Source organism: Hibiscus syriacus, unplaced genomic scaffold, assembly GCF_006381635.1.
Source record: "Hibiscus syriacus cultivar Baekdansim isolate YM2019G1 unplaced genomic scaffold, ASM638163v2 tig00110621_pilon, whole genome shotgun sequence".
Taxonomy (NCBI): domain Eukaryota; kingdom Viridiplantae; phylum Streptophyta; class Magnoliopsida; order Malvales; family Malvaceae; genus Hibiscus; species Hibiscus syriacus.
The window spans coordinates 1,079,654-1,131,460 of NW_024062802.1; the positions used below are offsets into that span (position 1 = coordinate 1,079,654).

The window sequence follows — 51,807 nt, forward strand, 5'->3', positions numbered from 1 at the left end:
AAAAATTAAAAGTTCAATTAAATAATTTGAACAAATAATAAATATAAACAAACATCATTAACACTAATATAAAAATACATATAAAAATAATAACTAATTGATATATTGTTATTACCACGATACAATCGTAATCTATATTCGATGAACATGATAATTTATTATTAATTTATCACAAGTTTAAGATTGTACCTTATTTTTTTAATATTTTTATTATGAAGACTTTTTATCTAAATATATATCACTATAAATAGGAAATTATAAATTTAATTATAATAAAGATTTTATTTCTAATGTTTTTATTTTGAAATTATATTAATGATGAATTTATTATTGCAGTTTAATTTTTTTTAAAAGTAAAATATTTTATACCAAACTTGTGAAGTTCGATTTTTTTCGATAAAATAATAACTGGATTCACATTTAGAAGATAAAATGAGTGGACTAAATTTTTTTTTTGCGTCATGTGATGAGTGACGTTCGATGACGTTGAATTTTGGTCAAATTCAAGAGTTAAATTGATATTTTATTAAAAGATTAACTATTAAATTAATATTTTATATAAATTTTGAAGTTAAACTAAAAATTAATATATTTTATTAGTGTGACAAATCATCAAACTAACTATATTAATATATCAGTAGCTAAAACGTTATATTGATAGGACTAAAATGTTAAATCGATGACATAAATAACTAAAACGTTATTTTTAAAAAGAATTTAATGACCAAAAGTGAATAATTATGAGACAAAAGTGCTAATTTCCGTATTTAATATTTTAAAAAATGAAACGAAACGGAAACGGAAACTAAGGGTCTGTTTGTTTCTCGTAATTGGAATTACGGAATTGGTTTTCCCCGAATTCCCGTGTTTGTTTCACGTAATTCGTTTTCCGGAAAATGTTTTCCCGTGTTTGTTTCACGTAATTCGTTTTCCGGAAAACGTTTTCCCGTGTTTATTTCACGTAATTCGTTTTCCGGAATGTAATTCATTTTCCTAGTAACAGAATTTCCTTTGTGTTTTCTGTAAAATGACTTACGGATTCATTTTCCGTAAGTCATTTTCCGAACTTTTCACTTTAAAGCAAAAATACTCAAAATAATTTTATTTTATGAATTTAATATTAATAAAATATTTTAATATCATTTTCATCAAAATATTAATTATTAAAATATTTAAAATATATTTATTAATATTTATAATAATATAATATTATATTTTTAATATTATATAAAATAATCAATTATATTATAATAATATAAGATATTATATTTTTATTTTAATAATATATAATAATAAATTTTTTTATATATTTAATAATGAATAATATTATTTATATATTTCAATAATGTTTTAGTAAAATATTAAAATATACTAATTAATATTTTTAAAATATAATATAGTACTATTACTTTAATAAATAATTAATATAATTTATAAAATTTTATTTCACTAAAATATACCGAAAAAATGTTTAAATAACATCTTCCAAACATCATAAAACGTTTTCCAGATGTTTTCCAGAAATGTAATTCATTTTCCAGAAATGTAATTCATTTTACAGAAATGTAATTCATTTTCCAGAATTCAAATTCCAGTAATTCATTTTTCAGTAATTCAAATTTCAGTAATTCATTTTCTGAAAAACCAATTACAGCTAAACAAACAGACTCTAAATCCAGAATACCTAGTTTATTAGTTCTCTCCTACGACCAACAAAAATCAATAATATAACAAGCACCGAGTGGCTTTACTCTTCAGAGCAGGCATTGTTAACCGTCTTTTAGCTCTAGCAGCTTTGTAAACTCGATTTTCAGAGCAAAAAATGGGCGTAAACGCGATGGGGTTTTCACTCAGAATCAGCCCCTCTATTTGCTTTACTCAGAACCCACCAAAATCCTCCTCTAAACTTAGGTTTCTAACCATTAGATGTTCCCTTCCTCTCCCATCTGACGGTGCCGCCACTGGTAACTTTTTCTCCTTTCTTTTTCCTTTAATTTTGAAAACAGATGTAGAAATATCTTTGGGTTTTTGGGTGTTTTCAGGGTTGGCTGAGAGGCCATGGAAGGTTGCGGATGCTAGGCTGGTTCTTGAAGATGGTTCTATTTGGAGGGCTAAATCGTTTGGTGCGTCTGGAACCCAAGTTGGTGAAGTGGTTTTCAACACTTCTTTAACTGGGTATGATGATATAGTTTTTTTTTTAAATAGTTTCGTTTTATAAATTAAGCTAAATTAAATAAATTTTCACTTGTTGTAATGTTGGATGTTGAACAATGGTGTGCGGAAATAAGGTCAGATTGGATAGATTTTAAAGTTTTAGTAAAATATTTGAATTTCAAACAAGGCGCAATAAGATTATCAATTATTTGCATTCTAATGGTTGAGATTGCATCTTTTTTTTTTTAACTTCGTTGTTTGTTTTTGAAGTTATTTATAGCTTTCATTTATTTTGCGGTGTAATTGTCGATTTTTTTTATCTGTAATGTCTTTCTTATGTGGACTTGTGAAATGAAGTTTATTATTTGTATGCATTGTCTAATGTGTGACAAATATAATTGTTGCTCAGGTATCAGGAGATTCTAACTGACCCTAGTTATGCTGGTCAGTTTGTGTTGATGACCAATCCACACATCGGCAATACCGGAGTAAATTTTGGTGAGTGAATTTTACCTTCCAAAGCAATGTTATTCTGAATTGTTGAAAACTATATTTACATATAATCTGATATTGATGTGTACCGCCATCAGATGATGAAGAATCGAGACAGTGTTTCCTTGCTGGTTTGGTGATCAGAAGTCTAAGTATTACGTAAATTCTATCCTTACAATTTCTTACATTTGACACAAACAGTTGGTTTATTTGCGTTATCAAATTTTAATTAAATGTTTTGCAGTACTTCCAACTGGAGATGTGTGGAAACCCTCGGTGATTATTTAGCAAAGAGAAATATTATGGGAATTTGTAAGTTGTAATATATGTGACACTGTTTCTATTTAGTGTATGCTTAAGCTTTAGATGAGATACTAATATAATAAATTTGTTCATTCTTTGGCCATAACTTTGGACCTCTTTTCATCTTTTGGTGCTTTTAAAAATTGCAGATGATGTTGACACTCGTGCAATCACCCGGAGATTGAGGCAAGATGGAAGTCTTATTGGGGTTTTGAGCACGGAACGATCCAGCTGTGATGAAGAACTTTTGGAAATGTCACGGTCGTGGGACATTGTAGGTAAGATCAAGAATACGTATATTCTATAAGCAGTTCTATAAGGACAACATTATTTTTATCATGTTATTTTTTATTTTATAGGTATTGATTTAATTAGTGGCGTTACCTGTAATGCCCCTTATGAGTGGGTTGATGAAACAAAATCAGAATGGCACTTCAACTTTGATGGAAAAGATCGAGAGACTTATAGAGTTAGTAATATTTTTTAAACGCAACGTTGGAGATTTTAGATCCTTGCTTTGTGTCTGCTCTTACACGTATCAATTTCTTTTCAAACTGAAGGTTATTGCCTATGATTTTGGGATCAAGCATAATATACTTCGACGCTTAGCATCTTATGGCTGTAAAATCACCGTCGTCCCATCCACCTGGCCTGCAGAGGAAACCCTGAAGATGAAGCCAGATGGAGTTCTCTTCAGCAATGGTCCGGGAGATCCATCTGCAGTTCCTTATGCTGTTGAAACAGTTAAGCAAATTTTGGGAAAAGTACCTGTTTTCGGAATTTGCATGGGCCATCAGTTACTCGGGCAAGCTTTGGGTGGTAAAACCTTTAAGATGAAGTTTGGTCACCACGGAGGAAATCATCCAGTTCGCAATCTTCGGAATGATCGTGTGGAGATTAGTGCTCAGGTATGTATAAGCACAGCCAAAGTGTGAATAATTAGTTCATATAGACATTCCTCGTCTGCAGTTGCAAGGGTTTATATTTTTACCTCCTGATAAACCAACCCCAAGAAAAACCCCAGGCACCCAAAAGACTTTGAGTAGAAGTTTTTACATATTTGCTGAGCATTGCAGATCGTATTCATATATTGTTTGACAATGTTTTAAATTGTAGTTTTATATGTTTGGATGTATTTCTGCTAGGTTTTCCGGTTCAGTTGTATAAAGTGGTAATATATATTTCTAGTTGTATTTTGACCTTTGGAGTTCATGATTTTGTAGAATCACAACTATGCGGTTGACCCAGCATCACTCCCTGATGGTGTAGAAGTGACTCATGTTAATCTTAATGACGGAAGCTGTGCCGGTCTAGCTTACCCCGCTTTAAATATAATGTCTCTTCAATACCATCCCGAAGCATCTCCGGGACCTCATGATTCAGACCGCGGTAAGAGTATCTTTCCTACACCTAGTCTTGATGAACTAGTTTTAGCCTTTTGACTTGTTAACAAAGATTGCAAGTTTTCTAGTAAAGGATATATTTGCTAACTCGAGTTGTTTGTCGGTACAGCTTTTAAAGAATTCATAGAGCTGATGAAGTCAACAAAACGAGCTGCTTGAAGGAAATCGGAATGGCTTGGCTATGGTTTGGTCGGTATTTGCTTTATCTGGGTATGGAACAATTATTTATGAAATATTTTATTAGATAATCTGAATGTTTTCCATGTCTGAACTTGTACTTCATGGATCTTCTTTGTAGTTTTTTAGCATATAATATTATCATGTCCTAAAAGTGAGAGGCAGCATGTTCATTTGCCTGGCGTTAACAAAGCCTAGAGGTTCTATGATTGTCAATAAAAGATGTCTCAATTTGAGATGTTACCATTCCAATTTGTTTATTCTTTTTATATCGAGTATTTGATTTTGTTTAGTATCTTCACTAATATAAGTACTAGTTCTAATATGAATTAAATAAGTATTAGTATTCAAATCTGAATTAAATAAATAACATTACTTATGGAACATGTATTTAATTTGGTGATCTTTTTAAAAATCATTAAATTTATTAAATTTTACTAATATTTTGCAATAATCTGGTAATTTTAGTGACTATTTTTGTTAATTTTAATGATTATTTTCTTTCTGTATATTTTACCAGTAAACAAAAAACAATTGCAAATAGTAATTTACTATCCATCCTTGTTCTTCCGACAGAACATAAAAGTGTGAATTTGCAAGAGGACTTGCATAATTCGAATGGTCTGGCATTATATTATAAAACACAACAGAGTAGGCATTTTGAGGCATGAACTGGGGGGGTAAAGAACCATGTTTACCACGATCAACCAGGTTAACACAATATGAGATCTGATAAAAATTGATCCACGAGATGACTTGAGAATCGGATATTAAATGTAATTTCCATAAAACATTTGACAGCGAACTGACTAATTTCTTTATAAAAAAAATTCTCGTACAATAGCGCTATAAACATTAATGTTCTCAAAACCTTGAATATTAAATAAGAGCAAAGATTAAAAAAAAAAGAAGCACAACCCATATTCCAGCTACAAACATCCTTTTAAGCAACATCGTTGAAAGATTCACTGAAAGAAAGGAATTAAACACTGATTGTCCACCCACCGCCATCTCCATAGAGCCATCATTTCAATGGCGGTGACACCAGTGGACGTTTCAAGTCACAACAATGAAAAGGCTAAAATCAAGAACACAATCCTACAAAGATCTTCCCTCACATAAACGAACTTTGAGTTCACTTGACTCCGGGAACACAAAAAAAAAGGCAAACTAACTGGAAAATGTAACTCACCATCAAAGCACTTGAAAACTTAGAAGCACTTCCTGTGGACAATGGATGGACCGGACTCGTCATACTCACCCTTGGAAATCCACATCTGATACAACAGGTGAAGCAAGAATGTTAGTCTTAGACAACCAACGTGTGCAAAAGAAGTCAAACATGAACCGAAATATGCAAAAATATTCACCTGCTGGAAGGTGCTGAGTGATGCCAAGATAGATCCTCCAATCCAGACACTGTACTTTCTCTCAGGTGGTGCAACGACCTTAATCTTCATGCTGCTTGGAGCAAGGGCAGTGATCTCCTTGCTCATACGGTCTGCAATACCAGGGAACATAGTTGAACCACCACTGAGCACAATGTTACCGTAGAGATCCTTCCTGATATCTACATCACACTTCATGATAGAGTTGTAGGTTGTTTCATGGATTCCAGCTGCTTCCATCCCGATGAAAGATGGCTGGAAGAGGACTTCAGGACAACGGAATCTCTCGGCTCCGATAGTAATGACTTGTCCGTCAGGCAACTCGTAGTTCTTCTCAACAGAAGAGCTGCTCTTGGAGGTCTCCAGCTCCTGCTCATAGTCCAGGGCAACATAAGCAAGCTTCTCCTTCATGTCACGGACAATTTCCCTTTCGGCAGTGGTGGTGAACATGTAACCTCTCTCGGTAAGGATCTTCATCAAAGCATCAGTGAGATCACGACCAGCAAGGTCAAGACGGAGGATGGCATGTGGAAGGGCATATCCTTCATAGATTGGCACAGTGTGAGAAACACCATCCCCAGAATCCAGCACAATACCTGTTCCAATAGGGAGATAATTCAATGTCAGTATGATTACGTACCATCAACGAAAATGTGAAAAGCTCAAAGAGATTTCTATTTCAACGAACCTGTTGTACGACCACTAGCATACAAAGAGAGCACGGCTTGAATGGCAACATACATGGCAGGTACGTTGAAGGTCTCAAACATGATCTGGGTCATCTTTTCTCTGTTGGCCTTGGGGTTGAGAGGTGCCTCCGTGAGAAGCACAGGGTGCTCCTCAGGAGCAACACGGAGCTCATTGTAGAAAGTATGATGCCAGATCTTTTCCATATCATCCCAGTTGCTAACAATACCATGCTCAATAGGATATTTCAATGTCAGGATACCTCTTTTAGACTGTGCCTCATCTCCTACATAGGCATCCTTTTGACCCATCCCAACCATAACACCAGTGTGTCGGGGACGACCAACAATACTGGGAAAAACAGCCCTGGGAGCATCATCACCAGCGAAACCAGCCTGCAAGACAAACAAAATCAGCGCAATTATGACATAGTTCTCATAATAAAAATGGAGAATATAACCCAGGTGTAGATGCGTCCATATAATGGGATAGGTTTAGGTATGGAATGTGTCATCATCATTTCTATGTACCCAAGCTTGTCCTGGTCTGAAATATAAGCCTCAAATTATACTCATCCGTCCATATTTGCAAAGGCTAACCCAAACTCATTTAGGCCAACCCAAGTTTATTTAATGTTTAGTAATTTTATATAATTCTCTTAACTTTTTAAAGATAGACAATTGAACATATTTTTTAAATATTTAATATTTCCAGATGATATAAATGATATAATAAAATAAATATTTATAAAATTAGAAAATCAGTGTGGCCAGGCTCGGGCCTAGAATGTAGGAGGCTTAGCTCATTTTCTAAACGGGGCTAATTTCTTTGTTCAAAACAATTGTTCAAACTTAATATATATGTCCAACCCAATCAAATTTCAAGTGGGCCTTTGAAGGTAGGTAGGTAGATAAAATCCTGGACAAGTTTACTCAAGTCTACAAATTAACTAACCTTCACCATTCCGGTTCCATTGTCACAGACGAGGGGTTGAATATCCTCACCGTCCATCTTTTACGATACTACAAACAAGAATCGAGGCAGTAAGTAGAGCAAAATCAATTGTCAACGGGGTTTCTACGCCCTTCAACTAATCTAAACAGGTTTATATTAAAAACTTCGACAAATCAAGTTTCAGTGCCTCTAAATAGAAAAAAGGGGAACAGAAACACAGAGTCGACATTAATTTCTTGAAACACGGGAAATTGAACAGTCAAATATCTTAGCTTAGTTATCTATGAAACTGCGCAAACAACTATAGTTCAAAAATAAAACATTAGGCAACATTCCTCTGAGAGAATCTAATCAAGCTGTTGTATAATTCAATGGATAACAAATTAAATCAATTAGAAGTAAGAATCGAGATTCGAATTTTTCTTAAAGCTCGGAAAAAAAACTTTGGAACGCATTAAATCTGCAATGAAAGCACGTGATGAAAGCATTAATCAGAACAGGTTGGTCGAAGATCAAGTTCAAAATTAAGGAAACCAATCAATTCTCGATCTATAAAGAAATAGCAAATGTATGAAGTGGATCAAGCTAAGTAAAGATCCAGCTACAAGGAAAGCAGATCAAGTTGAATCTAACACTCTAGAAACTTCTAGAGCTGTAGATCTCAGTTGCGTCGTTGTTAAAAACATCAAACTCAAGCATCAAAAGCCGCAGATGACAGATCGTTGGATCTGCAAGGAAATAGAAGCAAAGATAAAAGGTTTACCTGAAGTAAACGAAAGAACGAAGGAGAAGCTCGGCAGAGAGAGGGGGAAGAAGAAGAAGCAAAACGACGACGCTTTTATTTCCCCTTTTCTCTCTTCTCTGAAGTGCTGCTGCTAGAGAAGGAAATGTAGTGTAAAGAAATAAAACGGGTATTTATGTCATATCTCGAATATCTTTTGGGGAAAGACATTTCTCACGGATGAATTTGTTAGGGTCTAACTATTACTTTTATTTTTAGTTATTTAACTATTTTTATTTTAAAATCATATTTATAGTTACGTTTTAGTTTTATTTTGATCACTCACTGTTAAAAGAATAATAGTGATACTAATATGTCACCGTAAGATAATATCAAATCATCATTGATTTTTAAAAAAAAAATTGTCTCATTAATAATTCTGTTAAGTTTTTAACAGTGAGTCCCTAAGATAAAACCAAAATGTAAGTTAAGTATGATTTTCAAAAAAATAATAGTTATATGATCAAAATAGAATAAAAGTCATAGTTGATGTGCTAAATGTCTAATTTACCCATTTTTAATACATTTTCCCTAGTGTCTTTTACGTTATTTATTTAAATATTAATTAGTAATATATGTAGATGAATTAATAATTTTAAAAATTAAAATTATATAGCAACGCATCCTATAATTATATCAAATGTGTTTTAAAAAATATTATAATCATGAAAATTAATAATAAATCAGTTGATAGAATTGTTTTTTTCAAATATATAAGTTTATTAGTTTGCAGTTCAATCATCAATATATAATGAATTGATTAGATTATTTTTTAGGGTAAAATACACAAATAATCTCTCGATAATATGGTGATGTTTTGTTGAGTCTCTATACTATTAAAAGTTATAAAATGGTTCTTCTACTATTGGGTGTTGCTTTGTTAAGTCCTAACTATTAAAAGTTATAAAATGGTCACCGACTATTTAATATGTTCTAAACTCGTCATTTTTCGTTAACAAATTGACAACAATCTGAGCTGGATGTTAACATGATGACTAAGATATAATAAAATCTAATCCCACAATATAAAAAAATTATCACATCTCAATCAATAGGTTAACATTAAGCTCAGACCGTTGTCAACTTTTTAACGGAAAATGACGAGTTTAGAACATACTAAATACTTGGGTGACCATTTTGTAACTTTTAATAGTCAGATGACTTAACAAAGTAACACTCTATAGTTGAATGACTATTTTATAACTTTTAATAGTTGAAGGAGCCAATAAAACATCACCTAATAATCAGAGACCATTTATGTACTTTATCCTAATTTTTAATATAAACTTTTTCTATAAAATAATTAAAAATTCATATTTTTAACAAAATAATTCTTTTATGAGTAATTTATTCAATTCATTTGAATATTTATAATACTTAAGTTTATTACCAATAATAAAAAAACAAAATCTCAAAACATATATACAAATTGAATTAATTTTATAAAATTAATGGGTTGATTTGAGTCCTAAGCAATTTGAGTTATCATATATGTAGAAAATCTTCGTTAGAAAAGTTACATATTTGGCTAACATATATGTGAATTAAATTAATTTTATAAAATTAATAAGATTGATTCAAGCGGTAAACCATTTAATTTTAAATAAATATTTGTTTGTATGTAAAAAATCTTAATTGAAAGACTCTGATTACATCATGTATGTGATTCAATCTATCGGATTAATAAATCTTAAAAATCGGAAGGGCAATAAAAGAAAAAGATTAATTTTATAAAAAAAAAATGCTCTGATCGAAATTTGGAACTGCTAGAACTTGCATGGACTCTAACAAGATAAGTCTAGCAGCTACTATAGGCAGCAACATGAAGGAAAGCTAATGAAAACTCTCAGCCATGGCTGCCATGCCCTATCTGTCGGAACCCTTCACGATCGGAGACTACATGCTAAAATCAAAGCTAGGAGGAAATCCGTTTCCTTCGTTTGGAAAGCTGAGAGCAAATCAATCGGCGAAGTTGTGGTAGTGAAGCAAGTATTTCTTTCCAAGCTCAACAAACACCTCGCTAATTGCTTGGATTGCGAGCTTAGTTTTCTCTCGTCTGTTAATCACCCCGACATCATTCGCCTTTTCCATGTTTTACAGGTATGTTTACCTGTGTTTTTTTTTTCATTTTTTGATTCCAGCAGCTGGTTGTTTATGATTTTCTGGTGCCCATTTGAATTATCTCTCGAATCCGACGGTTTGATGGATTAACAGTTCAATTTCTCTTTGTTAAGTTAAAAGTTTTGGTTGTTTTGTACCAATTACTGGGAATTGGTTCAATCAATCATTTTGATTTTTAAATCTTTATAATGAGTATTGTTTTTTATTGTATTTCCATGGTAGTCCTAGTTAAATGATGTTATAATTTACATTGAGATGACACAGCAAAAACTTGCTGCTAGTTTCTCCTGTTCTCTAGAGCTTGATAAGTAATATGTTGGAGTATCAAGTGCTGATGATTTAGAATTCATTTTCATATCTGTTTTGCTAATCTAATTCCTACCAAAGAAATGGCTGTTTTTCTTTGATTTTCAGTCTGAAAGATGTTTGTTCCTGGTGCTTGAGTTCTGTGATGGAGGAAATCTAGCCTCTTACATTCGTCGTCATGGGAGAGTTCAGGAGCAATTAGCAAGGAGATTCATGCAGCAATTAGGTAATTACTTCTCTTTTTCACAAAAAAATAAAAGTAAAAAAATCTATGTGACGGAAAAGTTTCTAAGTCTAAACAATATTTTTCGAGGTGTTTCCTTTGCAGGAGCTGGTTTGGAAGTATTGCAGTCCCACCATATCATTCACAGAGATCTGAAACCAGAGGTATGCAACATATTTAGCATCATTGCTATATTCATTTTGCATTTATGACCTTTCCGGGATGCACCAGGTTTGCTCCCTGTTTGCCCAGTTAACCACATGCAGCTTGCCTTTCCTGTCTTCCTGATTTTTTTTCTCTACAAGAGCATGCCATCTTCCTTCTTTCCCTAATGCTGCACCATGTGGCTGGTTACTGGAAAAGTAAAGAACAATTATGCCAACATATCAGTGATTCCCGTTATGTCATGATGTAAACCTATGGTGTTAGCCGGGGTAATCTCATATATTCGGTGATCCTAATTTGGTGCCTGACTCGACTTTCAGCTTAAAAGAGAATAGATACCTCATACCTTGGTGTAGTCACAACTCCAAAGAATACCAGAAGTTCATTACTCAGGATTACCTTTTTTTTCTAAAATTCATCAATAACTGCAAGTCATTGTTTGCAAATTGCAACCACGTTATGCATGTATATGATTTCAGAGTAAAATTTTCTATATAATAATTCCTTTAATCCAGTTAACCATGGTGCTTTCATTGGAGTAGAACATTCTACTTTCAGGCCCCAAGGATGATTTGATGCTGAAGATAGCTGATTTTGGTCTTTCCAGGTAAGTTTCATTCTAAGGGAGTTAATGGATCAATGTAAGACCATATAGTATTTTAGTTTCAGTATTTGTCCTGCAAAACTGAGAACAATGTCTATGGAAATCCATTAATTTTGCCCCTAACAATATTGTTACATGGAATGGTTTTTTCCCCTCCTCTTTAATTGTTTCCCCACTTTTATGTTGATGGTAGAAGTGTAGATCCAGGCAAGTATTCCCAAACAGTATGTGGGCTCCATTGTATATGGCTCCGGAAGTTCTACAATTTCAAAGTTATGATGAGAAGGTAATGGCATGTTCTGTTCTTCTTCAATGAACACTGTTTCCTCTCTATTTCTCTCATTCTCTGTTTTTCAAAATTTGTGAAATTGGAACATACTGAAATTTAGGGCTTAGCCATAGGTTGACATGTGGAGTCTTGGAGCAATTCTTTTTGAGCTTCTTAATGGTCATCCTCCTTTCCGCGGTAGAACTAATGTTCAGGTAGGAGATTTAGCCTAAAAAATTTATTGGCTTGCTTTAATGGTTTCCTAAAATTGCTGTCCATCTCAGCTGCTGCAGAATATTATGTCACCTGCCTACCCTTTTCTAAGCTCATTCTTCCACAATTACATCCTGACTGTGTCGACATATGTTCAAGACTTCTTTCTTTAAATCCAGGTCTAGCATTACTACTAATTTCGTGCATATTGAATTCTTCCCAACCCCAGAGGTTGTCTTCCCTCTTAAAATCCGTTACTTGGATTTATGCACGGTTCCAGTTGATCGCCTGTCGTTTCAAGAATTCTATCAACATAGGTTTTTGAGGGAAAAAGGAAAGGGAGAATAAAATCAACCATGTACTTGAGAGTGTGAATGCTGTTGTACAATTCATCCTGATATATAGAAAGTGGTGAGTGTAGCATATTCAGAAGCTTTAAGTTCTCACTCGACAATTCGGTGTTTAGGGTAAATGGCATCATTAAGAGTTAGTGTTATGGAACCGGAAAAGAAAATATTCGAAAACAGTCCCGTATTGTGTAACCACGTTTGTGATATGACATTACATTCTGTATAGACAGCATACATTAACTTGTTTATAAGCATTATGTAGTAACTTATTTTTGTTGTTGATTATGCTTTATGATATAGAACTACTATATGTATTAGGGTGATACTCAATTTTGAATTACCCATTAGATTTCTAAAACGGATTACTAATCCTCAACATTTTGAGGAATCCTTCATAAGTTGTTGTGCATGATTTTTCTCAATCTTTTCGACCTTGGTTCCGTAAGAGCAAGTCAGAAAGATTGAGAAGTAGATTGAGTCCTTCCTGTGTAGCAACTTCGACGACAAACCATGCAACCGATTCTTCAGGCGAATCCGAGTGGATAGCTGATATCAAACCAATAATATAGTGAAGAGAAAATTTCATTCTGGAAAGGGATTAAAAGGACCAGAATAGGAAAGAGTGAATAATTTGCACGTTGATAATCGGAGCTATGCATTTCAACTTCTTCGTTTTCAATTTCTCCCTTTTTTTCCTACCTTTCTCCAAATTCCTTCTGTTCGTCCTCTTTCCTTAATCTTTTTAAGTATCACTTTACGTTTTTCATGGAAAAGAAGGAATTTAAAAGAGGAATTTCATGAACTTCAATATTGCCAGGGTGGTTGGAATGTTATTGGTTTTTGTGGTCCTTCCTATCGATGAAAACAGTACATTTGGGAGGAGATTAGCCAGGTACCATTACCACTGCTCTGCTCTCTTCCCGAGTTATGCGTTCTTTTTGTTTTGTACGTATTAGTTTTGACGTTAACCATAACAAATAATGATGAACTGAATGGACTGGTATATATGTGGGCATATGGCCGCTTATTTTACCACCACTCTCCACGTTGAGGACATCAATGACTTCCATCCCGGTCGCGTTTATGGTCTCTTTTCTTCTTTCTTTTAATCGTCACTTTAAAGTTCTCGACAAAATGCTTGTGAGTGTCGAGCAAATAATAGATGTTAGCTTGTAAATGCCTGCAGTTTTTGGTTACGAGCCACATTCGATGTTGCCGATCGGAGTTGTCACGTTGGTTGTACGCACAAGTTTCATGCCTCTTCCCAAACTGAAATGCCTTGCCTCCAGCCCTGTAAGCCCAATTTATCTCCCCAAATTCTCATATCCTTCTCATTCAACACCATATCACTGGATTTTCTTTTATCCATGACTTGGTGTACATGAATGAATGTGTCATGGTTGGAAAAGGAGATGAGGAAGGAGGAGAAGACGATCGGGGAGGTGAAGAGAGAATTGGGGAAAATGATAAACGAGGGTTAGGGATTGCTGAAGGAATTGGGATTGTTACCTGATGAAGTGAAGGTCACGTGAGGAGCACGGGTTCATTAAACCCAATTAATGTTTGAAGACCCAGCAGCCTTGAGCCCAACAGAGAAGTCCACCAGAGAAGCCTAAGATAATATGCAGTAACAGAATTAGTTAGAATGTAAGCCAGTTGGCTTGTTAGATTTTGTAGTACACGGTATAAAAATAATTGTACCTGGAAAAGGAAGGATTATGCATCATTTCATTGAAATGAATTCTGAATTTCTTAAACCTTTTCTGTTTCTCCTCTGAAATCTCTTTCTTTTCTCTTCTTCATTATCTCGTTCATCACAAATTGGTATCGAGAGCCTCGGTTCTAGCAAGCAAAGGGCATGACAAAGAAGAATCAAAACATGAATGAAGCTGATCTATCAGGCCTGCAGAAACAGATGGAGGATTTAACAGCATTAGTGAAGCAAGGAAGGGACGAGACTAATCCACCTAAGTGGTGGGAAGTGCAGGAAAACAGAATCACAGCAATGGAATCAAGAATGGCTACTAATCAAAGCTATGTTGAAGAGCTGTTGAAGATTCTAACAGGCAGGACGGGTGAGCAGGAAAATGTTGCTGGTGAACAGGTACAAACTTCTAATGCTTCTAAAAATGGAGAACAAAGTCCTGTTTTGGTGACTGTGGTAAAAGATAAATCAAGATTCACTTATAAACCGGATGAGCCTGGGATATTAAAAGCAAACCTGATGATTGTGTGTCTTAAAAAATGGGAATCAGTTAGGTGAAATAGTGAATCTAGACCTAAATTGTTGGGGTCTGAAACTGAAAGAAGAGGTCCAGGAAGTTCTTTTATAAGTTCAGGGTCTATGTGGCATAGGCTTAAAATTGAGTTGCCATTTTTTGAAGGGGTTAATCCTAGGGGGTGGCTTCAAAAAATGTCTTAAATATTTCTCTCTGTGTAATGTTCCTAATGAGCAGAGGATAGAAATAGCCACTATGTACCTAACTGGGAAAGCAGAGGTTTGGTTTGATGGGTATATTATGCAGAAACATCATGTGACATGGCATGAATTTGAGGCAGATCTTTTCCATAGATTTTGTGATAGGTACTTTGCTGACATAGTTGAGGAATTATCAAAGTTAGTGCAGAAGGGATCAGTAGAGGAATACCAGGACAGGTTTGAAGAATTGCAGCCTCATATGCTGTTACAGAATCCTACTCTGGGTGAAGAGTTTTTGTCTCTCTTTTTATTAGTGGATTAAGAGAGATATCAAGCATAGAGTTAAGGTTTTGGAGCCAAAGACACTCTCTGAAGCTTGCAGACAAGCTAAACTATATGAGCTTTCTGTGGAATATGAGAATAAAAGAGGGAGAGCATTTTTTAGAAACCCACCCTACCCAAACCCATTACCTAGTACTAAACCTAATTTCTCAAATCCACAACAGAAAAGTTCAGCTAATCTGCCTCCAAAACAGAATTTGTTGGAGTACAGGAGACAAAACAACCTATGTTATAAGTGGTGAAAAGTTCTCTCCAGGGCATCAATGTAAGATAAAGCATTGAATATGATGATTGAGGACGAACCTGTTTTATCTTCAGAAACTTTACCAAATGAGTTAGAACAACAAGTGTTACAAGATGAGGAGAGCCTAGAAATTTCTATGAATGCTATCACTGGGTGTATTGGTCTTAATACACTAAGGATTCAAGGCACTATTCTAAAGTGATATGGTCCTAGGTGTGGATTGGATGAAGTTAGTCAGTCCTATCTTAATGGACTTTAATAAACTGACACTCAGTTTTGTACATCAGGATGAACAAATTGTTATCAATGGCCAACAGCCCTCGAATTTTTTGCAACAGATTTCAGGAGCTACACTATTAAAGATGACAATTTCAAATTCTGCTTTATTGGGGTATGCTGTTTTGATGAATATGACAGAAGGTTCAAGACCTACTCCTACAACTATTCAACCATTATTGGAAAAATAAAATTCTATTTTTGCTGAGCCTACAGGTCTTCCACCTACAAGAACTCATGATCATACTATCACTTTAAAGCCTGATTCTATGCCTGTTAATTTAAGGCCATACAGATTTCCTCATAATCAAAAAGCTGAAGTGGAAAAACAAATTGCTGCTATGTTATCTTCTTCTATTATTCAACCTAGCAAAAGTCATTTTGCTTCTCCATGCCTTCTCATTAAAAAGAAGGATGGTACTTGGAGGTTTTGTGTTGATTATAGGCAGTTGAACAACATGACAATTAAGGATAAATTTCCTATTCCTGTTGTTGAGGATTTATTGGATGAGCTATATGGGGCTGTCTACTTTTCAAAAATTGATCTAAGGTCAGGTTACTGGCAGATCAGAATTAAAGAGGAGGACATTTATAAAACAACATTCCGAACTCATCAGGGTCATTATGAATTTAAGGTAATGCCCTTTGGGTTAATTAATGCTCCTGCAACATTTCAGGCTTTGATGAATGAATTATTTAGTTCATTCCTTAGGAAGTTTGTTTTGGTGTTTTTTGATGATATATTGGTTTACAGCAGTTCTATGACAGACCATATTCTGCATTTACAATTAGTTTTGGATGTTTTGCAAAGTAATCAACTATTTGCAAAACTATCTAAGTGTTTCTTTGGTCAGACCCAAGTAGAGTACTTGGGCCATATTATTTCAGCTGCTGGTGTTGCTACTGATCCTAGCAAGATAGAAGCAATGAGAATTGGCCTTTACCTAAATCCTTAAATCATTGAGGGATTTTTTGGGGTTGACAGGATATTATAGAAGATTTATAAAAGATTATGGGGCAATTAGTAAACCTTTGACTCAGATGCTGAAAAAGGACTGTTTTAAGTGGAACAGTGCAGCTTTGACTGCTTTTGAAGAACTGAAGAGAACTATGTATCTGGCACATGTGTTAGCTCTACCAGACTTTACTAAGATTTTTTATTTAGAGACTGATGCTAGTTCTGGAGGCATAGGGGCTGTTTTATCACAGGAGGGCAGACCTATAGCATTTTTAAGTAAAGCTCTCAGTCAATGCCATGCTGCTATGTCTATTTATGAGGGAATACCTTGCTATTTTATTAGCAGTCTCCAAGTGGAGACACTATTTAGAGAGCAAACCTTTTATCATCAAAAATGATCATGAGCCTTTAAAACTTATTGGAGCAGAAACTCACTACTGCTATTCAAAAAAGGGGGCTGACAAATTATTGGGATTGGATACACTATCCAATACAGGAAAGGTATATCCAATATTGTGGCAGATGCTTTATCCAGGCAATGGGAACCAAGCTCAGTGTCTTGTCATGGGAACTACTCTAGTTATTCCTACTTGGGTACAAGAAGTGGAGGAGAGTTACAAGGATGATTTATTGGCTACTGAGTGGATTTCTATTCTGACTGTGTCTCCTAATGCTGATTCTAAGTGGAAATATTCCAAAGGAATTCTCAGATTTCAAGACAGGGTCTATATTGGTACTAAAGGCTCTCTTAGGCTACAGATTCTTCAAACTTTACATGACTCACCTCATGGAGGTCATTCAGGAACTCAGGCCACTTATCAAAGAATTAGAAGTTACTTTTTTGGCCTAAACTTAAGGCAATGGTGGCTACTTATGTGAGGGTTTGTCCAGTATGTCAGCAAACTAAAGTGGAGCATGTTGCTAAACCTGGTTTTACTTCAGCCACTGCCTATTCCTCAACAGGCCTGGGAAATTATCACTATGGATTTATAGAAGGTTACCTACTTCTTTGAAGAAGAACTGTATCTTAGTGGTGGTGGATAAGTTCACAAAATACAGTCATTTTGTGGCAATATCACATCCTTATACTGCTGCTGAAGTAGCTAAACTCTACTTAGACAACATTTATAAGTTGCATGGCCAGCCTAAGTGGCCATTTCAGACAGAGATAAAACCTTCACTAGTCTTTTTTGGAAAGAACTAATGAAAGTTAGGCACTAAGACTCTATTTAGTACTGCCTACCACCCAGAGACGGATGGACAAAGTGAAAGGGTGAATCAGTGTCTTGAACAGTATCTAAGAGGGTTGTGTTTCTCCCAACCAAAGCAGTGGGCTAAATGGTTATCTCATGCAGAGTGGTGGTAATACCACCTATCATACAGCCCTAAAGTTGACACCATTTCAAGCTCTATATGGATATGCACCTCCTACAATGGTATGGCAATCAGACTCACCAGTGCATTCTGTCAGTGAATTAATGAAGACTAGAGATGACATTCGCAGACTAGTCAAATTTCATTTAGAACATGCAACCAATCGCATGAAACAAAAAGCTGATAAAAAACGATCGGAAAGAAATTTTGCAGTGGGAGAGGAAGTGTACCTGAAATTACAGCCTTATCGCCAAACATCATTGGCTCTGCGTAAAAACTTAAAGCTAGCAGCCCGATACTATGGCCCTTACAAAATTACAGAAAGATTGGTGCGGTTGCTTACCGTTTGGCTTACCTGAGACATCACGGTTACATCCCGTTTTCCATGTGAGTCTTTTGAAGAAACACATGGGACAGTTAGCCTCTTCTTCTACGGATCCTCCTGACATGACAGAGGAAGGTGAAATTAAATTGAGCCTTGCAAGTCATGGGAAGAAATTGTTAACAGGAAACACAAACCTGTTACTCAGTTGTTGGTGCGATGGAAAAATCTAGATGATTCGTGCGATACTTGGGAGGACTATACTGTTCTTAAGGGACAGTTTCCTAACTTTGATCCTTGGGGACAAGGATCTGCTCCAGCAGCGGGTATTGTCATGGTTGGAGAAGGAGATGAGGAAGGAGGAGAAGACGATCGGGGAGGTGAAGAGAGAATGGGGAAAAGATAAACGAGGGTTAGGGATTGCTGAAGGAATGGGATTGTTACCTGATGAAGTGAGGTCACGTGAGGAGCACGGGTTTCATTAACCCAATTAATGTTTGAAGACCCAGCAGCCTTGAGCCCAACAGAGAAGTCCACCAGAGAAGCCTAATAATATGCAGTAACAGAATTAGTTAGAATTAAGCGCAGCTGGCTTGTTAGATTTTGTAGTACGGTATAAAATAATTGTACCTGGAAAAGGAAGGATTATGCATCATTTCATTGAAATGAATTCTGAATTTCTTAAACCTTTTCTGCTTCTCCTCTGAAATCTCTTTCTTTTCTCTTCTTCATTATCTCGTTCATCACAGAATGTAGATATTCTACGTTCCATTTCTGAGGCATATTTGGACATGGTTGGGTGCTTCACCAGCCACAAGGAAGAACTTTTGTTCCCTGTTGGAAAATGGTTATAGTTGTATTATAGTGCCTGGTGGAGTCCAAGAGACATTGAACATGGAACATCGCTCCGAGGTTTTATTTTTGGATCTTGGTGGCGGTCTTCTTTTTCTGTTTATGTTGGGAACTTAATAATTCTTGGTTTATTTCTGGACATACAGATTGCATTCCTTAAGGCACGAAGAGGATTTGTTCGGATTGCTATGGAAACGGGGTGTCCCCTGGTCCCAGTTTTCGCCTTTGGTCAGGTAAGTAATGTGTTTTGCAGCTTCAAAAATCAAACATTCCTTAAGGCACGAAGAGGATTTGTTCGGATTGCTATGGAAACGGGGTGTCCCCTGGTCCCAGTTTTCGCCTTTGGTCAGGTAAGTAATGTGTTTTGCAGCTTCAAAAATCAAAATTCATTATTTTCAACGTTTTCTACCACACAATTCACCATTTATTCGTGCATTTTACCTGAAGCAAGCAAGTACGGCATGTGCTTAGCGGCAATTGGGTGGCCGGTAGCCCTTGTAATTTCTTGAATGAATTATATAAGAATATCTTTTCGGTCAGTTATCTTTTACATATTACAAAATGAGCTTTAAATTTTTTAAACAGTTACAAAATGGTCCCTGTAACATTAAAATAACAATAAATTTCAATAGGTTTAGAGACTATTTTTAATAATTTGATAAATTCAAAAACCATTTTAGAATAATTCGATAAATTTTATTGATCATTTCCTAACTATTTAGGAAGTCTAAGGATCGTTTTATAACATTTGAAAAGTCATGGACTAAAAGGATCATTTTTATATAATTAAGTGATATCTAATGAACTTTATCATAGATCAAACAACTTCCACAATTTTCGCACCAAATGAGTCTAATTTCCGTCCTTATTTCTTACTTGTGCGTCAGTCACATGCGTACAGGTGGTGGAAACCAGGTGGCAAGCTCATCCTCCAACTTTCAAGAGCTATCAAATTCGTCCCCATACTATTTTGGGGAGCTTTTGGATAATGCACTAAATCACTATCTTTTATGGTAAACAGGAATGAAACCCATTCTTATTGGTTCGTTTATATTTGTAGAACTCCGATACCCTATCAACATCCGATGCATGTGGTTATCGGGAAACCTATTTACCTGACTAAAAACCCCCAACCCACTAACCAAGAGGCATTTTCTTACAATGCTTCCATCGGTACTAACTATTGTACGGTCTTTCATTGCCTATCAACAATTGGATAGCTATTTTCTAGGTTAATCCGCCTATCCATTAATACACATCTGAATCACAGGTGCTTCAAGTACATGACCAATTTGTTAAAGCTCTTCAGGATCTGTTTGAGAGAGACAGAGCTCGGCTGGGATATGCTGATCTTTCACTACAAATTCTTTGATTCCAACTTTGGTTAAAGTTGGCTTCTTACATTTATCACGTTTGTTTTTATGCCAATCTCTTGTACTGTCTTATTCAATATCAAAGGTATTTGGGTTATGTTTTGTTACACACGTCTTATTCATAAACGTGTAGATGTGTCCCTTCCATTACCCATCGTAACAGTCCAAGCATCACCTCGTAAAACTGCATCAAACACCATGGAGTTGCCACCTTTACTTATCCCTGAGTCCACGTTGAACCTGATAAAGCAACGTGGCTTTGCGAGAGGCTTGCAGAAACAATATAGATGGTTAAATTATATATTTAGTCACCCACTTGTTTCTACGCTTCTTTTTTAGTTATTCTTAACTATTTATTTTTTAAAATCATAATTAATGTTATATTTTAATTATCCGTATTAAAAAAATTAACAGTAGTACTTATATGTCATCATAAAGTAATGATATATCATCATTAAAAAAATAAAAAAATATTACGTTTACAATTTTGTTTATTTTTTTAATATCGAAATGACATATAATGTTAGATATATTTCAAAAAATAAGTTATATAACCAAAACAAAATTATGAAAATAACTAATTACATAGTTATCCAATATACATTTTAGAATCTATTTCTTTTCCTTATTATCATTCTATCCAACCAAAGAGTATGTTATTATCATTATTTTTCTATACCACTCGACTAATCAAATTATTAAATAATTTTTCCATCTAAATTGAATAATTATCGAATTCTTACTCTATTTCATTTCAGCTAATTAATCGTGTTGTCAGTGGCGAACATATTGTTATCTCACTTTATCACTGTAACATGTTCATGGTGGCTTATCATGTAATCTATTTATCAAAATGCCCATGCAAAATCTTAAAAATTCAGCGACTGTAAGGGTTGTTTACTCATTTTTTTTATAATTCAGAGAAGTTATCTTTTTTAATCACCATAATTAAGTTGATAAATTTTAGTATATTTTTAATCACGTTCCACGTAGGCCGAAGCATATGATCATAATTAAGCAGAGGAAAAGGTGTTTTATTTAAAGGATCGTTTATGGTACGAACATCGGTTTCCTGTTAAATTATTGTCTCTGATTTTTTTTTTCAGTTCAGATTTGACAGAGCATATGATAGTCGATTCCTTTACGAGTTGAATGCATTCGTCTCGAATGTGATTTGTTAAACCAAAGCCAAAGCGGTGTGGCGGTTCCGGAAGCGGCGGCGGACAATGGTGGAAGTGAAGGAGGGGAGAAATGCGTATTCGAATGTATCTGGATATCGGGAAGTCAGTGCAAGAAACCAATTCCCGTCCAACATCTTGCAAGGGGCGTTAGCTAATTCTATTTGGATTGGAGCGATTCATTTCAACATCTTCCTCTTCCTTTTCTCCATCCTCTTCCTTCCTTTCGCCAAATTCCTCGTGTTCGTCCTTTCTCCTTTTGCTCTTCTTTTAATTCTGTTTGGAAAAAAAAAAAAATTAAATCGCACAGTTTCGTTAATTTCCCAGGGTGATTGGATTGCTTTTGGTTTTCGTGGTACTTCCTATTGATCAGAACAGTAAATATGGGCGGAGATTGGCCAGGTACAGTTCTGTTCTTTTTCTATGGTTAATATTATATGAATGAATACGGCAGATTTGAAATTTTAGTTAATCAATAATTATGATTTGAATGAGCAGGTATATATGTAGGCATATGGCCGCTTATTTTCCCACAACTCTCCACGTTGAGGACATTAACGACTTCCATCCTGATCGTGCTTACGGTCACTTTTCTTCTTTCTTTTAATATTTACTTTAAAGTGCTAGAGCAAAATCTCAACTGATAATTTGAGAAAACAAAAATGAAAATAAAGAAGACATAAATTTTACGTGGAAAACCCCTAAATAATATAGGGTAAAAACCACAGGCAACGGTAGATGAATTTCACTATGAGAAAATAGGAATTACAACTTCTCTCGATCGACCAAGGAGAAAACAATGATAATTCTCTCTTGATAAAAAAGAGAAAATAACTCTCAAGAAACTCTCTAAATTCTCTCTAGTATTGGAAGAAAGCTAGAATGCTTTGGGATGGTTTTGAAGCTAAATGAGCTAGGATATTTATAGTTGAAGCTTAAGGACTAATCTTATAAATACCCTAAAGTTTAGGGATTAAATGTTATAGTTATCCCATTTAATTTCAACAATTTGGTTACCTAATTTTGACTATATTAGCCGCCCAAAACCAATTTTCCACAGCCGCCCCATTATTATTTTTTTTTACTTTCAACAATCTCCCACTTGAAGATTTAATTGGAACAATCATATCTTCACACCATTCTTTCTACCTTTTACCACCTTTTCACGAATGAAATGGTATTGAACTCGTATGTGCTTTGTCCTTGCACTTTGACTGTCAAAAAACAGAGAGACATACTCTTGATTGTGTCCAAGCTCCTCCAATAGCATCTTTAACCAAATTGCTTCTTTACTGGCTTGTGTAGCTGCTACATATTCTGCCTCTGTTATGGATGTAGCCACAACTGACTATAATTTTGAAACCCAGCTTACAGCTCCACCAGTAACTTTAAACACATATCCTGTTGTAGATTTTCTTTTATCCAAATCCCCTGCATAGTCAGAATCTACATACTCATTTATTAGTAAGTTTGATCCTCCGTAACATAATGCAATATTTGAGGTCCCTTTGATGTATCTCAGGATCCTCTTTACGGTATTCCAATGCTCTTTGCCTGGATTCGCCATGTACCGACTAACCACTCCCACTGCTTGTGCAATGTCTGGTCTTGTGCATATCATAGCGAATATTAAACTTCCCACTACCGATGCATACGGTACTCGAGACATCTTCATCCTCCCTTCTTCACTGCTAGGACTCATACTGGAGGATAATTTGAAGTTAATAAGAAGAGGGGTAGAAATTGGCTTACAATCTTGCATGCTGAATCTTGACAAGATCTTCTTCAAGTAATTCTTTTGTGAAAGCCAAATCTTCATATTACTTCTGTCTCGGTGAATTTGCATCCCTAGAATCTTGTTTGCTGATCCCAAGTCCTTCATTTCAAATTCCCTAGCCAGTTGTGCCTTCAATTCTTCAATATGATCTTTGTTGGGTCATACAACCAACATATCATCCACATACAACAACAATATAACAAAATCATTATCACCAGACCTCTTGAAATAAGCACAAGGGTCTGCATTAAGTCTGTTGTATCCAAGGCACATAATGAAGGAATCAAATCTTTTATACCAACACCTCGGCGCTTGCTTTAGACCGTACAAAGATTTGTTCAACCTGCAAACCAAGTTCTTTTATTTTTCTTCAAAACCTTCAGGCTGGAGCATATAAATCTCTTCTTCAAGATTTCCATGAAGAAAAGTTGTTTTAACATCCAGCTGCTCTAGATGTAAGTTCAATGTAGCACACATTGCTAAAACTACTCGAACTGTTGTTAGTTGAACCACAAGAAAAAATATTTCATTGAAATCAATACCTTCTCTTTGAGCATATCCCTTGACCACCAATCTTGCACGATACCTCTCAACTTGATCGTCACCATTTCACTTGATTTTGAAGACCCATTTGTTACCAATTGACTTCCTTCATTGTGGTAGTGGCACAAGATCCCATGTATTATTTTTATGAAGGGTTTCGATTTCTTCTTGCATCGCCATTATCCACAATGAAGCATCTGAGCTGTTTATTGCCTTTTGGTATGTTGATGGCTCACCGTCCTCTGTTAAAAGGCAGTATGCAACATTTCCTTCTATAATATAATCTAAGTGCCAATTGGGACGTCTTCTCACATGATCTGATTGACGATTTGTTGGAGATTCAAAACTCTCTGGTTCTTGTTCATCATGTGCTGGTTCTGCTTCAGAAGAATCTCTTTGTTCAAGCTCATTTTCCACATGTATCTATGTAGTCTCTGACTTTTCAGTGCTATCATCGTCTTCTTTTCTTTGTAGTTTATCTTCTACAACGATAACATCCCTGCTAATGATCACTTTGCGGGCAGTGGGATCCCACAAGCAATACCCCAAGAATTTGCATTTCCTGGATTTTGGATCCAGCTTTGAAATTTCTTGGGAGTTATACATCACGTACTCTATACGTCCAAATACATAGAGGTTTGAATAATCAGCTGGTTTTCCAGTCCACATCTCCATTGGTATCTTCAGCTCTATTGCAGTTGATGGAGCTCGATTTACCAAATAATAGGCGGTATTGACTACTTCTGCCCAGAATGATTTTTCTAGGCCTGCATCCCTCAACATTGCTCTTGTTCTTTCTAACAAGGTTCTGTTCATCCGCTCTGCCACTCCATTTTGTTGAGGAGTGTTCGCCAGTGTGAACTGTCTTTTGGTGCATTCTTTCCTGCAAAAGTCATCAAATTCTTCGCTTGTGTATTCTCCTCCATTATCTGTTCTGAAACACTTGATCTTATTTCCAGAATCAAGTTACATCCGCACTTTGAAGTTTTTGAAAGTTGAAAACACATCTGACTTCCTTTTAATAGGGTACACCCAACATCTCATGGATTAGTCATCAATAAATGAGACAAAGTATTTTGCTCCGCCTAGGGATGTAACTGGTGCTTGCCATACGTCAGAGTGAACCAATTCTAGAACACTCTTGCCTCTAGAATTTGATGTGTTGAATTTCAACCTGTGCAGTTTACTTGTTATGCAATGCTCACACAAAGTAAGTGATACATTGTTAAGTCTGGAAGTAGCTTTTGCTCCGCAAGGACTTTCATTCCTTGTTTTGACATGTGTCCAAGTTTCTGATGCCATAGCATTACAGAATCTGAACTACATGAGGTAACAGAGGCTTCTACTTCTAGCAAAGTCTATCCCTTCAACATGTACAAGTTTATTGCTATCTTTTCACCTTTCAGTAACACAAGCGCTCCACGGAACACCTTCATGATTCCTTTCCGTGTTTCAATCTTGCTTGCATTATTATCCAACAATTCGTAGGATAATAAATTTTTCTTCAGGCCTTTCACGTGTCGCACATCTCGAACAACTTTAATTGTTCCATCATACATCTTCAATTTGATGGTTCTCACGCCAACGATCTCCAAGGCATGATCATTGCAACTATAGACAGATCCTCCTGAGACAGGTTCATAATGATGGAACCATTCTCTTCTTGAGGTCATGTGATATGTTGCTCTCGAATCAATGAGCCATATATCAGCATATCTCTTTCTACCTCCCACGGTGGTTGACGCTTCACAACATAGAGCATCTCCATCATCTGAAGTGTTTGCGGTATTGCCTTGTGGATTGGAGTTTTTATTCAGACTCCAACAATCCTTCTTCAAGTGACCATTCTTTCCATATTTGTAGCACTTTAAATTCTTCTTGCTTCTCGACTTCGATCTACCATGTTTGTGACTGTTGCTTTGGCCACATTCTATTGATCTCCCTCTCATCGTTGTCAACGTTTCTGCTTGTTACAGATTTACTTGTCTGTCTTCCTTGTTCTTGCGCCAATTTTCTTCTTGTAGAACAGCAGCTGCAACGTCATCGAAGACTAGACTGGTGACATTACTGTTTGTCAAGTTGATGATGAGTTGATCATACGAATCAGGTAGACTTTGAAGTAGAGGTTCAACACGTACTTGTTCTCCTATTTTACAGCTTATGGATGTAAGCTGAGAAAATAAAGTGTTCAGTGTATTTAAGTACTCCGTCACTAAAGTAGATTCTGGCATACGGAGAGTGTACAATTTTCTCTTAAGGAAAATTTTTATTGTGCAACGATGTGGCCTCGTACAATTTGGTTAGATGATCCCATATCTCCTTAGCTGTCTTCTTCTCCTCGATGTTTGACAATACTTCATCTGCTAATGCTAGATGAAAGTTTGCCATAGCATTCCCGTCCATCTTGTTCCATTTGTTGTCATCTATGAAATCCACCGGCCTTTCACTAATAGCTGCTAGACAGCCGTCTTTCCTCAAGATGACCTTCATTTTTAATTTCCATAATGAGAAATTTCTCCCATTGAATTTTTCAATATCAAATTTCGTTGTCATAGCTTCTATTACGGATAGCTCCCACTATTTCACTATCGTGAATAGTTTTCTGGAACCTTCAAAGAATGGGTAATATATTCTTACTTTCTTATGTTGGAGGATCCACCTTTTGGTGGCAACCACAAAGACAATAAGCATATATTACACACTCAAATCTGGCTCTGATACCAATTGTTGTGGAATACGGCTATCGGATAGAGCAAAATCTCAACTAATAATTTGAGAAAATAAAAATGAAAATAGAGAAGACACAAATTTTACGTGGAAAACCCCTAAATAATATAGGGTAAAAACCACGGGCAACGATAGAAGAATTTCACTATGAGAAAATATGAATTACAACTTCTCTCGATCGACCAAGGAGAAAACAATGATAATTCTCTTTTGATAAAAAGGAGAAAATAACTCTAAAAAAAACTCTCTAGTATTGGAAGAAAGCTAGAATGATTTGGGATGGTTTTGAAGTTAAATGAGCTAGGGTATTTATAGTTGAAACTTAAGGATTAATCTTATAAATACCCTAAAGTTTAGGGATTAAATGTTGTAGTTATCCCATTTAATTTCAACAATTTGGTTACCTAATTTTGACTATATTAGCCGCCCAAAACCAATTTTCCACAGCCGTCCCATTATTATTTTTTTTACTTTCAACAGTTAGCTTGTAAATGATGCAGTTTTCGGTTACGAGCCGCATTCGGTGTTCCCCATTGGTGTTGTCACGCTGTGTGAACGTACAGGTTTCATGCCTCTTCCCAAAATGAAATGCCTCGCAACCAGTGCTGTAAGCACAATTTCAACATTCCACAATCGCATTACTCAAATTTTTTGGGCCATAACCTTTGTGGATGAATGGTTTAGGTATTCTACACCCAATTCTTGAGACATATATGGACATGGTTGGGTGCGGCACCAGCCACAAGGAACAACTTTTGTTCTCTTTTGAAGGCTGGTTATAGTTGTATTGTAATTCCAGGTGGAGTACAAGAGACCTTCCTCATGCAGCATGATTCCGAGGTTTTATTATTCGAATACTTATTCTATTTTTTTTCTTTCATTTTAGTGTTTTTTATGTTGGTACTTGACGATTCTTGGGTTGGTTTACACAGGTCGCCTTCCTTAAGACGCGAAAAGGATTTGTTCGAGTAGCCATGGAAACAGGGTGTCCACTGGTTCCAGTTTTTGCCTTCGGTCAGGTAAGTATGTTTTTTTTTTCTCGGTTATTTTGGTCCTGTTGGAAGCACATACGCGAAAACAGAATATATGATGTGATTCAATACGATAACATAACAATGTTCTCATTGAGATTCAACATACCTTACATACACATTTGGAGCGTAAAATCATGCAACAAGTATTGGATAGGATTTGGAGCTATTGCGTGGCCTTTTTGGTTTACTCTTTAATTGAACCGTCTAGAGTTTGTCAGTGGCCTCATTTGTTCTGTTCATTCTTATCTTTCTATCGGACTTCCATGTGTTTGTCACTTGAATCAACTTTTTTTCTTCTTCTTCTAACGTCTGCTTCAGTCATATTCCTACAAGTGGTGGAAACCAAGTGGGAAGTTCTTCTTGCAACTTGCCAGGGCTATCAAATTCCTTCCCATGTTATTTTGGGGAGTTTTTGGGTATGTACTAGATTTAAGATTTGTTTTTTTGGAATATAAAAGTATAATATTTCTTTTTAATTTGGAGATTTTACTTAATTTGTGTTGGATAAATGTGGTTTAAAATCTTTGAGTTATTTTCAGTTTCGGATTGAATATTCTTTTAATCATTTGCACTTGAAACTCTAATTATTTGGATAAATTCATTAAAGAAAGTTTTACGATACATGATTGTGTAGAATTTAAACTTCACAACCTTGCTTATTTGAACACCATGTGTTTTATTTAGGGTTTTGAATTTATGATATAGGATATGGGGAGTAGAATTATGATTTAGGGTTTAGTATTAAAAAAGTCAAGGCTGTAAAGTCAAGGGTCTTGAATTTATGATCTAGGATTTGGGGAGTAGAAGGATTGATAGTATACTTTGATTAGTAAAATAATAAAATTATAATCTTTTATCAATTAGTGATTTAAGCCGGACTGAATCTTTAGAAATTCATAATGTGTTTACTTAGTGCTGTTTCCCTGAAATCTTCTCTTCCCCCCCCCCCCCCCGATTCAGAACTCCTTTACCCTATCAACATCCAATGCATGTGGTGGTGGGTAAACCTATTGAGTTGAAGAAAAATCGTCAACCTACTGCCGAACAGGTATTTGTGATATTATTGTACAACTGTGTTACTTGGAATTATAGAGGGATGGATATGATTTATGAGTATGACTCGATTTTAGAAACTGATTTTTTTACATATATTCTCATATCTATCGAATCATACTCGTGAATTATATATTTGACACGAGTACTTAAAAAGAACAAAATATCGAAACGACACGACTGAATATTTCATTTATACATTGTTTAATCTGATTCACAGGTTCTTGAAGTACAAGGTCAATTTATTAGATCCCTCGAAGAACTTTTCGAGAGACGCAAAGCTCGGGTTGGATATACTGATCTTCCACTAAAGATTCTTTGATTTAAACTTTGAATATGTGAATCGTGTTATTTTGTTTGTCATTCAAGAGAAATTATGCCCTGTTGATACATGATTAAAACAGTTGTATACATGCATGTATATGAATAATGGTATATCCTCTCACATATGTACATATATTATATACAAGAAAAATGCAAGCGTATTCCGTATGGTCTACGGTGTTGGTGTTTGCAGAGATTTATTGTTTGTACTGTGTGTATGGCACTAATGGTTTTAATTTTTTCTAACCAAAGGCTTGTGATATATATATATATACCGAATAAAAATACATTAATAGTAGAAAATGAGTTAATATTAGTAGTTAATTTTTATTTATTTAACGATATTAAATATGTGTAAAATTAAAAAAATTATATTGTGTAATTAAATCTTAATTTTATTTATATAAATAAAGATAAAATTATAAATGATATAATTAAAGATAAAATTATAGTCGAAACTTTTTCCACTTTAAATTAATTAACGCAAAATGATAGAATCGAAGAATTTTGTCACAATGAAATGGATGCTTCCACGAGATAATGTTCTCGAAATTTTTATCTCACGTGATAATGTACTCCCAAGTTTAATTGCTGAAATAGGGTGATGCACAGTTTGGCCGTAGGTCGCCATGCCTTCCGGGCGACCTACGACGTGGCAGCTTCTGAGAATAAACGAACGACGACGACGTTGCATGGCACATGCAGAAGCCAACCCATAGGTCGCCATGCACTCCGGGCGACCTTGTAGGTCACCATGCACTCCCAGCGACCTTGTCTTTTTGCATGGACACGTGATAACCTGCTCCCCGCCCCCTCCTGCTCCCCGCTGCATGTCGCTGCAGCTATATGGGCTACAATTGCAGCTTGAAATCAGCTGCTTCATGCTACAATTATTGATGCATGCATGTGAACCATTTCAGCCCGTGAATTGTATAATTATTGGTGAAATAATTAAGGCATCTTGTGTTATATATGGGAGGTGGTTAACGTGAGAACATAAAAGAAAGAAAGGGAGAAGAGATTGCAGTCGAAGAAAGGGAGATGATAGTGCAGCCGAGAAAGAAAGAAAGAAAGAAAGGGAGAAAAGAAAGGAAGAAGAAGAAAGGGAGATAAGGCTCTTGTGAGGTAAACTTTTATTATTTAAATTAGTTTATTATTATAAATTTTTAGTTTATTAGTTTAGGGTTTAGGGTAAAACAAAAATAAGTTAATTAGTTTGTTAGTTTAGGGTTATATGATTGTTAGTTTAAGTTAAATATATTATACAGAAATAAAAAATTATTTAATTAATATGTTTGATAGTTATATAGTTAAACATAATTAATTAGTTTGTTTTGTTATTCGTTAGTTATATAAAAAATTTATTTAATTAGTTTGTGTTAGTTAATTAGTTAAGTTATATTAGTTTGTTGAATTTATATTATGTAACATCCCAAACTATGGGTTAGTGACTAAATGGTAAAGTTTCAGAAATTTGGTGATTAAAGTAGAAGAATGGATAGTTCAATGATTTATCTGGAAATAAATCCTAAAAGTTGTTAGTAATTATCAAATGAAGTAGAGGGCAAAATGGTCATTTGACTAATAAATGAATTAAAAATAGATATGATAAGGATATATATGTTAGAGGGGATAAGGAAGAAGAGATATTCTCTTCATCTTCTTCTTCTTCTTCTTATTCTTCTTCATGTACGAGAGAGAGAAGAGCCAAGCTTGCAAAGGTAAGATTCCTTGCTAGCAGATTATTTGTTAATTTTAAGAGTGGGTTTTGATCATTAGGTAATACTTAAGCTTATGGAAAGCTTAAGTTGTCCAAAAATCAAAAGATAAAGAAGTTATGAAAGATTAAAGAAAATGAGTTTCTTAAGGAAATTCTGGAAAAGAGTTAGTAAGTGAATTTTGAGAAGGAATTTGACTTGTCATCAATCTAATTAAGGAATATGGAGTGTTAGAATTAGATTTAAAACATGCTAAAAATCTGGTATGATTCTTGAAGTTAATAAAGAGGAGAGGATATTAAGGTTAAAGACGAGATAATTGATTATAAATGAGTTTAAATATGTATATGAAAGTTAGGAATATGAAAGGGGATGAAATATGAAGCATTTGAGTGAAGAGTTGATGATTTTCGGGTTTAAAAAGAGGTTCTGGGCAGAGTGCATCGATGTACATTCATAGTGCATTGATGCATCAAGGTTAAAACCCAGAAATCGTTTGAAGGTGTATCGATGCACATGAAGTGCATCGATGCACTGTTTTAAAATAAATACATCAAATGCAATTCATGCATCGATGCATGAGTAGTGCATCGATGCATCCCATTAATAATGAAACATCGAATACATTTTATGCACCGATGCATCAGTAGTGCATCGATGCATACCTTCATTAAAAGATGAAATTGACTTTTCTCTTGGTCTAAAGAGTGAACCATTAGAGTATATTAGTTATGATACTGATATAGATCTATGTATGATTATGTAGATATAGAACGTGATCCCGTTCCGAATCAACTAAAGGATTAGAATCGAATCAAAGCAAAGCTAAGGTGAGTGCATTTTAATTTGTACTTATATAATTGAATAAACATTTGGCTTGCGATGAGCCAGTGATGGAGTTACTATGGTAAGAAGTAACTCCTAAAATGTTATTTGATTGGTGATCAATGTTATGATTTGTGTGATTATGAGATATATAAGTTATATGGAAAGTATATGTGAAATAAGATATGAGCTTATATGAATATGTGATATGAATAAAGCTATAAGAAATGATTTATGTGAATACATGCATTTGTGATGCGTGTTATATGATATTAGATATATGTTTACACATACATATGGTATGTGACCAAAGAGAATGAACATGTGATTATAAGATCAATGATTACACGTACATTTGGTACGTGACTGAAAAGAAAAGATATATGTTCATAAGAGAAAGGATATGAATAAGTAAATTGAACTGTTATGAATGTTAATGCCCATGTTATGTGATAAGAGAGCTAGTGGTATAGTTGGCATGCCAAGGGTCGAGGGTTTACCTATGTTCTTCGGGACATATGGACTGTTTACCTATGTTTTTCGGGATATATGGACTGTTTACCTATGTTCTTCGGGACATATATGGACTGTTTACCTAGGTTCTTCGGGATCTATGGACTGGTCCTTCGGGATGAATACTGAACTAAGGTTTGGTGCCCAATGAGGGAATTGATACGAGCTGTGGTGACAGCATTAGTGCACAACCTCAATGCACTCACATACCTTAAGTTCTTAAATGTATACATGGGCTAATGCAAGGGCTTTAAAGATAATAAATAACTTGTTATGATACTATATATATGCTTTGTTGTGAAATGACATGGATACTCGATGGTGAGTATAGAAAGGTTCAATATATGCTTACATGATAGAAAGAAATTAGTAATAATGATATGAGTACTGATAAGTATATTAATGATATATGTATAAGTATGAATTATGTTATATGAAATGGTTTGTGGTTTTATTATATGTTTTATATGCCTCACTAAGTCAATGACTTAGCGTGTAAGTGATTTACACGTAGGTATAGAGAGGAGTAAAGAGCGATGTGTAGTAAGATAGGTCAGTTCTCCTTACTCAATGTCAGATCAGAAAAGAGGTGATTAATATGTACTTTAATATATAAAGTTCTAGTTGGCATGTATTCAAAAGAATATATTGTATAAACTCTGAATAATTTTGCAAACGTTTTGAATAAGTTGAATGTTATAAAAGTTTTTAAATTACTCAATATTTTATACGATTAAATGTTTGAAAAGTCAATGTGACACTTCGGACTCGTATCCAGGTCGGATACGGGTTGGGGGTGTTTACATTTAATAGTATCAGAGCTACGGTTTAGCCGATTCTAGGCTTAAATCGAAGTCAGAAGTGTTTTAAAAAGTATACATGCCAAATCAAAGTGAAAAATTCTGATCTGATAGTGTAAGGAGTATGCTGTCTTGATAATAAAAATAGATTATTATGTGATAATAGAAGTATGATAATAAGAGCTTCGAAAGAAGTGAAAGGTAATAAACCTGAAGGTAATAGCATTCACCTGCCCTGGCCAGGCAGGGAGAAGAGCGAACACCTCAGGAAGTGCCTGTATAAAATTTGGAAAATTATTCTTCATGTTGAAGAATGTTTGATGTGTTTTCAATTTATACTTCTTTAACTCATAGAATGAATTTATCAAATTAGTTGATAAAGTTGCGAGCACCCAAGTTCAAGGGTGGATTTGAGGAAGGTTCTATTGTTATAGACCTTTGGTTGAATGATATGATAGAAGATTTTCATTTCTTCAAAGTGGAGATGTTGAATTGAGTATTTTGTTACTACTTTGGTAAGTTAGAGTATGGTGGACAATTGTCACCATAAGAACGTTAAAAGATTAAATGATGTGATTAGAATATAAGAGTTCAAGAATAAGTGCATTGATGACCAGTTTATAGACATATGAACTGGAATACACGAGCTTGAAACAAGGGAATTACACCTTGTATGAGTATGATTATAAGTTTAATAAGCTAAGCAGAATTGCTGCTGAGTTAATTCCGACTGAAAATGATACATGTGATTTGTTGTTTTGGACTTGCGCCTTAAATTAAAAGAGTGTTACTGGTTTTGAATTTGTTATCGTTTCAAGAAATGGTTAATTGTGTTAAAGCTTTAAAGAGAAAGAGCTCAGAATGAAAAGTTTGGAGAATAAAAATCTCATATGATTAAGAGAATTGGTGCTTCATAGAGTTCAGTACCATCAAAGAGAGGTAGTGATTCTGGTTTTTAACTTCAGATAATGTATGAATTAGTTGTATTCTCTGCCAGAGAATCAAATCTGATGAGAGTCAGACAGACTCAATTAATATGGTATGGTACTGAAAGATTAAATATGATAAAGGGTTATAAGGAAGTACAGATTATAAGTTTGATTAGAAGTAAGAAAAGTATGTAAGGTTATATGAAGAGATTATGTGTATCGTAATACAGACAAGGATGAAAGAATGAGTAAAAGTTTGGATTGTGGTGAATTAATTAGAAAATGAGGAAAGAAATCAATTGATTGATTTTTGATTTTGAGTGATAAGAATTGATGTTACTGTCTACAGGATAAGTAACATTATATGAATGAAATCAGAGTTATGAATTTGAAACAAAGGGATAGTATTGTGTATAAGAAAGAGTGTGAGATGATAAGGATTTGTACTTTAGAATGAAAGAGTTAGCGTTGACTAACAAATTTTGTGATGAATTGTATTGGATATAGTTGTATATTTTGATTACGTAATTGATATAGTGAATGAAGTGAGGATTCGTATGAAGTGTAAATGATAAGTTTGATATAGAAACACGAAAAGTGTGCAAGGTGATGTGAAAATATTGTTTGACTCCTTAAAGTATGTTTAATCACAATTGAAGAAGATTTAAAGTTGTGTTTTGGTCAATGATTGACGAAATACAAGTTTGGTATGGTTATAAGGTAATTAGAGAGTTATGAAGAAGTAGATGGATTTATGATATAGAGTGATAAGATGGATGTTACTGTCAACGTGATGAGTGACATTATATGGAATTTTAGAAAGGTCAAAGGAAAAATGCATATCGATGAGAGAAAAGACAACAATGGATTGGTATTACTGGTTTGTTTATATATAAGCAACAGAAGATGAATATAAACGAAAAAGATAGTTGGAAAACTAAAGGATTGAAAAGTAAGTTTCTGATGACAGAAAGAATAAGTCAGGAAAGCAACATAAAAACATTAGAAGATGTCTTATTAGATGTGCAGTGAAAATTCGAGGACGAATTTTCTTATAAGGGGAGAGTTGTAACATCCCAAACTATGGTTAGTGACTAAATGGTAAAGTTTCAGAAATTTGAAACATTAGAAGATATGTTCTTATTAAGATGTGCAGTGAAAATTCGAGGACGAATTTTCTTATAAGGAGGGGAGAGTTGTAACATCCCAAACTATGGGTTAGTGACTAAATGGTAAAGTTTCAGAAATTTGGTGATTAAAGTAGAAGAATGGATTAGTTCAATGATTTATCTGGAAATAAATCCTAAAATGTTAGTAATTATCAAATGAAGTAGAGGGCAAAATGGTCATTTGACTAATAAATGAATTAAAAATAGATATGATAAGGATATATATGTTAGAGGGGATAAGGATGAAGAGATATTCTCTTCATCTTCTTCTTCTTCTTCATGAACGAGAGAGAGAAGAGCCAAGCTTGCAAAGGTAAGATTCCTTGTTAGCTGATTATTTGTTAATTTTAAGAGTGGGTTTTGATGATTAGGTAATACTTAAGCTTATGGAAAGCTTAAGTTGTCCTAAAATCAAAAGATAAAGAAGTTATGAAATATTAAAGAAAATGAGTTTCTTAAGGAAATTCTGGAAAAGAGTTAGTAAGTGAATTTTGAGAAGGAATTTGACTTGTCATCAATCTAATTAAGGAATATGGAGCGTTAGAATTAGATTTAAAACATGTTAAAAATCTAGTATGATTCTTGAAGTTAATAAAGAGGAGAGGATATTAAGGTTAAAGACGAGATAATTGATTATAAATGAGTTTAAACATGTATATGAAAGTTAGGAATATGAAAGGGGATGAAATATGAAGCATTTGAGTGAAGAGTTGATGATTTTCGGGTTCAAAAAGAGGTTCTGGGCAGAGTGCATCGAAGCACATTCATAGTGCATCGATGCATCAAGGTTAAAACCCAGAAATCGTTTGAAGGTGTATCGATGCACAGGAAGTGCATCGATGCACTCTTTTAAAATAAATACATCGAATGCAATTCGTGCATCGATGCATGAGTAGTGCATCGATGCATCACATTAGTAATGAAACATCGAATACATTTTATGCACCGATGCATCAGTAGTGCATCGATGCATACCTTCATTAAAAGATGAAATTGACTTTTCTCTTGGTCTAAAGAGTGAACCATTAGAGTATATTAGTTATGATACTGATATAGATCTATGTATGATTATGTAGATATAGAACGTGATCCCGTTCCGAATCAACTAAAGGATTAGAATCGAATCTAAGCAAAGCTAAGGTGAGTGCAATTTAATTTGTACTTATATTATTGAATAAACATTTGGCTTGCGATGAGCCAGTGATGGAGTTACTATGGTAAGAAGTAACTCCTAAAATGTTATTTGATTGGTGATCATGTTATGATTTGTGTGATTATGAGATATATAAGTTATATGGAAAGTATATGTGAAATAAGATATGAGCTTATATGAATATGTGATATAAATAAAGCTATAAGAAATGATTTATGTGAATACATGCATTTGTGATGCGTGTTATATGATATTAGATATATGTTTACACATACATATGGTATGTGACCGAAGAGAATGAACATGTGATTATAAGATCAATGATTACACGTACATTTGGTACGTGACTGAAAAGAAAGATATTGTTCATAGAGAAAGGATATGAATAAGTAAATGAACTGTTATGAATGTTAATGCCCATGTCTAATGCAAGAGCTTTAAAGATAATAAATAACTTGTTATGATACTATATATATGCTTTGTTGTGAAATGACATGGATACTCGATGGTGAGTATAGAAAGGTTCAATATATGCTTACATGATAGAAAGAAATTAGTAATAATGATATGAGTACTAATAAGTATATTAATGATATATGTATAAGTATGCATTATGTTATATGAAATGGTTTGTGGTTTTATTATATGTTTTATATGCCTCACTAAGTCAATGACTTAGCGTGTAAGTGATTTACACGTAGGTATAGAGAGGAGTAAAGAGAGATGTGGAGTAAGACAGGTCAGTTCTCCTTACTCAATGTCAGATCAGAAAAGAGGTGATTAATATGTACTTTAATATATAAAGTTCTAGTTGACATGTATTCAAAAGAATATATTGTATAAACTCTGAATAATTTTGTAAACGTTTTGAATAAGTTGAATGTTATAAAAGTTTTTAAATTACTCAATATTTTATACGAATAAATGTTTGAAAAGTCAATGTGACACTTCGGACTCGTATCCGGGTCGGATACGGGTTGGGGGTGTTACATATTATATAAAAAATTAGTTAGTAATATTAGTAATATATTATAATGAAAAAATAATTTAATAGTTTTAGTTATATAAAAGAATATTTTATTAATTGTTTAAGGGTTTAGCGTTTACGTTTAACTTATATTTTAAAAAGTTTACTTTATAAGTTTATTATATTATAAGTTATTATATTAAATTTTTTTGTTGTGTTGTAAATTAGTAAGTTAGTTAGTTAGTTTATATTATATTATATTAAATAATTTTTTTAAATATTATTGTTTAATTTTTTTACAGATTCATTCCAATGGCTGACCAAATTCCACTGCTGAGACTTGACAATGAACATAATTCAAGTCACTTAGGAATAATGGTGAATAAAATATTTGTTTAATAAATTATAATTAATAAATATTTGAATATTATTTTATGATGATTGTGATAAATTTTTTGCATTATCTAATTGCAAGAGGACGAGCAACGAGTCCTTCGTCTTCGGCTACATAAAGTGCCCAAGCCACACCCATTGATTGAAGAAAACTTGCAAGAGGCTGGATTTTGGTATGTAACATTTGTGCGAGATTACAAGTTGGTCCCAAGTTTGATCAGTTCGTTGATTGAACGTTGGAGACCAGAAACGCACACGTTTCATTTGCCGTGTGGCGAATGTACGATAACTCTGGAGGATGTGGCAATGCAACTCGTTTTCCAAACTAATGGGATGCCGGTGGTAATGTCACATGAGTTTAATAATGTGCCATAACTTTGCAGCTTGTTTCTTGGGAAAGCACCCGTACCACCAGAGTGTAGAGGGTGGCGTGTGAGGTTGTCATGGTTGAAGAATGAATTTCAGCTTCATCCAAATAGTACGGAGCACAAAATTATATATGCAACACGAGCATATATATTACAGTTGATTGAGGGAATTTTGACGCCTGATAAATCCGGTAGTTATGTTCACACTCAATATCTTCTTTTTTTTAAGAAATTTTGAGAATAGTAGGCAATATAGCTGGGGATCGACGATATTGGCGTTCTTGTATCGTGAGATGTGCAAGGCGTCATTAGTCGTGAATGATAATAATACAACAGAAATCGGTGGATGTCTGTTGCTGCTACAATCATGGGCTTGGCATAGACTTCCTTTTTTGACACCGATTAGTCGGACTGCGGTTGACTTTCCACTTGCCGGAAGGTAATATGAATCCTCTATTTTAATATAAAATATTAATTAGAAAATATTTATTTTGATTAATATTATTGAACAAAATGGTAATATTTTTGTTTTGATTGATATACAGATGGAGGCATAAAAATGAAGGCACGGGGTTGGTGCACAACAACATTAAAGAGTTCAGGCTGAAGATCGACATTAAGGCCAAAAAGGAGGTATATATAATATGTTATTTTTAATTATTATTTAAATTAACTATATTATTTGATTTAAATCAATTTTATTGTTTTTTTAATTTTACAGTTTAATTGGAGACCATACATGAATGAAGAAATTTTTACGTTGATACCGCACGATATTTTAGATGGGTTTCAATATTGGTGTGCTGTTACACTATTGATCAATTTTGCTTTTGTTGAGATCCAATTTGGGGATAGAGTGCTGAGACAATTCCACTTCCACCAACCTATTCCGCGGAGTCCATGGGATCATGACCTCTTCCAAAACTTAGATGGTCATCGTCAGGTGAATTGGGTTGAGACGCATGACGACCTGCACAGATTTGATGGTCGTCGTAAAGAAAATGTTAATTGGGTTGAGAAGCATGCAACCTACATTAATGCTTGGAACAATAGGGCTTCATTCATCCCAACTCTTGACGACATTCAAGACGACGACTTTAATTTTGAGACTTCGGCTTACCTTGCTTATTTTTGGGATAATGGTAAGCCGTTCCTCACAACAATGGTAGAGAGGCGACAATTTTTTAGGTTTAAGAAAAGATTTGGTAAAGCTGAATACTCTCTACCGAGTGGGAGTGAGAGTTCATCTCTACAACCTGAAGCAGAAATGACCAATGTAAATAATAGCGCACCACAACCGTTCGGTGATGTGGGATCATTGCATTACGCAGTTGATGACTCTACTGTCCCGGCATACATACCAGAGTTTGTGCAGCCTGAGGCACCCATCTATTCTCCTATGTTTTCGTCGACGTATGACTTTGAACACATGGCAGTTCAAATACCCCCAATGAATGAGGAGGATGGGTACCATACTCCTGAGCAACCGCAACGACCACAACGTATCAGACGTCCGCCCCGACATTATCATTCAACAACACCCCGGCATCGACAACAATTGTAAACTCGTTTGCTATTTGTTACAAATTATATATTGAAATTATACTAGTTTTTTTAACCTTAACAATGATTTTTAGTATCAAATCATTATTATAATTTCATTACTAGTAATCATTAGTAAATCATTAGTATCAAATAATTAAATATTAATAATAAATCATTATTAATAATAATTAGTAAATCATTAGTATCAAATCATTAAATATTTAAAAATCATTAATAAATTCGACTATGTATAAATTTAAATTCGAGTAGTTCACACTTGTACACTCATTTGTTATTATTCTATAATAATTAGTAATAATTATTACATCATTAGTATTAAATCATTATTATAAAATCATTACTAAATCATTATTAAATCATTACTATTAAATCATTATTATAATGATTATTATTAAATCGTTATTATCATTATTATTAAATCATGAAATATTAATAATAATTTATCGACAAAAATTACATAAATTCAACTTCAATGTGAAGATATAATAATTTATCACCCTATTAGTATCAAATTATTATTATAATTTCATTATTATTAATAATTACTGATCATTACTATCAAATCATTAAATATTAATAATAATTTCATTATTACTAATCATTACTATCAAATCATTAAAAATTAATAATAATATCATTATTACTAATCATTACTATCAAATCATTAAAAATTAATAATAATTTCATTATTACTAATCATTACTATCAAATCATTAAAAATTAATAATAATTTCCTTATTACTAATCATTACTATCAAATAATTAAATATTAATAATAGATGAGTGCCTCAGACTGCACAAACTCTGGTATGTATGCCGGAACAATATTAGTTATGTAACGAAAATGGCGTTAATTGAACCACACGTCTATTCAAATCTGTTCAAGTCCTCGAATTATAAATCATTATAAAATTAAATCCGAATAAATACATAGAAATACATATATGATTACTAATGATGAGGCCTATATCTTGGTAAATTAGGACAATTATTTTTTGAATGGCCTTCACCCCTACATAATCCACATCTCTTTGCTTGACCTCTCTCTCTAGCATGGAAATCCATACTGATATGAATACGAGTGGACTCAGGTCGACCCTTTGGACTTCTGCGAAGCATTGGATTTGGTAGCCATTCATCATGATCCTTTTTGGGCCAATATGATTCATTCGGGATATGTCTGAACGCATAGTTGTAGACATTTAATATCATACGTAAGTGAAGGCATTCATCAACATAAGTGTATGCGCTTACACCAGTATACATACATGCAGCAATTGCATGAGCACATATATATTTCCATGCCTGAAAACGACCACAATCACACCATTTGTGTCGTAAATCAACTCTAAATGTTTGGTCTTCTCCTCCGACTTTTTCGACGTATGCAGGACACAACAAAAGTATGACCAACTTGGTCGAAATTATGAACAACCATTGATGTTGCCAATCGCTCATTTTCTTCCATTGATTCCACCACTGTAGGAGCCCAAGTTTTACCTCTATTTATGAGACTCTCAATTTCCTTGCCTTTGTCCGACCAAACTTTAGCCAATCTAAAGTACGTCTCTTTCACCACACTCGCTATTGGGAGATGACGTGTACCTTTTAGTACCGAATTAATGGGCTCAACAAGGTTTATGGTCATATGTTCGTATCTCTGACCTTCATCGTATGCTTGCGACCATTTTTCCCGTAGTATTTTTGAAGCCCACTTCCAAACACGCTGATCATCTTAAAATACCTTCAAATTCTCCAATCTCTTGTCAAAATTTGGTCAACGTAGTTCGTATCCTATTTCATAATATATTGTGTTAAACCGCAATTAAAAAAACCATGTAAAAAATGCACAAATATTGAAAATAAAACTTACCCATGCTGACTATCTCGCTACGAATGTGTGCGTTATGAAATTGGTCGATACTATTCTTGCCAATATGACGGATACAAAATGTCGGATATGCATACGGAGGTATCCAACGACTTCCTGGTCGTTTAATTGCCGCCAAAATACCTGTTCCTCTATCGGATATCAAGCAAACTCTATCTTCACGAATGACATATTGACGTAGATTGGTCAGAAAGAAATCCCAAGTCTCTGTTGTCTTTCCCTTAACAATGGCGAATGCAATTGGGAAGATATTTTGCTCACCATCTTGAGCAACTGCCATCAAAAGTACATGCCTATATTGACCATACAGCCACGTACCATCTACTTGGATCATACGTTTGCAAAATGGAAATCCTTCAATACATGCCTTGAATGCCCAAAATAGTCTATGAAATATTTTCTTCCCTGGCAGAAGTTGACCTTCTTCATCATATGCGGGCATGGTTTGAGACTTTACTATGGTTCCTGGATAAATCACTTCATTGCTTATAGCAAATGTTGTAGCTCATTGTACGATGTATCCCAATCTCCATACATCAGCTTCATTGCCTTCATCTTCACATTCCACACCTTGCCATATTTTACTTGATATCCAAATTGGCTTCGAATAGATGCAGCTAAAACTGAACAAGATATCCTTGGATCCTTTTCAATCATCGCCTTCACGTATTCACATATTACATCAGAGTCCAATAGTCGGTGGTCTTGTTCGATGGAGTTTCGCAAACATGTGTGCGGACCATTGTACCTCGTGATGACCCAAACATCGTGCCTTTGATTTTTCGACACTCTAATCTTCCACTTGCACTCTGGGTCATATTTTACACACTTGATGCAGTACTCTTTAATCACCAGCGTAGCTTCATTTTTTCCTCTGAATTGCACCCCAACTGAAAATTCACCAGAATTATCGAATGATTCAGTCATTTGGTACGGAGGTAAATTTGGCATGTATGAGAATTCAGGTGCCCTCATCGCATCATAGTCTATCTCGTATATGTGAGGAGTAGCTTCATACGGTGCCGAAACTTCATCAATTGCACCTCCACCAAAAATATTTTCGTCGCCGCCCAAAACGGGTTCTTCAGTTTCTTCATCTTCGCTTGAATCATCATGAATTTTTCCCCATCGATTATCAGCGTCAATATCAACAACCAATTCCGGTATGTTTCTCGTCTCATACTCTGCTGCTGCAGATGTCCCCCGAATTCATTTACACTTTCCAATAGTGCCATAAAACTGTTCGTGAACCTGTATGTCGGCTCTTCAAACTGACTATATAAAGCCATTTCATATGGATTTTGAGCCACACCTCTTGATGACCCAGGAACATCACATATGTTACGCACATCAACAAATAACTCAATAACTGCTATATTGGTTGACTCATGTAATCCAACCATGGTTCCAATATCATCATCTTCTTCAAGTGGAACTGCAATATATCTGACTGGGTTGGGGCATATCATAAACCTATACCTCAAACCATCAACTGCAGCTCGAATTTTTCTTTCTATCTTATGCTTCATTTCTGTAAATGTGATGTCTTTTTTGAACATCATATTTATTGGTTTTTTAGATTGAAAAACTACTCCGACCTCATTTTCCATAATCTGTCCATTATAATGGACAATCGTGAAAAAATTGTTGCTCATTTTCTCTACAAATAAAAAAATAAATTAATTTAGATTAAAAAATTAGATAAGATAATTTCATAAATCATTAAATCATTAAATATAATATAATATACTATTATATTAATGATCAAATAAAATTTATTATTTAACTTGATTGATTACTAATATTACTAATAATGATTTAATAATTATTATTAATCTAATGATTTGATATTTAATGATTTAATAATAATATGATTTAGTCATGATTACTAATAATTATTTATTATAAATATTTAATGATTTAAATTTGATACTAATCATTTAGTAATTATTACTAATAATAATGATTAGTTTGATAATATTTTTTATTTTTTTAAAATATCAAACAAATTTGTTAGGCAAAACTGTCGAGATAATGTTCTCGAAAGAATTATTTCGCGAGATAATGCATTGGCCGGATTATTTCATTCAATTAATTTTTACTCCTTACTAATTTACACATACAATATAAATTAAATTTTTTTAAAACAACACTAAATATTTTTAAACATAATATTTTTTTATACGGAAATTATCTCGCACAAATTAGTTTATATAATCTAATATTTACTTACTAACTAACTAATTTACACATACACAACAACAAAAAATGGACAACAAAAAATAATAAATTACTCACGTATTTATGCCTTCTTCCTTTCCTTTCTTTTCCTTCTTTGTTTCTTTCTTCGAATTAATCTGTACGTGGGCAAATATTGTGGAATAATGCCCTGTATGTGTAAACAAAATATTTATTTAAACAACAATAGCTCCCACAAATTAATGTTATATAATCTAATATATTATAATATAACTTAAACTAATAAACTATTTCTTTATTATAATATAACTTAGTTAAAATAACAAACTAATTAAACACTAATTAATTTTTTTTATAATATAACTTCAACTTCAACGAACAACCTAATATACGTTTAAAGACACTAACAAATTAATTAATATTTTTTTTATATTTAATAACTTAAACTAAGAAACTAATTAACTAATTTTTTATATAATATAATATATAACTTAAACTAACAAACTAATATAATATAACTTAAACTAACAAACTAATAATTTATACTAACAAACTAATTAACTAGATTTTAGTTTTACCCTAAACCCTAAACTAACAAACTAATAATTTCATATAATAAACTAAATTAAACAATAAAAATTACCTCATGAACTATGTTTGAGCCTTTATCTTCTTTTCTTCTTCTTCATTTTCTTTCTCTCGACAAAGTTTATATGTGCTTATGCTTATGCTTCTGGTTCTGCTTCTACCCTAAACCCCATATCCTTTATATAAAGCAAATGAGCGTTGGACAGAGTCATTAAATTTGTCTGTTGAAGCAAATAATATTAGCATTGAATCATATAACTATTGAGCATTGAAAGGCTACAATTGAACAACAATATTTGATGCATTTAGCAGCTAAATTAACGCTGCAATAATACAGCTATGGATGCAACGCATGCAGGAATCTCCCAGCTATGGATGCAACGCATGCATGAGGCTATGGAGGCAACGCATGCATGAGGCTATGGAGGCAACGCATGCATGAGGCTATGGAGGCAACACATGCATGAGGGATGCACGAGCTTGGTCGCCGAGACTCCATGGCGACCTACCATGTCGCCGGGACTCCATGGTGACCTACACCATTCGACGTGCATGGCCCATGCACAGCTCCCACATGCATCACTCCTTGGTCGCCCGGATTGCATGGCGACCTCCTTGGTCGCCCGGAGTGCATGGCGACCTCCTTTTGTCACTGTAGAATTCACCATATTTCAGCAAATAATATATCCAAAGCATTATCTCGTGAAATAAAAAGTTCGAGAACATTATCTCGTGGATTTTGCTCAATGAAATAGGTGGATTGAAAATGTAATAATATTTTAATATTTATAGGTTAAATGAATAGCATGTTCATTGGACCACCAGATACCAGATCTCAAATAGTACATGAAGTTTCCAAGGGGATCTTCGAAAAAGACAGGACGAATCTTAACAAGTGGATGATAGTGTCAGCTTCATTCGTTGTCAATCATAACACAACCAAATATGATATGAAGTCATGTCCCTTGGGAGTGGTAATAAACGGGGCAAAGGTGGTCATTACAGCAACACTCACTTTCTTCATATATTTTGTTCTTACCCTCTCTCCATTTATTTATTTTTTAAATTAAAAGTTTAATTTTTTTAACGAAAAAGTATTACGAGTACGATAAATATTTTATTAGGTTAAGTTAATTGTTTTAATAGTTTAAAATAATTATGAGATATTATTTGTTTATAAATTTTTTAATCTATTGATAATATATACACATCTTACATACACAATTGATCAAACTTAAGACCTCTAAGGAAAAGAACATTCTCTTCTATAATTGAGGTCATTTGATAGGTTCAAAAGAAAAAGTTTGATTTAGTCGATTCAACAAGTCTTATTTTATAATTCAAATTTTATTTGAAATTTTCTCGACTCTAATCAAGTTTGTGAAATTCGAGTCGAGTCAAGTTGTTCGAGCTTCTATTTAAATTTAATTGTAAATATTTATAATATTATGATACTAATTGATTATAATTTACACGGTTTTTAGAATAGTATATGATATATATGTAATTCTTCGTATGGAATTTAATTTGTTTTGAGCCAAAATGAATTTTGTTTATACCTACTTACGAGTAAACATGTCCACCAAAGAATATGAAGGGATTGTACTCTAAATGGTGGGTACTGAAATTCTTTCGATAATGCCACTATTTAGACTCAATCGCAAATATTCCAAACAGTGCAACATCCATAGGTCTATCCTTGATTATCATGGTTTTCAAAGAAAAAAATTGTAATTTTTATTATGTGTGTTTATACATTGAAAGTGTATCGATGTATGCAATTAGGGTACATCTTTAGAAATAAATAAATTCATCATCATCCCCTGGTAAATTCCTCTCCTCTACATTATCCCTGCCATTGAAAAAAAGTTGGCCATAAACTACTATTTTTGTCCAGGGGAAGGCGCTTCACCGGAATCTCCGCTTGTGGACGCATTGGCAACCGGAGAAGCCTCGGGTTCATTGCTAGATGGTTCATCATCCTTCTCGCCATGGCTTCCTCTCCTTTTCATTCTTTTTTCGATCTCCTCGTTGATCTTTTTCACCTGATCAGGGTTAAGTCCCCCATCGGACGACGATGTTATCTCGTGGCAATCTCTCCTCTCGAGCTCGACTCGGTTTTCACGACCACTCGAGTTTCTTACCATCCCCTCTCATGAATACTGTTGAGACAAGTAGCGAATTTACGGAAATAATATGCCGCACATGGTTAATTGGCTGTAGATAGAGGTGCTGACATCAGCACGTGATTCTATATCAACTCGACTGAAAATGCTGTCTATTTGCGAGCTTCGAGAAAGATTATATAAATTCGAGTAAAGGAAGCCACGTGTAATTATCGCGTTTGATTAATGATTTGGTTAACCGACTCCATAAGTGGGTGCAGTTGAAAGCGGTGGCGATTGGCGAATTGCGGACTATGGCTGAACAAATGGAGGAGAGACACGCGGCGGCGGAGGCTGGAACTGCGTACCGGAAGTTCAGTGGAAAAGATGAATTTCCGTCCAACATGTTTAATAGGATATTAGCTATTGCGCTGTGGCTTGGGTCTTTGCATTTCAACTTCTTTTTGCTTCTTTTCTCCTTTCTCTTCCTTCCTTTTTCCAAATTCCTCATGTTTGTCCTCTTCCTTTTTTTTCCATTCAAAAGCTTATTTGATATTTTTATTGGAAACAGAACGAATTTAAATGGCATAAATTCACGTGTTTTGTTTGATTCAATCTTCACAGGGTGGTTGGATTTCTCTTGGTTTTCATGGTTCTTCCTCTTGATCCTCACAGTAAATTTGGCCGGCGCCTGTCTAGGTACTCTTTGCTAGATCATATGAATATTATTGACGGAATAAGTTTATCTCATCGGTCATTAATGGTTTATCTTTTCTAATTAATTTGGATGAAGACTCATATCCGATGAGATAACAACAGTTGATATGTGTTTTTCATGTGAAAGATGAAACCTAAAGAGGTTAAGTGGTAACTGCCTACGAGACAAACTTATTCCGTCGATAAATATAATATATAGCCTCTAATGGTTATAGTAATAATAATAATCTGAATGAACAGGTATATATGTAAGCATCTCTGCAGTTATTTTCCCATCACTCTCCATGTTGAGCACATCCACGCCTTCAAATCTGATCGTGTTTATGGTTTGTTTCCTTCCTTTTTGCTCATTTATGTCATGCTTTCTCCTGTGCCGTGTATTTCCCTTGCATGAATCTAGATAGTGCTTCTGTTTATCTATTCTTTTACTTCTTAGCTTCCTTACATGAATCCGATGTTGTTTTGGGGAATTTTCGGGTATGCATAAAATTTCCCTATTTTATGCACGACTAGGACACTTTTTGTTCTCCTGTTGAACATTAATCTAGTAGATTTTTACAGTGTTCTGTTATACAAGGCTATATCTTCGGAAATGAACCATGGGTTTATCTGTATCTGTTTGAAATCGGTTAACCCTTTTCTTTTTTGGCAGAACCCATTTGCCCTATCAACATCCCATGCATGTGGTGGTGGGTAAACCGATCGAGTTGAAGAGAAATCCGAAACCTGCAGCCGAAGAGGTATCGTGACTCGTACCTTGTTCTACTTTCTATATTTAACTGAAATCCTCTGAAACATATATCCATGTCTCCAGCAGAATCGTACCAGTATCCATTGAACGAACTTTTTTTGCAGGTCCAGGAAGTTCATGACCAATTTGTTAAAGCACTCCAAGATCTGTTTGAGAGACACAAAGCTGGGATGGGATAGCTGATCTTCCATTAAGGATCCTTTGACTTGAACCAAGTTCATCGGTTCCTTTTAGCGAATCATGTAGGGTTATTTACAACATAATTTAAGACATAATTTTACAGTACCAACATTATCCCATTAGGGTAAATGAACCGATTCCGTGTTATATTTTTATAAAAATAAAAATAAAGCATAGATTTTGCTTCAACATCTTCGTATTGAATCCTTCTCATCGACAGCATCAACATTATCCTTCTCATTAGGTGAAGCCCTTTAAAAAGTTTTCGAACTCCTTTTCCTGTCCAGGGGAAAGTGGCTCTTCTTCCTGTTTAGGGATTAAGTGCCACATCGATAAATTTTGAAGCCTCCTCGATCGGACTGGCAGCGCTTTCCATATTTTTAAAGGCTTCTTTGATCTTTGCACTGATATGTTTTACCTGATAAGGGGAAAGTTCATCAATGACAGTATCGACATTATCTTCTTCCGGTGCTGCCGTCGTCAGGTACTCAGTGAAGCCCTTCAAGAAGTTTTCCATGAACACCTTTTCCTGTCTAGGGGGAAGCGTTTCACTTTCACCCATGGATTGCTTTTTGTTCGCCTCAGCCTGATGAACCAAATATGCCTCGACTGCCATTCCAACGCCTAGATAAAACACTTGTTCCTGTTGTGGTGTAAGTGCTACATCGGTAAGCGACGAAGCGCCGTCATCGTTCGGGACGAAATGAAGCTTTCCTTGTCTTGCAAGGTTTCTTTGACCTCTAAACCAGCGTATTTTACCTGATCGGGGGAAAGTTCTTCATCAGCCAAATCTTCTGCAGAAGTTGATTCACTTTTGACGAAGTCTTTGATTTGTCCGTCGTGCCCTACCACGGATCGTGTCGAAAGAACCAGTGCAAATGACATAAGACAATCAAAGCGATCTTCGTCATGTTTTCCCCCCTTCTAAAAAACTAATATAAAATAACAATAATTTATGGCTAATGATGCTTCAGGTGAAATTGGAATTTAAAGAGTTTTGAGGAGAATTTGAAGGCATGCTGACTGGTTTGCTTCCTAATAATCATACACGAGTAACAGAGGGATAGTTTCTCTCAAAAGGCCAATTTTCCTTACTAATAGATAAGTCCATTTACCTAGAACGTACGGTTTTATTTTAGGAATGAATTTATAAAATTTTAAATAAAAAAAATTTATGAAATTTTAGAAGAATAAAATTCAAATTATGAATAGAAAATAAAAAAAAAATTAAATATATAATAATTTAAATTTTTTAAAGAATAATTATTCCGATCGTTCTTTTGTTTTTGTTCAATAATGGTGTTCTAAAGAAAAATGTTATAAATTATATACATATTGTTAGCATTCGCATTGCACAAAATTTTAAAATTTTGCAGCATCGACAAAGTTTTAACGGTCTTCCCTTAGATCCTTAAAACAAGAATATTTCATTTATAAATTACTAAACTCGACAGTGATTAAGTTTTATACGTTATCTTTGCTGGATGACTAATAACTGGGAAGGTAAGTCCTTGCTGATTCATCTTCTAAAATTAGCATGGACTGGATTCGTATATTTTACATGGGAGGAGCGAAACCACCGTATTTTCAGTGGTCTGTTACGTCCGTCGGACACAATTGCAAATATCATTAAAGGACCAGTTAGGATTAAATTGTATAGACATAGAATGAATAGGGTGGATAATGTAAATAGACAATTTTATGTTGATTGGGGGTTTATATAACTGGTTGTAACAGTCTTTTTGTAGCAGTTAGCTGTTTTCTTTGGATAAATAAATTTGATTATCCAAAAAAAAAAAGTTTTATACGTTATCTTATTTTAATCATTTAATTATAAATTTTTTAATTTTTTGCTTCTTTATTTCCTATTTTAAAAAATTCATCGACAAGAATCGCAAAAAGAAAATCTAGTTAACTTTAATTTTAAATATATAAAACTCTTTGAAGGGATTTTAGTATATATATATATTTTTAAATAAAAACAATATTCATGGGATACCCAGTATGACATTTCAAGGCAACCTAATCAATTGCATGTTATAATTTTAATTAAATAAAAACAAATTTCATCGTATAATTGAATTCAATTTTTAATGATTTATTAATTAAATTGTCAACTTGTTGAAATTTCTTGCATAATGGATGGTATTATTTTAGAGCATGTTTAGGGTCATATTATTCTTAATTTGTTCTCTGATGAAGGATCAACTTCTTCATCGTCTCTTGAGGAAGGAGCATCAATGTTCTCTGATGAAGGACTGTCACTATTCCTTGATGAAGAAGACTCTTTACCATCATCTGATGAAGGACCATCACTATTCCCCGATGAAGAAGATTCTTTACCGTCCTCTCATGAAGGACCATCACTACCCTCTAATAAAGAAGATTCTTCCCCTTCACCTTATGAAGGAGCCTTAGCATCCCCTAGTGAGGGAGCAAGTTCTTTCAAAAAGTCTTCTACAAGATTCTCTTCTTGTTTAGGGGAAAGTGCCTCTTCATTGGCATGTTTTCAATATTTTGGAATGCTTCTTTGATATCCGAACCAATCTTTTTGAGTTGATCAGAGAAATTTTCTTCACCATCCGTATCGATAGTTGTCTCCTCCGGAGCATCTGCTATAGGACTTATCTCATTTTTTTTCTTCGTTCCCTACAATGAATTTTGGTAAGAGAATAAGAGAAATCGAAAATAAGACAATCAAAGTAATCTTTGTCATATTTTGTTAAAAAACTAATTCAAAAGAATAAGGATTTATCACTAATGATGCTTAAAGATGAATAGTGGACTACATTTAATAGTTTCGAAGGAGGATTTTACATAGATTTTCGAGGGCATATTGACTGATCCATCAAAATGACCATACACGAGTAAGTGAGAGAGAAAAATTCTCTCAACAGTTTCAAAGGTCATATTCTTTTCTGCATAATTGATATATCTCATTTGGTTTCCTTTATTTTGGTTCATGATAAATAAACGAATTCCACGCAATTTCCAAAAAAATAGTAAGCAATGACTTACCCTTAAGATGAGAAATCGCCCAAGCAAGCTCCCAACTCCAACTCCCCACTCCACGCTGCAAACGGCAAGCCTGCAGTACACTCAACCAAACTGTTTTAGAAAAAGTGTAGCCAAAAAAGATATGGTCCCTGGACTCAAATTCACTACCACAGAGAACACAAACAACATCCACATTAATACCAAAGGAAAGAAACCTATCCTTTGTAGGCAATCTATTTAAAATTGCCATCTAAGAGATTACCGAGTGCTTTGGAATGTGAAACTGATGCAAAACCAATCTATACCACTCCACCTTGCCCCTTCTCTGCCTAACATCCTTCCAAATCTCAGCAATAGTGAGGTTATGATCAAGAAAATCCAAATGCATTACAGTTGCCCTTAACTTCTGTTGGGAAATAAATGAGTAACGAGTAATTTCTCTATAACCAGATTAGTGAGAATGCGAAATAAAAGCGGAAAAATAATACCCGAAAATTGATAACGAAGTTCAGCCAATTTGCCTATGTCTCCGGACTGCTGTAGATATTTTACTAAAGAGAAAATTTACAGGAGTTTACAAAAAACACTCACAA

General features: G+C 34.3%; 5 protein-coding genes and 1 pseudogene across 6 annotated transcripts; 5 read left to right on the plus strand and 1 right to left on the minus strand.

The window, feature by feature from the left end:
- The first annotated feature begins 1,689 nt into the window (after positions 1 to 1,689).
- Positions 1,690 to 20,920, plus strand: LOC120136201 (carbamoyl-phosphate synthase small chain, chloroplastic-like). Its single transcript, XM_039152305.1, has 11 exons — positions 1,690 to 1,964; positions 2,043 to 2,175; positions 2,564 to 2,652; positions 2,745 to 2,805; positions 2,891 to 2,958; positions 3,099 to 3,227; positions 3,309 to 3,418; positions 3,510 to 3,857; positions 4,173 to 4,338; positions 4,462 to 4,517; positions 20,892 to 20,920. Exons 1-10 carry the CDS (start codon positions 1,823 to 1,825, stop codon positions 4,509 to 4,511), a joined length of 1,296 nt encoding a protein of 431 aa, XP_039008236.1. The 5' UTR covers positions 1,690 to 1,822; the 3' UTR covers positions 4,512 to 4,517; positions 20,892 to 20,920.
- On the minus strand, positions 5,352 to 8,419 carry LOC120136202 (actin-7-like). Its single transcript, XM_039152306.1, has 7 exons — positions 8,322 to 8,419; positions 7,559 to 7,626; positions 6,606 to 6,999; positions 5,900 to 6,513; positions 5,694 to 5,806; positions 5,579 to 5,604; positions 5,352 to 5,548 (listed from the first exon to the last, which is right to left on the minus strand). Exons 2-5 carry the CDS (start codon positions 7,613 to 7,615, stop codon positions 5,741 to 5,743), a joined length of 1,131 nt encoding a protein of 376 aa, XP_039008237.1. The 5' UTR covers positions 7,616 to 7,626; positions 8,322 to 8,419; the 3' UTR covers positions 5,352 to 5,548; positions 5,579 to 5,604; positions 5,694 to 5,740.
- On the plus strand, positions 10,107 to 12,811 carry LOC120136204 (annotated as a pseudogene).
- On the plus strand, positions 13,171 to 29,392 carry LOC120136203 (diacylglycerol O-acyltransferase 2D-like). 2 transcript variants are annotated; one of them, XM_039152309.1, is made up of 9 exons: positions 13,171 to 13,307; positions 22,255 to 22,329; positions 22,426 to 22,511; positions 27,475 to 27,581; positions 27,659 to 27,814; positions 27,907 to 27,993; positions 28,327 to 28,424; positions 28,969 to 29,056; positions 29,282 to 29,392. In XM_039152309.1, the coding sequence occupies exons 1-9, from the start codon at positions 13,243 to 13,245 to the stop codon at positions 29,381 to 29,383; spliced, it is 864 nt and encodes a 287-aa protein (XP_039008240.1). In that variant the 5' UTR covers positions 13,171 to 13,242; the 3' UTR covers positions 29,384 to 29,392. The 2 variants fall into 2 exon arrangements, with proteins under 2 accessions (XP_039008240.1, XP_039008239.1); XM_039152308.1 differs by lacking the exon at positions 13,171 to 13,307 and adding an exon at positions 21,927 to 22,169.
- On the plus strand, positions 13,561 to 20,611 carry LOC120136205 (diacylglycerol O-acyltransferase 2D-like). Its single transcript, XM_039152310.1, has 6 exons — positions 13,561 to 13,675; positions 13,776 to 13,882; positions 19,281 to 19,436; positions 19,523 to 19,609; positions 20,264 to 20,361; positions 20,437 to 20,611. The coding sequence occupies exons 1-6, from the start codon at positions 13,582 to 13,584 to the stop codon at positions 20,594 to 20,596; spliced, it is 702 nt and encodes a 233-aa protein (XP_039008241.1). The 5' UTR covers positions 13,561 to 13,581; the 3' UTR covers positions 20,597 to 20,611.
- Positions 29,393 to 46,848: 17,456 nt separating the features above from the next.
- LOC120135877 (diacylglycerol O-acyltransferase 2-like) lies at positions 46,849 to 47,680 on the plus strand. Its single transcript, XM_039152049.1, has 3 exons — positions 46,849 to 47,080; positions 47,194 to 47,268; positions 47,527 to 47,680. Exons 1-3 carry the CDS (start codon positions 46,884 to 46,886, stop codon positions 47,678 to 47,680), a joined length of 426 nt encoding a protein of 141 aa, XP_039007980.1. The 5' UTR covers positions 46,849 to 46,883.
- The last annotated feature ends 4,127 nt before the right edge of the window (positions 47,681 to 51,807 follow it).

Coding starts and splice junctions, on each gene's coding strand:
- LOC120136201 (XM_039152305.1), top strand. CDS start 1,823: ATGGGCGTAAACGCGATGGGGTTTTCACTCAGAATCAGCCCCTCTATT. Junction 1,965..2,042: donor ATCTGACGGTGCCGCCACTG/GTAACTTTTTCT, acceptor GGGTGTTTTCAG/GGTTGGCTGAGAGGCCATGG. Junction 3,419..3,509: donor AAGATCGAGAGACTTATAGA/GTTAGTAATATT, acceptor TTCAAACTGAAG/GTTATTGCCTATGATTTTGG.
- LOC120136202 (XM_039152306.1), bottom strand. CDS start 7,615: ATGGACGGTGAGGATATTCAACCCCTCGTCTGTGACAATGGAACCGGA. Junction 7,000..7,558: donor ATGGAACCGGAATGGTGAAG/GTTAGTTAATTT, acceptor TTTGTCTTGCAG/GCTGGTTTCGCTGGTGATGA. Junction 6,514..6,605: donor TGCTAGTGGTCGTACAACAG/GTTCGTTGAAAT, acceptor CTATTGGAACAG/GTATTGTGCTGGATTCTGGG.
- LOC120136205 (XM_039152310.1), top strand. CDS start 13,582: ATGGACTGGTATATATGTGGGCATATGGCCGCTTATTTTACCACCACT. Junction 13,883..19,280: donor AATGCCTTGCCTCCAGCCCT/GTAAGCCCAATT, acceptor CACAGAATGTAG/ATATTCTACGTTCCATTTCT. Junction 19,437..19,522: donor ACATGGAACATCGCTCCGAG/GTTTTATTTTTG, acceptor CTGGACATACAG/ATTGCATTCCTTAAGGCACG.
- LOC120136203 (XM_039152308.1), top strand. CDS start 21,976: ATGGTGGAAGTGAAGGAGGGGAGAAATGCGTATTCGAATGTATCTGGA. Junction 27,815..27,906: donor TCATGCAGCATGATTCCGAG/GTTTTATTATTC, acceptor TGGTTTACACAG/GTCGCCTTCCTTAAGACGCG. Junction 29,057..29,281: donor GTCAACCTACTGCCGAACAG/GTATTTGTGATA, acceptor TCTGATTCACAG/GTTCTTGAAGTACAAGGTCA.
- LOC120135877 (XM_039152049.1), top strand. CDS start 46,884: ATGGCTGAACAAATGGAGGAGAGACACGCGGCGGCGGAGGCTGGAACT. Junction 47,081..47,193: donor CCTTTTTCCAAATTCCTCAT/GTTTGTCCTCTT, acceptor CAATCTTCACAG/GGTGGTTGGATTTCTCTTGG. Junction 47,269..47,526: donor TTTGGCCGGCGCCTGTCTAG/GTACTCTTTGCT, acceptor CTGAATGAACAG/GTATATATGTAAGCATCTCT.